Source organism: Acinonyx jubatus, chromosome E1 (assembly GCF_027475565.1).
Source record: "Acinonyx jubatus isolate Ajub_Pintada_27869175 chromosome E1, VMU_Ajub_asm_v1.0, whole genome shotgun sequence".
NCBI classification, from domain to species: domain Eukaryota; kingdom Metazoa; phylum Chordata; class Mammalia; order Carnivora; family Felidae; genus Acinonyx; species Acinonyx jubatus.
Window position 1 is genome coordinate 38596967 of NC_069397.1, and position 55549 is coordinate 38652515.

At 48.4% G+C, this 55549-nt stretch overlaps 1 protein-coding gene and 1 pseudogene across 1 annotated transcript; both read right to left on the reverse strand.

The window, feature by feature from the left end:
- Nucleotides 1-3837: 3837 nt before the first annotated feature.
- Nucleotides 3838-17398, reverse strand: CCR7 (C-C motif chemokine receptor 7). Its single transcript, XM_015078582.3, has 3 exons — nt 17318-17398; nt 11032-11081; nt 3838-8096 (listed from the first exon to the last, which is right to left on the reverse strand). The coding sequence occupies exons 1-3, from the start codon at nt 17325-17327 to the stop codon at nt 7017-7019; spliced, it is 1140 nt and encodes a 379-aa protein (XP_014934068.1). The 5' UTR covers nt 17328-17398; the 3' UTR covers nt 3838-7016.
- A 9973-nt stretch (nt 17399-27371) lies between these two features.
- Nucleotides 27372-29467, reverse strand: LOC106980456 (nucleoside diphosphate kinase, mitochondrial-like; annotated as a pseudogene).
- Nucleotides 29468-55549: the final 26082 nt, after the last annotated feature.

Consider the following 55549-nt stretch of genomic DNA (forward strand, 5'->3'; position numbering starts at 1 on the left):
ACACCAGCAGGGTTCAGTGCAGAACTTGTACAGTCCAGTCCAGTGCAAAATGAGAACGCTGAGCTTCTTGCGCAAAAATTATTAAGAAGTTCAAGATAGAGACAGCTGAGCATTAAATCAAGTGTGGGCCCTTCTGAGCGCAGCTCTATGGGACTGCACGGGTCTCAGGCCCGTGAAGCTGGTTGTGTATATGAATGTGTGCAACTTGTATATGTGTATGTGCATGCCGGTTGTGTGCAGGTGCGGTCTCGGGCATGAAATCGAAGCCTTTTCCTCACCGCCCCCAGGCCAGGCACCTCGGCAGCCGCTGGTGTCTATCAAAGGAAAGGTGTGTTTTATTTTTGGCACTTTTGGCGCCCTTTGCTGCCTGCTCCCATAGTGCCCCGGGAGGCTTTTGTTTTACTGCTTTGTTGGAAGGGTGACAAACACTTCCCTCCACCTGCTGCCACGGTGGCCCCACCAGAAACCACAGCTGGGGGTGGGGCAGCTTCCTCAGCCCCTCACCCACTCACTCTGTACCCCTTCCAGGCATCAGTGTGCCCAGAGCCCTGCCTGGCCGACCCCACCCAGGTGAGGAGCCGCCACCGCGTCAGAGCGGGAAGCAATGGTGGAAATCATTTGGTGCAGCTCCCCCACCTCACAGTTAAGGAGATGAAGGCCTGGGGTGGGGGTGGGGGGGAATCACTCACCGGTGTTGCCCAGTATGTCCGTGGCAGAGCCCAGACACTTGCCTCCTAGAGCCTGCAGCCCTGCAGGGCTGGCCTGTGGGGGAAGCTTGGGTGGGAAGCAGAGCCTGGAGGAGAGAAGGGGAGACCAAGCTCTCAAGGAGCAGCAAAGACCTGGTTGCCACAGGGCCCGTGGGGTCACATCCCCCTGGTGGATGGGGGCTGTATCTTTGTTACTTGGTTCTCCCTCCTCCCAGGTCAGAGCTTTGTGTCCAGTAGGTTTTGCAAAGTTTTGGCTGGTACATTTTGAGAATATTGGCACAAGGCCTGGCGCAAAGGAGGGGCTCCATGCATATTTGGTAATGACCGAGCAGCTATTTAGTTGGCTTGTGTAGTCGAGTGGCAAGAACACGGGCTTCGGAAGCCAGCTGGTCAAAGAACTGGTCAAGAACTAAGCCACTTAGTGAAGATTTATCACGTAGCAGCTGTGCGTTTTGGCCAAGTTACTTAACCTCTCTGAGCCTCAGATTCCCGGCTGTAAAATGGGACTCTAGCAGGGTTGCTTGAGGATTAAATGAGTTAAGGTTTGATGCTTAGTACAGGTTTGATGCTAACACAATTGTGGTAAGGTTGTAGTTATTCTTATGGCTGTGTTGCTTCAGGTAAGTCACACAGGCTTTCTGAACCTCAGCGTTTTCACCTGTTCTAAGAATTCAGCAGGAGGTGGTATACCCAGCAGTCCCTGGCACATCATAGGCACTCAGTAAATGTGAGCCTGTCTCCCCTCCTATGTGAGGTCTTTTCCACCTAGAGGCTCTGTGATTCCTGCAGTCACTTCTGTGATAGCCTCCCACCCTGTAATTATCCAGCCTCTGACTCAGAAGCTCTACCTCTGACAGGGACTGAAGGATTTCAGGCAGGTGTAGGCCTGTGTCTTGATCTGAAGGTGAAGTTGAAGGCAGAGGGGCCTCTCCCTGAACTCCCCAGGCTCAGAGCTTCCCATTGTTCTTCCTGCTCCCCTTTCCCTGGACCCCCAAGGCCAGAGGTTGCCAGAAATACCCCTTGGTAGCTGAGCGTCCCTGAAATGGGGGTGTCCAAAGAAGGCAGGTGGCAGAAAGAGGTGTTAGTGCAGGCAAGATGGCAGGGTCTGGGGAGTTAGCTACCGGGGTGGGAGCCCAGGCTTCCACGCAAGAGACAGAGCTGGTGCCACCAGAGGTGACTCCTGGCCCCTGGCTGGACCATAGGCTCTGACCATGCCACAGAAAACACCTCCTGGGCCTGGGAAGAATGCTCCACTTGGCCTTCACACGTGACCATGTTCCTGTTTCAGTCACTTGAGTAGTTTGCATAAACCATAGAAGATAAATGTGCGTGCATTTCCAGGCCTCCTTTTAAACTCTGAGAAAGGGTCTGGGGCATTTCATCTGTAGTGTCTGTTGAACTTCACCGTGTCAGATATTTACTTGGGACTAATATAAACTACGCTGCCCTAAACAAGCTCTGACATAGGCACGAGAGAACGCCGGGGCAAGGCATGTGTCCTCACTTGCCCTCTTGCTAGGGGGATGGCCGTCTGACCTCTGGACCTATTGCACCCGGAGGGAATGAAACTGGCCAGAATCAGGCAAAGCCTGACCCCACCCTGCTCGTGCGGGCCTATGTTTATTTACACAGAGAGGAGCACCTGGAGGCCACATTGTGTAGTGGTTACTATTACACATAGAACAATCCAGCAAGTGGATTCCCTGGGGTTAGGAAACAATAGACAAAAATAAGGTTATATCCATCTTCACAGTGAATGCGGGAGGAAGAGCAGTCTGAATTGGCCATGCATGCACCCAAGGAGGGGAGTCGCGGGAGCAATCACGTGCCCTCGCTGCTGATTTTGGAGATCAGATGAGATTTGTTGGTCTAGAGCTGCTTTGGCTGAGCAAGGGGCCATGTAGCCTTTTCTACAGCAGACTCCGTGTCTGTATCTCTTTCTAGGCCCCTGGCAAGACAAATGGCCGAGCTGGGGGGTGGTGTGTGTGCACACGTGTGTGTACGTGTGTGCGCGTGTGTGATGAGGCTTCTCCTCCCTGCAGTGCCTCTCAAACATCTGCTCTCAGAGTGGAAGCTGGGAGGGCTGACACGGTTGCTCTTTTGATTTCAGGGAGAAGACACCCGCTTCTTTTACTCCATAGGGTTTTTCTAGGGGCTCAGACTAGGGGAACTGGGCTGTTTCTAGCCTCCTCCTGGCAAAGAAGGCTATGAGCCCACCTGTGTCTAAGATTAATAGAGCTCCTTTCTCCTCACCTGTGATTGGGAGGTCCGGGGAAGCCGTGTGTGTGTGTGTGTGTGTGTGTGTGTGTGTGTGTGTATTGGTGGGAGGACATCTTTCCATCCACTGACAACACTCTCCAAGTCTGGTCCCTACCTGAGTAGTCCCTAGAATACACCCCTGCCCCACCTTCCCCCTGCCTTTTGCCCCCACTCAAAATTGCACCCCTCTGCTCCCCATCTTATTCGCCTCAACTCCCACCCCCGCCCCCACAGGCCTGTTTCTTCTCCCTCCAACTATTTACCTTCAATACAGACAAATAACTGAGAACGTGACCCCCAGAAAGGATCGTTTCTTAAAAAGATCAGTTGCCTGAATTCCTTTGGGCCTGCTGCCATCATTCTTTTCTTTGTACCTCATTCTCCCGGACTCAATGGCAAGGACAGGAATGATTTAAGGGGGAGAGGGGAGAGTCTCTTTAAGGACCTGGCCACAGGACAGGAGGGCTGGCGCTTGTCAGGGCAGAGCTACATGGTCTGGGATGAGGGTGGCAAAGGCCAGGGTGGATGTGTAGGGCAGTGTGAGTGAGTGCAGGAGGTCCGGATCAAGAGCTCTGGATGGAGCTTGGGAACCTGGGTTCAAGTTCTAGCATGGCCAAGAGCTCCTGAGAGACCCCAGGGGAGTCATTCACCTCTCAGAGCCTCAGTTGGCTCACCTGTACAATCGGTGGGAAGGACAGACTGACTAATCTTCAGCTTGTCTTCCAGCTCGATTTACAAATTGTATGAGGATGGAAATGGGGCTAAAGGATTGAATTTGGTTTCCTTGTGGTTAGCAACTTTTTTTTTAGTTACCATGTCTTGAACATTTCTGAACGATTATCAACAACACTTCCGTAAGGATTTCTAAACATTTTACATATATGAATTTTATTTGCTCCTCATGACAACCCTAGGAGGTAGGTGCAATGATTTTTGTTTCCATCACATGGATTAGGAAACCGAGGCATGGAGAGACTAAGACCAGTAGCGCAGCTGAGATTCAAGCCAGGCAGTCTGGCCGCAGAGGCTGGGTTCCTCACCGCCACATGCAGCATTCCAGGCACCGTGCTAAATGTTTGCCAAATCCTCTCCACTTTGCAGTTGAGAAATCTGAGACTCAGAGCAGTTGAGCAACAGTTGGAGGTCACACAGCTGGGAGGCAATAGAGTTGAGGTTCACAGGCAGCCAGTCTCCAGAGCCTCGGCTCTCCCCCATCCGCCTCCACAATCTTGCCAGATCCTCAGGCGCCCAAAGCAAGTTTATCCAGTATCCGTACATTGCAGTGTCTATTTAAGCAAGCCAGTTCCTCTCTCTGAGCCTCAGTTTCCCCATCTAGAGAGTGATTGGGGCTTGGGCCAGCTGGAGGCCCTCCCTGGAAACACCATTTTGGGGATCTTTGAGGCCCCTTGCAGCTCCGTGAAACCATGATTCTAGAGGTGTGGTGCTTCTGGCTGGAAGGGCAGATTTGTGGCCTGGGGTTGCAGCCAGGAAGCTAGGGGGCAAGGTGCTGGAGCTGGAAAGAAGGGGGAAGCTGTGGGAGACGGGGAGGGGCTGTGGGGGCCATGAACCTAGGAAGACGGGGCAGTTGTATGAGGCAGATGAGAGAGAGAGAGAGAGAGAAGCCCTTGGGGGAGTGCTCCCCAGTGAGTCTATTCTTTCTTCCTAGGGGTCCCCCAAAGTTCATTGAAGGCACATGAGGGTGCTGCTGGGCAAGGAAACAGGGGCCAGGCCAGCAATGAGCTGAGATAGAGCAGTTTGGGGAATTAACTTTGCTGGGGTTTTGTAAATACTTGGAGATGTCCAGTTATTTTAGAAAAATGTATTTGAAGCTGAGATGGCATGTTTGTGCGGTTGGACTGGCTTCCTGTTCACGACCGTTCCTTTACATTTCTCCCTTCAGGAACTGAGGCTGGGTTTCCTGCCTGTGCCCTCGTTAGGATGTGCACACCAGTGGGCTCCACGCTCCTCTTGGGGTCCCACAGGCACTCTGGGGCTCCCCCTTTCTCCCCACACTCGTGCACACGCATTTGCAGCTGCACCATTTAATATTTAATGCTGCTGCGGCAAGCACTGCCCCACGCTGACTGCGTCCGTGCCGGGTTCCTTTTTCCCAGGGCGCCGGTTCCCAGTGTGGAAGCCGGCTGACAAACAGTGCCCAGGGCATCCCACGGCGGAGGGTAATGTAATGTGCTTGTGAAATTGGACAATGGGCTTCATTACCAGACAGGCTTTTTTTCACTTTGTAAAGTTGATGGAATCACCTTTGCATGAATGTCACCCCCTTCCCCGCATCAGGCCCCCAAGTATTGGTGCTCAGGGCCCTTTAGACCCCTCCTCATACGTCACAGCTTGGGCTAACTTCCGCTCTGGCTTGGAGGGGTCAGGTTCTGGGCATCAGGGCACCCCAGGGACATGGATATACGTGGAGGACAGTGGCTGTTTCTTGATTCTTGCCCCTCCATGGTGGGTAACCATACATTGGCTATTGCTGCAACAATGGTCAGTAGGGAGGGACGTGGGTGAACCTGGCTTTCAAGCAGCCAGCAAAGGGTAAGCCTATCACATGGGTCTCATCCCAAGCCCCCTTGATCCAGCATGCTGTGGTCTCTGTGCCCAGGGGGAGGCCCTCCCTGGAAACACCATTTTGGGAAACTTGAAGGGACTGACAAAGGGTCAGGGGCTCTGGTTCCAGGCTGAGCCGGGACAGATGAGCAGATCAGTGTATAAATGTTCCTAAAGGTCAGGGAGAGCTCCCAGCCATTGAGGTTACAGGGACAACTTGGTTCTTTCCAAAGGTCAGCTCACACTGGTGTCTCTAGATCACTGCTGATGGCGCAGGCTTAGGTCCTCTCCCATGAGCTCTGGAAGGGCATTTGCAAGACAGGCACCTTGTGCCTCCCCTCCCCCTGCTTCTTTTAGTCTCTTGGGGCTGTGTCATTGGATGGGCTCAGGACATAGCTCGGCAGACCTCGTGGCTCCGAGCATCTCTGAGCAATGAAGACCGGGGCAAAGAGAGGAGTGGGGGTGGTCAGGTGGGAAGTGAGAGTTTGCAAAACAGGAACATGCCCATTTGTCATTTATCAAAAAATGTTCCCTTCTTTTAAAGCTGTTGTTTCCTCAAGGGAAACCTTGTATTTGTATATGAGTAAACCGTGCTGGACAGGATGAGAGTTTTTTGTCCCCACGACTAAGAACAAAAAGCAGCTCATTGGTCTTTGGCAGCCAGCACTGTCACCACCCCCTGGCCCCTAACCCCTCTCCCTGCCCGCTCCTCCATCTGAGCAGAGCTGAGACCCGAGAAGGGCTGGCCACACGTCATCCTTGCCCCAGAGTCCTGGCTGGGAGCGTGGCTTTGGCCGGGCAGAAGCGGCTGGCCTGACCTGCAAGAAACACCACACCCCTCCCCGAGGAGATCCTGGGAGGGCAGCAGCCTGATGAGAGGTGGCAGGCGAGGGGCAAGTGTGCTTTGGGGGAGGCCTAGAGGCTGCCATTTCTTGCTGGCTCAGATGAGAGTGGAAAAAGCGATGAAGGCAGAAAGTCGGAGTTGGGCCCTCTGGCATCCCCCTCTCGCTGCCATGCCAAGCCTCCCCACCATCTCTGGTCTTGGAGACAAAGCCTTGTTTTCTGGAAGACCTTGTCTCAGCCCTTGAATCTCAGGGAGGATGTCATTCTAGGTCAGAAGGAGTTTCCTTCAGAGGACCCGCCGGGCCCCCTCCGCCAGCCTACCTGTCACCAACTACTTGTTCACCCCAAGAGTGTGGACCGTATTCCGACTTCCACTTTGGGTTTTTGGTTTAGGAGACAACAGCCTCAGTTTGGGAGTGTTGCAGGACTTGGTGTGGCTCATCGGCCACAACTCTTTGCAACCTTGGTGGAGGTAGCTAGGGCCGGGGTGAAGCCCGGGCTGCGGCACGGGCTTTCCCCACGAGATAAAACTTAACAGCCAGGACTGCTTTTCCCTCTGCAGTTTTTGGAGCCCAAGTCATCTGCTCCCTATCCCCAGCCCAGGGGCCCTGGGGGAGGTCCATCTAGTCCTGGCAGAGGAGCCTCCTACGGGGAGAAGGTGGTGGTGGTCTCAGCCTCCACACTCATGGAGGAGCGCCGGGTGTGGCGGCAGGAAGACCACTGACGGAGCCGCTCCTGGCTCAGGCAGCCCAAGTCCTTGAAGAGTTTGAAGAGATCGCTTCTGAACTTGACGCCAATGAAAGCGTATAAGAAAGGGTTGACGCAGCAGCGGACGCAGGCCAGGCTGTAGGTGATGTCGTAGGCGATGTCGAGCTGCTTGCTGAGCTCACAGCTGCCGCTGCCGGTGATATTGAAGTTGGCCACCGTCTGGGCCAGGACCACCCCATTGTAGGGCAGCTGGAAGGCTATAAAGACCACGACCACAGCGATGATGACCTTGATGGCTTTGTTGCGCTCAAAGTTGCGCGCCTGGAGCAGGGTGCGGATGATGACGAGGTAGCAGAAGCTCATGGCCCCCAGGGGGATCAGAAAGCCCACCACCATCTGGGCCACCTGGATGGTGATCAGGGCTTCCACGTGCTCAGTGATGAGGGAGCACCGCAGTGCTTGTTCGCTGCTGCTCTTCTGGAGGCCGCTGTACATCAGCTCTGGGGTGGACAGCACCATGGCCAGCATCCAGATGCCCACACAGGAGAGCTTGCTGATGAAAAGGACGCGGGCACGGTGTCGGTGGGCCGACACGGCCTGGACAATGGCCACGTAGCGGTCAATGCTGATACAAAGAAGCAGCAACATGCCGCTGAAGAAGCTTATCTTGTAGATGCCAAAGATGATCTTGCAAATGTGGACGCCGAAGGCCCAGGACTTGGCCGCGCTGTATGCCCAGAAGGGAAGGGTCAGGAGGAAGAGGATGTCTGCCATGGCCAGGTTGAGCAGGTAGGTATCAGTCATGGTCTTGAGCCTCTTGAAATAGATGTAGGTCAGCACAACCAGCCCGTTGCCCAGCAGACCCATGAAACAGATGACGGAGTACATGACTGGCAGGAACCAGGCTTTAAAGTTCCGCACGTCTTTCTTGAAGCATACGGACTCATATAGCGTGTAGTCCACCGTGGTATTTTCTCCGATGTAATCATCTGTGACCTCATCTTGGCACAGGCACACCTGCGGGGACGGGAATAGGGCAACATGATCCAGCTTAGTGAAGTGGTTTCCAGCTCAGCTCAGCGAATCTTGCTGCCCTGGGATTGCCCTAGGGCAGTGGTTTCAACGTGTGGCCCCCACCACTGGCATCATCAGCATCACCTGCAAATTCTCGGACCCTACTTGAGACGAACCATAATCTCAGAGGGCGGGGCTCTATGGATCTGGGCCACTTTCCAGGTGGTTCTTTGGTGTGAAACCAGTGCTTCCCAAATTTTAACACACATATGAATTACCCGGGGATCTTGTCAAAATGCATGTCCTGATTTAATAGGCTGGAACCCAAGATTCTGCATTTCTAATAGGTAGCAAGGGTCTGATCTTGCCATCTCTGAGACACTTGTCACTACTTGCCCTGATGGGGGACTGGAAAGTGTCTGGGTTTTCAGGTCAGATGAGCCTTGGGCCAGATAAACACACTTTATCTCTGGGCCTCAGTTTTCTCATCTGTGGAATGGACATGGGGACTATCTCCCTCACGTGGCTGTGGCGAGGGGCCTAACTTAGGTTCTGGCGCCTGGAAACTCCAGGAGAGTTAGGATGTGTGCCTTTCTTCTTGAGCTTCCTTTAGAATCTGCTAGAAAGATTTTTTCCAGGGAGCCTACAAAATACTTGAGCTTTTAAGGGAAAATCCACCTTGGGGTTAAGGTTGAGGAGGGCCTAGAGCGGGAAGAGAGGAAGGCAAATGCTTGATTGAGAGGCCTTGAAACCCTGGTGTGGGGTGAGCTGCTGTGACTTTGGGTGGTTAGGGACTCGAAGAATTCTATGAATCCCTGGGGCCCGAGGCACCGTGCCCGGCACGCAGTAGGGGCTCAGACAATGTGTGCCCAAGTGCACTCAACTGCACAGCATGGCAGGAGTGGTTGATGCACCACTGGGCCATAGCCTCCTCAGCTGTGACGGAGTCCTCCCTGCACCTCAGGAAGAGAGTGTGGTTCTGTCTCCCTCTCCCTCTGTGCTACCCTCTTCCCCTACCTCTCTGTCTCTTTCTTCCTTGCAGTCTCTTCCGGCAGATCCCAATCAGCCAGGCTCAGCTGCTCAGGGCTTTTTTTAGCGTGTCTGCAGGGCAGGGTGAGGGTTCAGGCAGCCTGCTGTGATTTTATCAATGAAGGAGGACTCACGTCCGCCTGCCCCGTGCCTCAGCGCACAGCGATGGCTAAGCCTGTGCAGCCTGGCAGTGGGGCTGCAAGATCGCCTCAGGAAGCCCACGGTCCCTCCTCTGGGAAGTGGGCTCTGGGCAGCTCAACAGGATGGGGTTTGCATACAACTGGGGAGCTGGAGTGACTTTAGAGCTGAGGAAAGGGAGGCTCTTGGAGAGCCTTGCTCAAAGTTACATAGCCAGAGTGGAACCCAGTCTACTGACTTCCCCACATCCTGTCTCTGTCTTTCTTACTTCCGAATTCTGAATTTATCACTGTCCTGCTTGGGGACAGAACAAGGACAAACTAATGTCCAGGAGCCTTTTCTTTGGGCTTTGCTATCTTGCGCAAATATCAGTGACAACCCCCTTTCCCTCATGTGGGCATGATGGCAGCCTGGGAGTCCTGGAAGAGGCTGGTTGCTCTCAGCCACCCATGGTAAGGCCCAGGATTTTAAGTCCGGGGTCCCTGGACATAAGGGGGTACACCCAGCCTCTGTGAAGCATGCTCCCCACCACCCTGTCCCGCCTTCTCTTTCTCCCCTTTATTACCTCCTGGCTCCAGGCCACCAGGCTTGATGCCTCTGTAGCCTTCAGCCCCACCACATCCTGCCCCATCCGAGCCACCCCCCCTCCCCCCAAGGAAAGAGAAGAATGAGCCCCAGCTGTCTTGTCCCCTCCCCAACCTTCCAGGCTCCACTTGCAGCAACACAGCCCCTCCCGAGTCCTGGAAATGGGAAGCAAGAGGGGAGTGAGTGGTGATGAGGAGGGGGGCCAGGCTGCAGCCCAAGCTCCGGGGGGCCTCTGGGATGGGGTTTTGGGAACAGCGCCCAGGTTGGGGCCTGCCTCTGGCCAGAGCTCTTGGAAAGCTGCCCCTCTGGCCTCCAGACCTGGGGAAGCGCCAAATTCTGAAGGACTGCCTCTCCGGTTCTGGCCTCAGCCTCCCCCTCCCCCTCCTCCTCCCCCTCCAAGAGAGCTCCCGCCCCGAACAAATGGAAGAGAGTAGACTGTATGAGTTACAGTTTCTTCTAACTCTGGTACTTCACGGGGCCAGATTTCCTGTCTCCGTTTCTGGGATTGCGAAGCAGAACGTTGTAAACTGGGGGACTTTGCTCCTGCAGAGTTCAGGCCCCCATAAAGTATGTGCACCAACCCCCACCCCCAGTGTCCCAGGCCTCATCCTTTCTTCCCTCCCCATTAAGTGGGGCTCAAATGGGCCTCTTGACTTCACAGAAGGGACTGGGGCCTCCAGGGGAGGCTTTGGCTGGACACTGGGGGAGGGAGACAGCTTTGCGGTAACTGGATAGTAACCAGGCCACCAGACCAAGGGTTCTCTCAGCTCACGTATGAAGTTTTACATGTGTGGCTGTGCATACATATGCACAGACTCCAGTCACCTCACAGCCTTTGCTTTGTGCAGTTCCTTCCCACGAACTCAGATGGAGCCCACATTTCTGGATCCTGGATGGTGACAGTGGAAGTGGGGTGGGGGAGACAGTGGTGTCTTATTCCCTGACCCCATGTTTTCATTTAAATGGAGTAAAGGACATTCAGAGACCATCTGTGGCTTTGTAGGTCACTCAGCAGATGGAGAGGGATGGCCATCAGCTTAAGGAATAACGAGTGGGTTTGTGTCTGGGTCTATTTCCTTCCAGCAAGTGCCCACCTCTTCCACCAGGACCCCAGGGATGGGACGGGGGGGACTTGGGGAGGGTGTATGGAGGAGGGAACAGAGCTTTTCTTGGCCACAGATCTCACCTGGAAAATGACAAGGAGAGCCACCACCAGCACGCTTTTCATTGGTTTCCCTGTAGGAGACAAGGTGAGAAAGTTATTGCGTGGCAGGGCCAGGGATTTGTTATGAAAGAAAGCCTCTGGGAGGGGTGGGGGCACTGCTGGGAACTTTCATCACAAGCCCCAGGCACCACATTTGCCTGGAACATCAGAACCAGATTGTGCCTTGAAGCACCTGGCTGCCGGCCCAGCCTTGCCGCCCTCTCCTCCTCGTTCTCTACTCCGAGGTCCTGGGAAGGAGTGGGATCAGCGGGCAGTCCCTGCTCCCCACCCCTTTCTTGGTTCTTCAGGGTGTCTTCTGGAGTTGGAAAGTCCACTCTGGCCCATACCACCCCTCAAGGCTGAATTTTGATTGACCTTGACACCTGGGTCTGAGCGGCCCCTCCCAGTCCAGGTTATATGGGTAGCACAGCCCTGAGGTGGTGGTGGTCAGGGTGTGTGTGTGTGTGTGTGTGTGTGTGTGTGTGTGTGTGTGTCCTGCACCGTTCTGGTGCCAGTAGCCACTGGGGAGCATTTTTCCTACACCCAGGTGAGTGGGCAGCCCCAAATACAGCCCTGAGTGTCTTCTGGGTGAGGCCAGCTGAGGAAATAGGGTAATGTCACAGGGATGGGTGGAGGAGTGAGGCTATTTCCTGGCATCTCAAAGATGGGAAAGTGCTCTGGGGACCCATCTGCCTCCAAAGCCTCTCATTCAAGTGACATTCATCAAGGCCAACTGGTGGTTTACTTTGCCTGTTCTCTCAGCCTGCTTTTAGAGCAGGGATCTCTTCCTTTTTACCCAGCGCAGACCCCAAATCCAGAAGGCACCCGGGAATTGTGTGTTGGTGAATGAATGAACGAATGAATGCCCTGCTTCCCCTTCTTCCAAGGGAGAGAGAGCACCAGGATGGCCTGAGGGGACACTGTCCTGTGACAGTGTGGTATGATGGGAGACTTCTCTGAAGTAACTACTTTTTTGGCTTGACTGAAGTGTGTGTATACGTTCTCTCTTTAACTTCTTTCTAATCCGGGGCCTTGTGTGATGTGGGAAAGGGGAACGTGTTCAGCTGTGGGGAAGGGACCCTGTCTGGCCTGTCCAGAGTGTGCCCTGGGTACATTCTGGAAGCCAGGAGGCTCTCCTTGAGTCTGAGCAGCAGGCCGAGACCCTAGGTGAGCACAGGCCTGGTGTGCTGCAGTCAGAAGATGGACAGTTGGCTGCTCAGTTCGGCTTTGTAGAGGAGCTGAGGGGCTGGAGCGGGAGCTTACTTCCTCTGAGGGCTGAGCAGGGAGGACAGTTCACAGGGTACTTTATGTACAGATCACCTAACCTTCTGGGAGCACCCGGAGGGCAGGAATTGTGCTTTCTTGCCTTTGTAGCCCCCTCCCTATAATAACAGGACCCTCAGTTCCCAGCCAGGGCCTGGCCCACAGGACGGTCAATAACTGGGGTGCCACCAATGCATGCCCAGGCAGGACTTGTAGGCCGGTCGCACCTCCAGCCTCAGCAGGGACAGGGAAATGCTTCGGACTGTGCTTCAAGCACCTTCTGGAAGCCAGGGGCCCTCTTCCAGCAGCGAGGAATTCTGCTTCCAAGAGGGAGCGCACCAGAGTCTGTTTCCTTGGCCACAGCGCCACCTGCTGGAAGCCTCTCTGCATGACACCCAATTCACACACCGTGTGCTCTGATGGAGAGCCTAACGCGGGGGATTCTGGGCTTGGGGGTTCCTGAGTGAAGGAGGAAGGGCATCAGGCCACATAAGCAAATAGGTATTTCTCTCACGTCAAGCAAGTTATACGGCACACTACTGCTAGACACGTCTTTCTGAGGCTGACCTCTGATGCCCACCCCGACCAGCTGTCCTCCGAAATCCTGAGGACCTCGCCATCCACCCCTAAGGAGGAAGCCCCCTTAGCTTAGTATGGCAGTCAAGGCCCTCATGGTCTTGCCTCATGGACCTGCCTTCCTGGCTGTCTTCTCTTTCTGAGGGCAGGCACCCATTAGCCCGTTGTCCCCAGCTTGCCCCCTTGTTCCCTGGTGGGGAACAGATTGTCATGCAACATCCTAGCCCCCCTCTCCCATCCGCCTTCCTTGCTGAATTACCCGGAGGGGCCCTGCCCAAGCCCACGTCTTTACTTCAGCCACGCTCTCGTCAGGGTCCAACGCGCACAGCCCAGCCTCCACTGACTCATCTTGGCGTGAAGCGCTCGAGGTTTCTTTAAACACGTACAAATATTTCGTTACTCTAGAGAAAGCTCGTTTTGACTGTCAGTGAGAACTGAGAAACCTCAAAGGTTTGATTAAGTCACAACGGGTGAGATACAAGGAGCAAGAGGTGTCTCTATTTTACTCCATCAACCCCTTCTCCTCCTGGACCCTGTCCCATTCCTTTGCTCACCGGTGGAGGGGAAGAGAAATGGGGCGAGACCAGGGTGTGTGTGTGTGTGTGTGTGTGTGTGTGTAGATGATTTCTCATTCCAGGTGTGTTGGAAATGGCGGATGAGCAAGGATTTGTAGAACAAAAATAGGCCGTTTTCAAGAAAGGTTATCAAATGGGAATTTAGGGGAACTCTGTGGTGGGACAGGAGCCTGGTCAACGGCCATGAGTCAGATTGCTTCTGTCTGGCACCAAGTCATAAAGCAATGGACCCTGAGCACCAGCTTGGGTGAGGTCACTGACGTTGGGAATCTCAGGGGTTGAGAAGTGGGTGACTTACATGTTGGGTATTTTCTGAGTTCTTGAGTTTCTAGTAATAATCATAATGGAAAGAAAATTCCCTAGAACTCCAGCCTGAGCCCCCAGCAAGGGAAACTGCCTCCCTGTCTGGGAGGAGGGGACTGCTGGTCAGTTACTCCCCCAAATCCTGAACTTGCATCTCCACATTTTCCGGGCCCTCCAGGCTGCCCAGAGAATTATAGCTGCCCATCAGCTGCCCCCTGCAAAGCCCCCCAGACTTTTTCCTCTCTGGAATTCCTCACCTGCTGACACTTTTTTTTTTTTTTTTTTTTTTACAGGGGGCAGGGTTGGAGGGAGAGGAGGCAGTGGAGAAGGGGAGGGAAGAAGCAAGGAAGCAGTAAGGAAAGTTGGAGAGAAGGGGGGAGAACTGGGGGGGGTGCCCTTCAGGCAGTAGGCAGGGCTGTTGAACCCTGCAGTCACTGTGATATCAACTGTTTTATCCAGTGATATCATTCAGATCCCACTGAGCTCTCAGTCCACACCAAACCCTTCCCAGGTCTGATAATTTCATCCTCACAGAAGACCTGAGGTAGGTATTCCTGGTATTCCCATCTGGCACTGAGGAAACGGAAGCACAGCGAGATTGGTAATTTTCCCAGAGTCACACGGTCAGCTAGTAGTGGAGTTGGGCTTTGAATCCTTCCATCTCCAGAAACCACACTCCTAACCCCTCTTTTGTTCTTCCCTTTAGTCTTTGTGTATATCTCCCTTGTAACATCCTGTGAGCGATGTCTTGCGATGTTCATACTATATTCCCAAAAATAGAGGCCCAGAGAGGTTAAGCCACTTGCCTGGGGCCACACAGCTTCTAAGAGACCGATCTGAGATTGGAATGGAACTCTCACGACTGCATCCCATTACATTTCTGATGAACCCACTGTGTATAGGGACCTCCATGGGGCAGGATGGGAATCCTTACTTTCCCATATCTTGTGGATCATCCCGTTCTGTTGTTTCTATCCCCCTAACATCGCAGAACTGGCCCCACACCTGCCCTGACATAAGGGCATTTGACTTATTGGCCTCTGATGAAAATTGGATTTGTTATCCCTGCCACATCCCGCATCCCTTGTTCCTCCTTGTCTGGTTTGGTGACGCTTACCCACCTTTCAAAACCCAACCGAAATGCCCCTCTGACCCATGCTCACTATTCTTTTCTTTGAGCTTCCCAAGTGCCTCACGCTTGCCCCATCAGCTTTGTATCTCGCTCTGTCTCAGTGGCTTGTTGACATATGTGTCTCTCACTCCACGAGACTTGTCATGCCCCAATTCGCCCATCAGTGATAGCCGATGGAAAGAAGGTGCCAAACCAAGAGGAGAGATTCCTCCAAAGCCCCCTCAAGCTGTACCATTCCCACCCCCACCCCCACCCCCACCCAGCCATGCCCCCAAAAGGCCGGGAGGCGTTGTCCCTGAGTTCCTTCAATACCCCTCTGCCACCATTTCAGGTCAAGCTATGAGAGAGAAGTCTCTGATGGGCTCATTTTTTTCTTCTCTGCTTTGGAGAATTCTGAGGTCTTAAGTTTCCTCCCTCGAAGGTGGGGAGGATGCTTGGAGTGGGGGGTGCTCATTCAAATCGTGAATCAAAGACCAGTTCGGTCCTGCTTCAGTGTTTTCATTTTGTGTAACAGAAACTCTGTCTCCTCGCCCACCTCTTGCTCCCTGCTGGGCAGACGAAGAGAGAAAAACAGATCCTCTGTGGCCCACACGCCTTAACCAACCGCCCAGAGTCCATTCTGAGCAACGCTTCTCTCAGTGGCTTCCCTTCTTACCAGCATTTCAGGCTTGGCCGTTGGGGCTCTCTCTTGAGTTGAGTGAGGCAGGCAAGAACATCCCTTTCTCCTAAACCAGAGGTTGCCCTCCTTCCCCGCATCAAAGCCTGTGAGACTAGCTCCCCAAACTTAGGTTGGGGAGGGGTGGGGGACCCTCAGTGGTGGACTAGAGAGCTGGTTCTCACAGGCCCAGGGAGCTAGTTGTGTACATCCTTCCCTGACTCTGTACTCAGCCCTTTCATCCCTTGAAATTGTCTAAGGCTTGAAATTAACCATGGCGGGAGAATTTACACAATGGAAATTGGCAAGAACTACCAATCAGAGCCCTTCCTCCTAGGGGGGTCGGGGGGTGGGGAGCAGGTTTTCCAACATTTCCCATTACACCACTGGGACCCTGCTTGGTTTCCCTTCACAGAGGTCACACAGAGAGTCAGGGACCGCTTCTTAGGGGGTGATGCCTGCGTTCTGTGATTATGGTAAGTGGTGGGGATCTGGGGAGTGGGATTAGCGAGCAGGCTGCTGGCAGGAGAGGAGGTTGGAAGAGATTTTTAAAAACTAAAATCAACTCAGAGTTCTCGATGTCATTCATTCATTCCACAGATACTTTCTGCTCACACCCCCAAAGCACCTGTGATAGAGAGGTAAAGATCAGACCCCACCTTCCCAGGAGCCCCAGGTGGTGGGGTGGGTGGCTACTTTAACCCCTTTACAGCTGATCGCTCTGTCCGCCCAGGGTTCCGGGCAGGTGTGGGGGAGGTAGAGTAAAGGCAAGAAGCTGTGGTGTGGTGGGAGGAGTATGAGGACAGTACCAGTGAACCTTCACTTTTTAAAGCCAACCTCTTGCGGCTTTGAGGCCGCCGTGGTGCTTCGCTTGCTGGTGAGAATGAACCATCCAGGAACCTGGCCTTTGTAGCCTCAGCCGGGTCTGACTTCACAGCTGAGATTTACAAATGGGGTGTCTGGAGCTGGACGTACCCCTCAAAACCGTCTCAAGAGCTTCGTTCCCTCTAGTTAAGACTGAGGTTAGACCAGAGGACAGGCTTTTTAAAGGGAAGACTCATCTGCCAGGGCAGAAAAAGCAATGAAGTGACGCAGAGGCTGTGCTGGAGGCCTGGGCTCTGACTTCAAACTGAATGCCCCATTACGGTCCCATCTCCCCTAGCCCACCCAGCCTTTAACCTGCAAGAGGCGGCGGCAAAGCCAGAGAGGTGGGCAGCCGGCTTGCATTTGCACCGCCTATACCACTGGCACAAGGCATCATCTCCTATTTGCTCCTCCTCGCAACCCTGAGGTAACAGAGCTTCTGATCCCTGGTTAGCAGGTGATAAAGGTGGAAATCAGAGGGAAGACGGGAAGCGGAGGGGCCCAGAGCCCTCTGGGGAGACTTTGTCCCTGATGGAACAGGTCCTAGAGAGCCTCACCCATCACCCCGAGCTGAGATGAGAACAGGTGCCGTCCAGATCACCACCAACCCTAGCCCTGCAGCCTTCTCCCGTCCCTACTGTTCTAGAAAGACACAACCTCACTCTGCCTTGTCTTTCCTGGTACCGATGGTTACCCCCTTCCCCAGGTCTGACAGGTGCATCCACCATGCCTGGGAGAGCAGGGTGGCACTCTCTGGGACAGACACCAAATTCAGAACCTCATTCCTCAGGAGGCTCCTCCATACCTTCCATCCCCCTCCTCCACCTCCATTCCACAAAGTCAGGCTGGATGTCAGAGTGACCCCAGTACTGCTTTTTCTCACATAGGAGGCTCACTCACCCAGGTCCATGACACTCTCTGGGCGGCTGAAACCACACAAGAAGGCTGTGCCGGGTCTTGAGCTCTCACTGTCTGGGGAGGAAGTGCTTTTAAGTTGTGAGAGCAGCCACCCTCTTCTCTGCCCCTCCTACCCACGCTCCTCCCTCCAATCCAGCCTCAACCCTATAGTGCTTTCTGGAACCAAGGGGAATGAGAAGGTGACAGTGATAGCCCACTCATTGGTCATAGGATCATGAATCATCAGGTTATTTATATTCAAAAAGCCCCCTGTATAGTCCAACAGACAGATCCCAGCCCAAGGCAAGAGAATAAGGGCCAGTTATAGATTTGACACGTGTTTATAGACTGAATTTCACGGGCCAGAGAATCAGAGGTGAATGAGGGGTTATCTCCATCCTTCCTCTGCCCTGCTCAGTGTCACAGGGAACTACATTTCCCAGACAATTTTGCCCCCCAGCTTCTTGGATAGGTTTGGCCAATGGGAGGCATTGAATGAATGAGAGACATTGTCAGAATGTTTCTTTCTTCTTTCTCTTCTCTTCCTTTCCTTTTTTTTCTGACACCTTTATTGAGCTATAACCCACATATAAATTTAAGATTCACTCTTTTTGGTTTTGTAGATTCACAGAGTTGTGCAACCTTTACCACAATCAATTTTAGAACATTTTATATCACTTTCCCCTGCAACCCTCCCCCTATTCATTAGCAATGACTCCCCATCTCCCCTCCACCTTTGCCCCCTGCCCCTGGTAACCGCCAATCTTTCTATCTCTATACATCTGTCTATTGTGGGCATGTCACATAAATAGAATTATATAATATGTGGCCTTTATATCTGGCTTCTTTCACTTAGCATAATATTTTCCGGGTTCATCCATGTTATAGCATGTCTCATTTCCTCATTGCTTCTTATGGCCCAATAATATTCCATCGTATGGATATACCACATTCTGTTTATTCATCATCAGTTGGACACTTGGGTTGTTTCTACTTTTTGTTTTTTATGAATAACGCTGCTATGAATATTCATTTACAAGTTTTTGTGTGGGGCATATGCTCTTATTTCTCTTGGGTACAGACCTAGGAGTGAAATTGTGAGGTCATATGGCAATTCCAGGTTTAACATTTTGAGGAGCTGTCAAACTATTTCCCAAAGTGGCCTCATGATGTTACAGTCTCATAAGTTCTATATGAAGGTTACACATCCTTGACAAAACCTGTTATTGTCTTTTGAATTCTAGTCATCTAGTGGTTATGAAATGGTATCTCACTGTGGTTTTGATTTGCATTACCCTAATGGTGTTGATCATTTCTATATTTCTTTGTAGAAATGCCTATTTAAATCATTTGCCCAGTTTTGAATTGGGTTATTTGTTTTTTTATTGTGAGTTGTAATAGTTCTTCATTATTCTGGGTATAAGTCCTTTATCAGACATAGGACTCATAAATATTTTCTTCCAATCTAGTAGATTGTCTTTTCATGTTCTTTTTTTTTAAGTTTATTTATCTATTTTGAGAGAGAGAGAAAAAAAGAGAGTATGTGTGTGTGGGGCGGGGGGGGGGGGACAGGGGAGGGGCAGAGAGAGAGAGAGGAAGAGAGAGAAAATCCCAAGTAGGCTCTGCAATGTCAGAGTGGTGGCTGACACAGGGATCAAACCCATGAACCATGAGATCATGACATGAACCCAAATCAAGAGTTGGATGCTTAACTGACTAAGCCACCCAGGTGCCCCTGTCTTTCACCTCTAACATAAAATTTTTAAATTTTAGGTCCCAATTCATTTATTTTATTTCATCACTTGTGCTTTTGGTATTCTATCTAAAAAACCACTGCCTAATTCAAGTTCAAGATTTAATTTGTTCCTATGTTTTCTTCTGACAGGTCTATACTTCTAGCTCTGACATTTAACTCTGATCCATTTTGAGTTAATTTCTATATGTCATGTTCTCCTCTATTCCCAATTTGTTGGAGTTTGTTAAATGCTTTCTCTGTTTCCACCTTGGTTTTTGTTTTTTTTGTCTTTTATTCTATTAAATATGGTGTATTATGTAGGTTGATTTTTGTACGTTGAACCAGCCTTGGATACCTGGGATAAATTATTGGGTTATGGTGTATAATGTTTTTTTTTTTTCAAAAAAATTTTTAAGTTTACTTATTTATTTTGAGAGAGAGAGAGAGAGAGAGAGAGAGAAAGGAGAGAGCAGGAGTGCAGTGAGAGAGGAAGAGAGAAAATCCTAAGCAGGCTCCTCGATGTCAGCACAGAACCCACGGTGGGGATTGATCTCATGAACTGGGAGATCTTGACTTGAGCTGGGATCAAGAGTGGGATGCTTAACTGACTGAGCCACCCAAGAGCCCCTAATCTTTGTTATATGCTGCTGAATTGGGTGTTAACATTTTGTTGAGGATTTTTGCATATATGTTTATAAGGGATAAAGGTCTGTAGTCTTATTTTCTTGTGATGTTTTTGTGTGGTTTGGGTATCAGGGTAAGTCTAGTTAGAGATCTGTCAATTTTGTAAATCTCTTCAGTATACCAGTTTTTGGTTTTATTGATTTTCCCTACTTTTTTGTATTCTCTATTTCATTTGGTTACATTCTTGCCTTTATTCTTTCTTTCCTTCTACTTGATTCAGGTTTAGTTTGGTCTTCTTTCTCTGATTTTTCAAGGTGAGAGCTAGGTTCTTTATATGAAATATTTCTTCTTTTTTTCCCCAATATAGTCATTTATAGCTATAAATTTCCAAGCACTGACTTAGCTGCATCCCATAGGTTTTGCTATGTTGTATTTTCATTAGAAATATTTTCTAATTTCCTTTGTGAGTTCTTTGGTCCATTGATTATTTACAAGTGTGTTATTTAATTTCCACATATCTGTGGATTCTGAAATTTTCCTTCTGTTATTGTTTTTTAAAAATTTTTTTTAATGTTTATTTGTTTCTGAGAGAGAGACAGAGCACGAGTGGGGGAGGGGCAGAGAGCGAGAGAGGGAGACACAGAATCCAAAGCAGGCCCCAGGCTCTGAGCTGTCAGCACAGAGCCCAACGTGGGGCTCGAACTCATGAACCATGATATCATGACCTGAGCTGAAGTTGGACGCTCAACTGACTGAGCCACTCAGGTGCCCCATTCCTTCTGTTACTGATTGTGATCAGAGACTATCATTTGTGTGGTCTTAGTTCTTTTATTTTTTTTTTAATATTTTTATATGTGTAGTTTTTTTTTAATGTTTATTTATTTTGAGAGAGAGCAGGGAAGAGGCAGAGAGAGAGGAAGAGAGAGAATACCAAGCTGGCTCCACACTGTCCGCACAGAGCCCAACACAGGGCTCAAACTCACAAACCATGAGATTATGACCTGAGCTGAAATCAAGAGTCAGACCTTAACCAACTGAGCCACCCAGGCACCCTGATCTTAATTCTTTAAAATTTGTTGAGATTCATTTTATAGCCTAACATATGGTCTATTTGGAGAATGTTCCATGTGCAACCGAGAAGAATATGTACTCTGCTGTTGTTGGGTGAAGCAGTCTATGGACATCTGTTGGGTTCAGTTGATTTATAGTTGGTCAAGTTTTCTGCTTCCTTATTGATCTACTGCCTAGTTTTTTAATCCGTTATTGAAAGTAGGGTTTTGAAATCTCTGATCATGATTGTTGAATTGAATATTTCTCCCTTTGATTCTGTCAGTGTTTGCTTTATGTGTTTTTGGGCTCTGTTTTTTAACTGCATATATGTGTATTTGTTATATCTTCTTGATGGATTGATCCCTATATCATTACTAAATGTTCTTCTTTGTCTCTATAATCAATTTTTGTCTTAAAGTTTGTTTCGTCTGATATTAGTATAGCCTTTCAAACTCATTTGTGGGTGTTGTTTGCATGGTATGGCTTTTTCCATCACTAGGGTGTTTTCTTCTCTGCTTCCAGCGGTGTCCCCAGCAGTGGCTTCATGTCTGTGACCCTAGAGTCCATCAGCCAGCCCCTGCTGCTGTGGTGCCGGCACCTGATGAGTACCCCCACCTTGGCTGCAGCTCCTGCCCTAGTTTCTGGGCTTTGGTAATACTACTTTCTTCCCGTGTCCCTCCAGCCGCAGGGATGCTGGAAACTTTCTACTGTTATTAATCTCTGGGCAGCCTCACCATCCCTTGTTTGACTTCTCAGCTCTTCCATCACCTGGATAACTAGCCCCCCATATTAAATTGATTTTGTTTTAAATATCTAGAGTGGGTCTTGCTTGCTTCAGCCCTGACTGATACAAGGTGATTCCTGTCCCCAAAGAGTTTAAGGTATAGAAGAAGTTAAGGTTAGATTATACCCCTGTTCCCTACAGTTATAACCAAAACCAAGCATGAAATGATGCTTTACCTAAGATAAGGGGGAAAAAAATCCAACATTTCACCTAGCAGATGGGCAAGTAGATAGAATAGGATTTCTTCTCCCCAGACATTATGAACATTCTTTTGGGGTATAGTGCAGTGCGCTTAGCTCCCTGTATGATCTTGGGCAAATTGCCTCCCCTCTCTGGGCCTCAGTTTTCTCAAGTGCAAAGTGAGGAGACTGGGCTGCCTAGAAGATGCCTAAACTTTGGCATCTGAGACTCTGAAGTGCAGGACTTTTTTTTTTTATGGCATCCTGCTTATTGCTTAACCACTCCCTGTTATTCCAAATCCCTAAATGGAAGCATGAGAAGACCTCATCGAACTTTTCCTCCGGCCCAAAGGTTTTGGCTACTCTCGTCATTGGCATCTGGAACCCATTTGCTTTTAGGGATATGGGCAATCTCTTGAACCAGGTGGAAAGGATCCTCAGGGGTTATATCTAGGCAGGGTGTTGGTAAGGAATGTCAGGACAACTTCAGTCTGGAATTATTCTGGAAGCTTCCTCCTGGAGCCGTTTTCCATGTGCCAGGTGCTTCTAAGAAAAAATAAATTCAGAGGCAGAAGATCTGCGTTCTAGTCTTGCTTCTGCCATAACTTACTATGTGACTTTGCTCAAGTCACTTCCTCTCTCTGGTTCTTGGCTGCCCATCTAAAAAGTTACGGGATTAGACCACATAAGCTCCAGACTCTCTTTTCAGGATATTCCTTGTTACCTTAGGGATTTTCTTGGTTCTCTCACTGGTCTAGGCCACCATGGAAAGTCCACAAGTACACTGGGAAGGACTAGAGAATTTTGTGGCAGATACGCCACGTTTTTGGGGGTAGAGAGGTAATGGGCTGCTACTGATTCTGGTCTCCTTAGTAGCTTCTGCCTGATGCTAAGTGGTGGTGCTCGCTTCAAAGCCTTTTCCGCCTCTCACTGTACTGCCAAGCCCCTCCAGCTCTGGCTACGTGGATGTGGCATGTTGTGGCCTGGGAGCCTTCAGTTTCAGTTTCTTAGCTGGTCTCTGAGTGAGACGTTGGGGATTCCCTAGTATTTTCAACACTGATTATGAGCTTTCCCTCATAATCCCGCATGCGTGTTAGCATGCAGTCAGTGACTATTTACTGTGAATACACTCTTTATGGGAGGTGCAGTGTAGGAAGAACTCAGTATGACTTTCCAAGTCCCATCCCATCCTTGGAGACTCAGGATGGCCCACCTCCTCTGCCCTTTCTTCTCTGCACTTCCATAGCACTTTAGTTTGGTGACACCCAAATTGGTATATACGGCCACGGCACGTGAACTATTTTCTATTCTGGAATAGACTCTATGCTTCTTGAAAACAAAATTATGCTGGGTACTTTTCTGGGTCATCTTTGCATTGTCTCAAACAATGCCGTGATTTAAACAACAACAACAACAACAACAACAACAACAACAACAACAGATTTTTTATGTAGTTTGGTATAATTCAATAGTAGTTCAATAATGGGTCCCACAGTGATATCCTCCATCATGGAGGGTTCTGTCTCATCGCACTTGTTATGGAGCATGTGATGCATGTTGAGCAAGAGACTTGAAGCCAGCTTCTTGAGACTGTTGCCTCTTTCCCTCTGGAGAATCTTAGAAGTCAAAGCAGAGACTCTAGAAGTAAAGCCCCTTACTGATGCTTAGGGGCTCGTGGGAGGGGCCACGATCATGTTCAAGCTGTGCCACGGATGCGCTTAATCTTATAAACTGAAGGAGAGGTCTTTGAGCTTATGTTCTCCATTTGGAGTGTCATGAATACTCCAAAGTGTCCATACAAAGGACATGTCCATAACAGAAGCAGACACATAGTGCTTGCTTATATCCAGGGCATCTTAGGACCACTAGGTCTTTGGTCTTTTAAAGACTGATTGCCGGGGCACCTGGATGGCTCAGTCAGCTAAGCGTCTGACTTCAATTTAGATCATGATCTCACGGTCCGTGAGTTCGAGTCCCACATCAGGCTCTGTGCTGACAGCTCAGAGCCTGGAGCCTGCTTCAGATTCTGTGTCTCCCTCTCTCTCTGCCCCTCTCCCACTCGCACTCTGTCTGTCTCTCTCTCAAAAATAAAATAAACACATAAAAAAACTAAAAAAAAAAAAAAAGACTATTGCCTTATAGAAATGGAGGCTGTCCAACACTGAATTCCTAATAAGCGGGTGCCTGATAAACATTTAATTGGTCGCTAAAGCGACTTTCCTAAGATGCCAGCACTTCCTGCACTATTTTCTTGCGAATTCCCTTTTCTCCTCTTAAATTTACTTTGTTGGGAGTTGACTATAGATGGTGGTTTCAGCAGCAGCTTGAATAGGACCTGTATTGTGGCAGAGCAGAGAACACTTTGGTCCCGGGGAATAGACCCGAGGACATCGGTTTTGGTTCTGCAGTGACTTCGTTTTCATTCATTTTACAAATATTTGACAAGCACGTATGTGTCAGGCATGGCTGTGGAGTCTACAAAAATGAACACCCATGGTCCCTGGCCTTTCCTAGCCCACTTGGGGCACAGTGGATGTAGCAGTCAGCTCAAGCTGACAAAATACCATACATTGGGTGGTTTAAACAATAGAAAAATTTATTTCCGCACAGTTCTGGAGCCTGGAAGTCCCAGATCAGGGTCCAGGAGAGTCAGCGTCTCTTTCTGGCTTGCAGATGGCTACCTTCTCACTATGTCCTCACATAGCCTTTTCTCAGTGTGTGCAAAGGGGAGGAAAGAGAGGGAGAGGGAGAAGGAGAGAGAAAGTGAGGCCTCTGATATCTCTTCTTATAAGGACATTAATCCTATTGGATCAGGGTCCCACTCTTACAACCTTATTTAACCTTAATTACTGCCTTAGAGGCCCCACCTTCAAATGCAGTCACCTTGGGGTTAGGGCTTCAACATATGGGTTTTGGAGACACACAAACATTTATTCCATAATAGTGGGGAAGATGGAAAAATAAAGAGGCAGTTAACCCATAAGCACTGAAAGTACAAAAATGTGCATGGCAAGGCATACATTAAACTCAATATGGGAAGGGAAGAGGTTGCAAATGGAGAGGTATCTAGGAATATGATTGTATTATTCGTTATACCTTTATATATTTAAATATTTCAGAATATTTTTAAAATAATGGAAGACAAAATATAGTACAATGTTGTAGGAACGAATGGAGTGGGGGTGGGGCAAGCCCAGGAAGCCACTAGAGCACACAGGAAGGGAATCAGGAAGGCCATGAAAAAAGTGCCATCAAAGAGGAGTCGGAGTGACCCAGGGGAAGGAAGGAAGGTAGTGGTGAGTGATCAGTAGCGAGTGCCAAGTCCAGAAGTGTCGCCCAGCAGACCTTGAACAGGTGGCTTACTTTCTCAGCATCTCTCAGTTTGGGAGTTCAGGACACAGGGAGAGCCACACTGTTTAACTTGGCCTTCTTGCAGGGAACACGTAGCCTGTGGGTCAGGTTTCTGGTCTTTGTTACCTGAGCGATGGGTAAGTTGTGTTTGGCATGTGAAACATCTTTTGCTTTCGCTGTATCTTTGGAGCGAATGAATCTCTCTCTGCTGTTGTGATGTGTCAATAGATGGTGTGCAAAGCATTTCCTAGAGTTGACTGTTCCTCACGACTCTGCTTGTCCATTCGTCCATCCATCCATTCACCTGGTATCCATTTACTGAGCCCCTACTCAGCCAGGTGTTGAGTCAAGTGCTAGGACTTGAAGGCCCGATAAACCATAGTCAACTAATGACCAAGGAGCATGCCAACTAATGGTAAGTAATAAGTCTCTGCATATGCATGGAGCTTGCATATTTCTAAGCACATTCTTATATCTTATCCATGTAACCTCCAGGGCTACTCTGTTCGCTACGTTTCAGTTTTCTGATTAAGGAAACTGAGACTTCCAAGAGAGAAAATGACTTGACCTTTGATTCCAAGCTAAGGGGCTTTTCCCATCATGCCAGACTGACGCTAGGCATGACCTGACATACATGCAAGACAGGTCCTGGCTGTCCCCCTCCTTGCCTGGAAAAGATGCCCTCATACTACACTTTCTGCACCCCGTCCTATTCTCCGAGGATGTGCGTACTGCTTTTGGGGAAGTCCTGCCCACGAGCAAAGGTTTCTAAGAAGGAGCAGGGAGCAGGATCTGCAAGAAACTTTTGTAGTTATTCAGTTCAACCACCCATATATATATAAGAATATACCTTAGCTGAGTTGTCTCTGTCTGCAAAGCCCTGAACGTGGTCTTGCTGTTTCTTACCAATTCTCGGACCCACCTTGTATCCTTTTGATGAACTCCTTTTTCGGAATCAATTGGTTAGAGTTGTGCTTTCCAATTAAGAAGTAGGCTGCTAGACTTTGTAAAGAGTGATATACTATCTACTGATCTGATCCATCAAGTTTTCTCAAGTGAAACGTGGTCCATGTGCTAATTCTGACAACAAACTGGGAAAATACTGATTTTTCAAGATTAGTTTTTAAAGGCCTAGGTTAGACTAACCGGTCTACTCAGGTATATTATATAGGACATGCAGACTAGATGATATTGGCTGAGTACAAAATCCGGAAGAAATTAAAATATACCAAAGGCATGTCTGAAAACAGTATTTAAAAGTCTGGATTTTCCCTCTTCGCTGAAATCTCAAAAATGTTAATAAAAACACATTTATCTTTGTCAAACTGAGGCGTCAGCTGAAACATGAGACCACAAGACAAGGTGGGAAGAGTTCAGGAGCAGTAAAGACTGAGCAGGAGTGTGGTAGGAAACATGGTCACTGTAGGCAACCCTGACGGGCAGTATAGTTGAAAGTTCCTAAGAGAGTAAATCTTAAGAGGTCTTATCACCAGAAAAAATTTTTTTCATTTCTTTTTGTATCTACGAGATGATAGATGTTAACAAACTGTGGCAATCATTTCACAATATGTGTAAATCAAAGTCATTGTGCTGTGTACCTTGAACTTAATACAGTATTATGTCCATTATGTCTCAGTACAAGTGGAAAACGTAAAAAATAAAAAAAAATAAATACAAAGGAATAACTTAGCTTACCATAAACTCACCCCCCCCCCCATTACCATCAGAAAGAACAGGGTGAGTCTTGAAAAGGGCAAGAAAGAACAAAGATCTTCTCTAGAAGGTCTGATCTGGAGAGACCTACCAGAAGGAAGCATGCCCAGAGTCCCTTGGAGGGAGCCAGATCTGCAGAAACTCAGTCCTGCCTTTCCTGCAGCTGGAGCCCTGGTCAAAGCACCAATTTCCTGACTCTCCCGAGTGTCCTCTGGCTTCCAGTCCCTCTGGGCAAGTAGATCAAGTCCACGATCATATCTCTTAGTCCTCCCCCAGCTCCAATCCCTGTTTTAGTTTACTTGGGAACAATCTACTCCCATGTGAAGCCAAGCAGAGTGGGCTTCCATCAGTGCTGGGTAACTTGGTTAGTTAGATTTAGGGCTCCAACCAGACAGGGACACCCCAAATTTGAGAAACGTTCTGCTTTGAACTTACCTAGAATTTTGTAACCCAAAAATCTAAAGAAGCAGCTCTCTTAATTCCAGCATGTGTGTGTGTGTGTGTGTGTGTGTGTGTGTGTGTGTTGGTTGGCCAGTGTTACAGATTACATTTGGAGAGCGGCTATAATCTTTTTAGGGTTTAGGGCCTTTTAAGGTCTGAATCAGGCCTTGGGCCACCACGAAGGGCAGGAGCAAGAGGTACGAGGTGAAGAGCTGTCAGGCTGCAGGAGGAAGGAGGCGGCTGTCCAGGAGGAAGAAAGGGAAGGAGGGCCAGGCACAGGCTAGCAGGAGGCGTCAGGTCACCCTGACACCTGTTGCCACGGCCCGGTGGCGGTTTCCTGCTGCTTGTCGGGACACGCGTGCACAGAGAACACAATGGGTTTGCCTTGACAAGAAGATGCTTCCTGTTTTGCCACCTGGGTTCAGTGCCGAGAGGAAGAGTTTATAGGTCTGTGTTTTTCACGTCGCCAAGCTCTGTGAGGGAAGGAGTGGGGGCAGGTGAGGATGGGGGTCTGAGGAAAGGTGAAAGGGAAAGCAAGGGAGCAGTTGTTCTAGAATTGCTCAGAGAAACCTCATGCCGTTGTAGTTTCAGCCCATGGGGAGAAGGGATGGCCACACTATGCCAACTGTCCCAACAGCTCCGTGCCAGAGCCCCTGTGTGTGATGGAGGGCTGCCCAGAATCCCCTTGGCTCTTTTTGTTCCTTAGTGAGAACCTGGTGATGACTTCTGCAGTGACCTTTATCTCGGGGAGGTGGTGAGGGCGACTGGAAACTCGGGCTAAAATAGCCTCTGTGGTGAAAGCAGGGGCCGGAAATGGTGAGGTTGATCTTAAGGCAAGTGATGGGTGAGAAATCCACAGTGCCAACTCCCCACCCCCCAGACCGAGCCCACCATATGTAGGCTAATCCTACATATTTCACAATGGAGTCTGTACATGTTAGTTAGTTAATTAATTAATTAAGGTGTGTGAGAGGGTAAGCTTTATTTCTACTCTCAGACTCTTACAACTTTCCATAAAGTCTTCATCGTTACCTCAGACATGGCAGAAAATAATAAATGATCCACCTCTGTGCATGACACACTGAATTTTAATGTCCACCTCCTCTCGGGGAAGGGAGGTCACACTACACACTTTTGGAGACACCCCAAAGGTTTTCTGGCACTTTGGTACAGAGAGGATTTGGTCTGAGTCCTTGCTGGCTTAGGATACTTGAAGGTGCGTAAAGTTTGGTTGCTCAACCCCCCTGGGCTGCAGTGGGGCAGAAGGTGGACAAGGAGGTGGTCTGGAGCAGATAGGTAGACCATGGATGTGGGCTCGAGTTCTTGTTGACAGAGGTAGTTGATCCTGGGTGGCTGATGGGGCAGCTGAGGGCAGCCTGAGGGCTCAGGCTGGGTAAATGCTGCTTTGGTTGGCTTCGTCTGCCCAATCCACCAGCTCACTGCTCTGGAACCATAGCTGGATCTCCGTCTGGGCCCACTCCATGGAGTCACTGGTGTGGCTGATGTGGATGCTGAAGTCCCCTCTGATGGTGTCGGGGGCAGTCTCTGCTGAGTCACTGTGTCCTATCAGGGCCCTTGAGGACCAGACCACGTCGAGGCCTTCCCAGACCATGGCTGCCACCAGCCGGAGCTCCCGCAGCTGAGGAGGGCTCATTAGAAGGGCTTCGTCTGCAGGTCACGACCGTGCTTGGCAAGGACTCTGGTGCCTGTAGCATCTTCATCCCCACCCGGCTTGAAGCCCCTCCTCTCAAAGCACAGGATCACATCCCCAACAAGCTGCTGCTGCATCCCATCTGACTTCACCGCAGTCAGGGTCCACTCCTGGGTCCTGGAGGACCCTCCCAAATTGGGGCATATGAACAGGCTCAGGCCCAGGGCCTAGAGCCACTCAGCAGTCCCCACGGCACATTCCAAGAAGCTGCCCGTGATCTCTCACCTGCGGGCTGCTGGCTCAGTGCCTGGAGTTTGTACATGTTAGTTATTAGAAAGCCCAGTGTCTTTATGCTTGTTTAGCTCAAGACCATCTGTTGTGGTGGGAGAGTTTGGAGTTCCAGTCTCAGCCTGGCCCGCCAAGTTTCCAGGAGCCCCTCTCTTGCTTCCTCCTCTGGGGGCTGAACCAGATGATCCTGGATGTCCTCTCTGGCCTCACGGTTGGGGATTCCATTGATCATCTCCTTGATCAAGGAGGGGCTGTGGCATTCAGAGAAGCTCTGTTTAAGCACATTTCGGAAATCCTAGTAGAGCATTGGTGAGAAAGAAAACACAGGAGGAGTCTTGAAACCATCCTTCTCACACAGTTGTTTAGGGAGACCATGTCTGCTTTGTTCTCCTCTTGTGCATGCAAAGCCCTTCTCAACACAGCTCATTCACCAGCCCTGGCCTCAGTCTCCAACCCCAACCTGTACCCAGCCTTTCTGGGCCAACTTTGAGTTCTCCCAAAGCACTATGCACTTCTCAAGGGGAGAAGTCTCTTTCTTCCCCTGTTAGACTCTAACTTGTTATTTAAGACCCAACTCAAACAGCCCTCAGCTCCTGAGGAATTTCTGATGTCTCAAGCCCACAGCATGCCATTCGCACCTGATGCCCACACCATGCTGTTCACACTGCTGTGATGGCACCCTCAGTCTAATATTTATCCTTGGCATGTATGCATCTTTCTCCATCAGGGTACAACTAAGTGGCACCTTATTTATTTCTTAGATGTTTATTTCACAGCATCTGGCATATTTTTGGTGTTCAACCAGTGGATGTTAAGTCACACCGAAGGGTTTTTCTGTTGAATTGACCCCAAACAGGATTCACCTAGAGCTCATGAAATAGTGGCCACTCTGGTACAACAGGGAGGATTTGGGTGGAGGAGGGAAGCTTAGTGTGCCTATCTCTACCTAATTGCATGGCCACCTGCCCCTGCTCCTTACAGGTTAGCGTCAGCTTTGGCTTCTGAATAAAACTCATAGGGTCTGTACTCTGGGAAGGCTGGTAAGGCAGGGCCATTAATTTCAAGGATCTTACCTACCATTTGAGGAAGGAAGGGAGCTAATACTTATTCGGACTCTGCGGCATGCCAGACCCTGCATCACCTCATTCGATCTCACAATAATCCTGCGAGGTAAGTATTCTGCTGCCCATTCTGCAGATGAGGAAATAGAAACTCAGAGAAGTTAAGGACTTTCCCAAAGGGGACTCACAGCCAGTAGCCGAGAGCAAGGAATGGAACTCCCCCATCCATCCTCTTTCCCCTCTACACTCCACCACCGAAAGCCCCAGAGTGGACCGCCTCTACTGCCAAGACGTCAGCAAAAATGTAAGCCCCTTACTGTCTGGGTGTTCACACCTACCCACTTCGAAATCAGTCTTCATTGCATTTCTGATTGGCAGAGAGTAGGTCACGTGCTCATGTCCTAGCCTCAAGGGAGCCTGGGAGTTTGAGTTCTTGACTTCTTCCTGGGGAGGCAGGACCTTAACAAGGGAATTTCCTCCAGAAAAGATATCCGTAAGATGATGGGCATCTACGAATGTGACAGATGTTCGTGACACTGACTCATGCTAAATGTCACACTGAAGGAAGTTATTTTGGGTGCCTGAACATATTTCTCTTTCAAATCCTGCTCCTTTCTTAAAATGTGGTTTGACGAAAGAACTTTTATTACATAATTTTTTGGGATATAATTTACGTAGAGTAAAGTTCACCTAGTTTAGTGCCCACGTCTAGGGGTTTTTATAAATGCATACAGTTGTGTAACCACTGCCACAAGTGAGACACAGTATGTAACAGTTTCATCATCCCCTATAGCTCTCAGATCAAAGATTTTTTAAGCAGAGAACAAAAATAGAGCTGAAGAGATTCTATGTGTAACTATCCACATATGCACATCAGAATCTCCCCCTCCTTGGCTCCTGCCCTGGGGGTAGAGAAAGACAAAGATTACTGCAAATAGACTGAAATGGTCAAAAGTAAAGTTTCCTCTCAAATGTCAGGTTTACGGCTTAACAATAGGAGAAGGATGGGGTTAACTGTCGTGCCAGCTCACTGCATGAATTCCTGCTTAGTAGGACAGGCACACAGTGCCTTGACCACATGCAATGCTATCCGCAGATCCGGGTAGAAGAAGACCCATTTCTGGCCTTCTGATGGCCCTCCTCCCTGTCGGGCAAATGAGGGGCACGTGGTGGGTCTGTGTCCCCACTTCCGCGTCATGCTCCAGGTCACAGCATCCAGAAACTCCCAGGTTTACGAGGTGGCCAAAGGCTGGCAGTATGTGTAGGTGGTGGTGTAGACATAGCTTAGATGTGCAGGCAGGGGCGGAGAAAGAGAAAAGGGGAGTGGACTGCAGGCCTGTGCTGAGGGCTGGGAGGGAGGCTCTCCATGGAGTCTGAGAACTCTAAATTTGAACACGGCCTTTTAGGTCATTATAGAATACATTTTTCATTATGGAAACATAGATTTTCAAACTAGGATAGAACCTATGTTATTTAACAGTTTATTGGCTTGATCTATAACATAAATATCTGGGCATGTGGTATGTAGGCCTCCATTGCATGGTACTCTTGCCTGGACCCTGCAGATGTTTGAGGCAGGCCTAAAGGAATCCATTCAGCTTCCTCAGAGATAGTTACCAAAGCTTCCCGTGGGCCCTGCTCCCTGGTGGTAGCCTTGTTCCCCTCTCCCGGGGAGGTAAGAGAGGAAGAGAACGAGCAGTTTTTAGACATCAACTATGTGCTGGGATCTGACCTGGGCCCAACTACCCTGACAAGTGGGTATATCATTGCCAATTTATAGGTAAGGTAATGGAGGCTTAGTGACGTGTAAGTGCCTCCAGGGTGCAAGCCGGGATTCCAGCCTGGATCCAGCTGCGGTGCCCCATGTTACTAGAGAGTTGTATCTCGTTCCTGTTCTCCAGGATTTGTATGGGGCAAGCAGTCAGTCCCTTGGATGGGTTGGAATCAGGCCTGTGCCACTGCTTTGAGGGGGGAGGAAAAAAAAAACAACCTTATGTTTCCAGAACCTTCCCTGGGTTGACCCTATTTTTGTTCCCAAGCATAAAAGGGCAAGGTACAGGTAGCTAGGGCAGAGAGAGTGCAAACACTCAGGTCAAGGAGGTACGTGGGAGTTGGCTGTGAACAAGAGAAAAGAAGGGAGGCGGGAAGGGTTTGGCACAAAAACCCTGGGTTTCGAGTCATTCCTGATTTCAAATCCAGGTTCCACTACGAACTGATTGATTTTGACAGTCATGTAACTACCTGGAACCTCGATTTCAATACCTGCGAAGGTACGATCACTCACAGAGTTTCCTCTGTCTCTGGAAGGACGACACGAAACCGAACCAGGAAGGTACCTGGCCTGAAGCAGTTTCTCCACAGGGCTCGGTCCCCTGCAACTCCTTCCCCTTGTTGACTGAATCACTGAACTCATTTTGGCATCTTGTAGGTTTCTACAGCTGAGAAATCTAAAAATAAACTTGAATATGGTGGGTTTAGCCTTGAGGTCACTGGCAGGCACTTCTGCGTAAATAGCAGAAGTGAAAAAAAAAAGGCCATTTCATTTCTAGTATTTGGAACCTGAGTAAAAGAACTCCTATCATGTAGGCGACTCATAGTAGAGGGGCGGGAGCGGTGAGGGGGCAGGTTTGGTATTTTTTCTTTGTTGTTTTTGTTTTTGTTCTGTATTGATGTGTGGGACTCTCCAGGGACATGTATCACAGAGCTATAAGGAGAAGGGGCAGGTGGGAAATTTCATTCTGTTCCTGACGTTATAGGACAGATCTGAGGAAAGGGGGAGTGTAGGTCAATGGATGGAAAAGGGGATCTCACATTCAAAGGTCCTGTGGCTGTCATGCCCTTCATACCTCTGGGTCCAGGTCACGGTTGGGCAAGTTTCTTAATTCCTTTTTCGTGAGCTTCTGAAGAAAGGCCATCTTTGGGGACTTGCCTTATTCCTGAAATGCCAGTATGTCTGAGACTTTAAAGTTTAAAGTGTGTGTGTGTGTGTGTGTGTGTGTGCCACAGAGATTCATAAAAAGAGAAAGCGAGAGGCTGGCTTACTTGGCCATTGCCCACATGGATGGGAGTTACAGGTTCTTCATCTCATTGTTATTTTTAACAAAATGCTTTCCCACCCCTCAAATCTAATGGTCATGATTCCTACAATCCATTTTTATAGGCTCAGTGAGATGAAGTGAATTCTCCCATGGTCTTAAGTGGAAGAGCCAGGACTTGGACTGGCTGCCTTCCTCTTTACACGGGGCTGGCATGGGCCATCCCAAGAAGAGTGTACAGGGTGGGCTCGGGGCCTGAGGCCCAGGGAATCCAAGTCACTCAGACTTTTGCCCTGTGACCTGGAATGCTCTGACTCACTTTTAAAATGGACATAATGACATTATATGTCAGTGTTGCTTTAAAAAAAAAAAAAGGAGTGAATAATCCAAATAAAAACATACCATACCATGCTTGATAGTGCATTGATCTAGAATTCTCTGAAGGTGACTGTGGACAACCAAGTAATCTATTCCCATTGCGAATAGCTGGAGGGAAGGGATTTAAGTGTCAATAAGAGGCTGTGGGATGATGGATCTAAGGGGGAGCTTCCTGATTGCAGGGAGTTGTGAGAGCCACTGAAGCATGGAAGTGACACCTTTCCAGTCCCTGAGCCTCCAGCACCTTTTGGTGTTTGCCAAATACCATCACCTCTCACCACCTGTTGGTGCCTGTATTCATCCATCTTGAGCCAGCTCAAATGCATCCCAACCCCCACACCAGATTTTCCCACATCATCATGAAGAATTTCGAGCTTTTCTTCCCTGCTCCGCAGCATGGCTTTCCTACCTGTATTTAGCATCCATGTTCTCCTTGACTTAAAGCCAAGCCCTTGAATTCCTCCCTGCCCTGAGTGCTCAGAGGGCAGGTAGGTGTTCCATTCATCCTTATCTCCAATACCTAAGGCAGTACTGGCACATAGTCAGTCCTCATTAAAGGGATGCCAAACTTCACTGTGAGTTGCCTGTGGGTGGTTTTTTTTTTTTTTCAACCTGGTTAAATTTGAGAACTCAATCCCCAGTGCTAGCATGCATAAAAATAAGTACCCTCATGCTCTGTTGGTAAGAATGTAAACAGGTTCGACAGGAGAGTCATTTGAATTACTTTGAATCTGGTATGCCTCTTGACTGTATTGTTTTATTTTCTCTTTCCTTCCCCCCCCCCCCATCTTCCTAAGGGGTTAGTGAATGGCTTTTCATAAAGATATTGCTATTGTTATGTTCCTAGCGATTTTTTTTTAAACAATAGCAAAAATGGGACCAATATTCATATGGATTTGGATAAAAAAGTTGTGGTTTATACATGTGATAGAATACCAGGTAGCCATGACAATCGGTACATGAATGGGTATTAACCAAGTAAGCAAAGTGACAAAAATCCATCACAAAATAGGAAGCATGGTATGGCCCCAATTTTGAACAAAACATAAGGCTATATCCACGGGAAAGTGGGAGGATTTACATCCAAATGTTTTAATTCTTTTTTGAGGTGGTGGGATTTTAGGGGATTTTAACTTTCTCCTTTTTATTTTTCTGAATTTTCTCCATTTCCTACATGTTCCTATTACATTCAGAGCACAGCAAAACATCTTCAAGTGCTTGAGTTGATCCCCTAAGTAAACGCCTTGGTCCTCGAATTCTGAATACTGCAGAAACGAAATCAAATGTAGGAAGTTAGGGTTGGAGGGGCTGCTGCAAGTTGTCTGGGCCAAGAGGTTCTCAGACTTGGCTGCATATTAGAGTTGCCCATGGAGCCTTCAAAACTCTGCTGCTTGGTCCACACCCTCTGCCAATAAATCAGAATCACCTGGGGGTGCATCCGGGCATCAGAGTGTTACATTTGTCCATATGATTCTAATGTGCCGCTTTGAGAGCCACTTCTGTTGAGTTGCACTGTCCCACGTGGCAGCCACCAGCCTCATGTAGCTATTTAAATTTAATTAAGTAAAACTAAAAATCCGTTCTTTAGTCACACTAGCCATGTTTTCTTTAATTAAAATTTTTTTTTAGTATTTATTTTTGAGAGAGAGGGAGAGTCAGAGAGTGAGCAGGGGAAGGGCAGAGAGAGGGAGAATCTGAAGCAGACCACAGGGCTCTGAGTTGTCAGCACAGAACCTAACACGGGGTTCAAACCCATGACCCGTGAGATCATGACCTGGGCTGAAGTTGGACGCTTAACCCACTGAACCACCTAGGCGACCCACACCAGCCACATTTTAAGTGCTCAGTAGCCACATGTGGTTAGAGGCTACCATATTGGACAGCACAGCTCTACAGCTTTCCTGGACAGGAGATCAGAAAGGCCTCTTTCTTGGAGGCCTGATGCTCATGGAAAGAGAAAGTCCCTATCCTTGCCTGCTCCAGGGCTGCCTGGGCCATCAATAATCCTGTGCCTAGAAAGTTCCTTATGCTTTCTTGTGTCTACCCCATCCTCCACCTTGAGCATGGGGAAACTTTATGCCACATGTTTATTTTCAAGGGCTCGACAGGCCCAGGCCCTTCCGACCTGTTCAGCCGGGTCAGGCCAGCAGGCGAGCTGTTTACATGGAATCCAAGTGCTCAGCGGAGAGTAGAACAGGGCTGTGTTTTCCACGGCTGCTGAGAAAGGTGAGTGAGCCGAGGCAGAATAACAAAAAGCCACTTCAAAAACATGCCAGAAAAAGTCAGAAAGCAGACACAATCAGAGGTTTGAGAGACACACACTCCCCCCACCCCCCTCCAAACCCTGAAAGAGAGCAAAAACAAGTCACGGGGGAGCCTCTAGCCCTGATAGTTTCGAGACGGTCGCGGTTGCTGACTTGAGAACGGGCCTGTCCCAGCAGTTCTGTGAGGGGCCGAGAGCTGAGACTGTGGGGGCTCAGAAACTTCACCTGAGTTCTGAGAACATTGTGGCCTGGGAGGTGGGACAGTCCCTGAGCACTTGAAGCTCTGGGAAGACAGAGGTGTGTGGGAATGGCAGGGCCAGGCTGTCTGGGTAAGAGTGTTTTAACCCAGATACTGGTAATCTGTTATCTGTTAGGAAGCAGAATCCCACATGGTCCTGAGCTTTGGGAACTTACCACCTGGGAGGGTGAGGTCCCCATGGACATAGTTCATTGTGGAATTCAAAGCTTAAGGCCACCTATGTCCAGGAAGCCCTCCTTTAGGACCTGACATGAGGACCCAACCACAGAGACACCAAATCAGAAAGGGAAACCTCATTCTCCCTTCCCCACTCCCATTTTCCAAACTACTGTAGGCCAGTGAAGTACAGTGAAGGGAGCCTTGGAGTTGGAGACTTGGGCTCAAGTCGCAAGCACTGTCATTCCCTTGCCATGTGAGTTGGGTAGATCAGTTTACCTCTTGGACCTGAGCTTCTTGACCTGTAAATTGTAGGGTTGGTGTCGCCCAATAGTTCTCAACCCAGGTTACGTATTGGAAAAACCTGGTGAGATTTGAGCCGTTCTGAGATACAGAAATTTTCAAAGCCCCTTAGATGATTCCAGTGTGACCAAGATTGAGAACCACTGGTTTATCCAGTACATCTCAAATGTAGCATAGGAGACCGTAGGAGCCATTGTGTTAAAATTCAGATCCTGATTACATAGGCCTGGCGTAGGTTACGAGAGTCTGCATTTCCAACAAGCTCACAGGGGATGCCCACGGGCCACACTTGGTAGTAGCAAGTCTATCTTTTAAAAAAAAAATTTTTTTTTTAACATTTATTCATTTTTGAGAGAGAGAGAGACAGAGCATGAGCAGGGGAGGGGCAAAGAGAGAGGGAGACACAGAATCCAAAGCAGGATCCAGGCTCCAAGCTGTCAGCACAGAGCCCAATGTGGGGCTCGAACTCATGAACTGTGAGATCATGACCTGAGCCGAAGTCGGACGCTCAACCGACCAAGCCACCGAGGAGCCCTGCAAGTCTATCTTTAATATCCACTTGTCTCTAACTACCAGCGCTTCAATCTATGTTGTATTTTGGGAATTGGCACGGGTTGCCTATTTCTGCCAATAGACACCATCACTTCTAGGCTCTTTCTTTTCTCTCCCTCTCTCACAAGAATCAATGAAATTCTCACTTTTCATTTGAATTCTGACAGATTTGAGTCAAACACGTCTCTTCCCTCCAAGGGCAGAAGATGAAAGATAAAGCCAGGTGGTGATGTGAGTTCCAGGGGGCGGGCAGAGTCCATTTAGCTGGGGCAGGGGCAGCAGGTGGAAAGATACCAGGTAGCTGATAATAACAGGCATTGAGACCCCACTTCTGCTGGGCACTGTTCAAGTGCTTTTTACAAGTTGTCTCACTTACTCTTCACAACAATTTTACGATAAGTACTGATAGGGCCCTTGTTTATACACGAGGAAGCTGAAGCTTAAAGAGAAGCCGAGACTTTTCCTAGCAAGGAGCAGTCCGGGAGTTGAACTTAGGTGTCTGTGTTGACTACTAGTCCATGTAGAGCAGGGGTAGTATTTCAGCTCCATGCCTGGACAGACCTAACCAAACGCAACCAGACCTGATCAGACTTGACCAGACTCAACTAGACCTGACCAGATCTGACCAGACCTGACTAGATCCAACCAGATCCAATCAGACTCGGCCGGACGCAACCAGACCTGACCAGATCTGACGAGAGTCAATTAGACCCAGCCTCTTGGCATCAAGTTGTTGGCAGGGAGAGGGTTGGGAAGGGGTTTGCATAAGTCTAGTCTACCTAAGCAACCTCTCCACTCACCTTCCATACCTCCCCAACCAGAAAAGGGGAGGTGGTAACAGTTTTCCACCCCCTGCTGCCGGGGCCAGGCCTCAGGGCCCTTGCATGGAGTTTGGCACCTAGATTCACACCTTTCCCCCCCGCTTGGCTGTCCCTGCATAATTCTCTGCTGCCTGGATATTTTTCTACTTGTATCATCTTCTTTTCTCCAGGGGAACAGGCAGTGTGTTCAGCTTTGTGACTGTTTTATCTTCCTTTTGTAGGCTTGTCCCTTCCTAGGAGCCTAGAGTAAGGCTTACCCCCAGCCCACTCCCAATAGTGCCACAGAGAAGATCATCTGGGCAACCAACATTACTGCACACTCTAAATGTCTCAGATTCTACTGGGTTCTTAGCCAAAATGGTAGCCAACAGCCCAACCCAATAGTTTTTCCAACTTGACTCAACCCAGGCTTGTCTTACTTCCTGATATCAGGGATATGGGACTGGAGTGGGGGTGAGGGGGTGAGAAAGAAAAAAGGGAGACTTTCTTATTGCCCTAGTAGGTCTTGAGACGTTGGAGACAAGGACTTTGTCTTTTCATTTTTGTATCCCCAGTATAGAACATGGTGCCGGGGAGATAAATGTATAATGTTTGTCAGATAAACGAATGAAGGTGATAAGGGGGCCTCATTGCACCAAATGACTGGCAGCACTGATAGCTTGTCCTGCTTGACAGGATAATCACCTGGCATAGACAGAGCTTGCGAAGGCCCCGGAACCACGTGGGCACAGTTACTGAGAAATCTCTCTCTTTCACCACATCTTCTCAGATTCTGCAGAAGCTCAGGAAAGTGAGGTTTCCTTACAGAGCCCCAGCCCCTTGATACACTGGGTGCATTGCAGAATGCTAACATTGAGAGCAATTAGGAGAGGCCAGGCACTACTTAGGCAGCCCTGGGATTATAGGATGAGGGAATGAGGGGACCCCTCTCTTCTTTACCTTCTGCAGAAGGGGATCACAATATTCTCAAAACTGGGTTTGGATATCTAAACTTGGAGGCTGGGATGAAAAAGGTAGCGTGTTCAATCCACATGGAAGAAATTTTCTCTGCAGATAGTTTTTCTGCTACCAAGAAAGAAAGAAAGAACAAAAGAGAGAAAGAAAGAAAATAAAGAGAAAGAGAGAAAGAAAGGAAAGAAAGAGAGAGAAAGAAAATAAAGACCCAAAGAAAAGAAAAAAGGAAGAAAGAAAGAAGGAAAGAAAGAACAAAAGAGAGAGAGAGAAAGAAAGAAAAGAAGGAAAGAAAGGAAGGAAGGAAGAAAAAAGGAAAATACAGAGAAATCAGATACATACCAAGGTGCTAAATGTGGATATGAATCTAAAGTGACTTTGCATTGGCCCCAGCCAGGGAAATGTTCCCATTTATTCGGTTTGTGCAAGAAAATGTTCTCAAGTCAACTCCTTAAGACTCTGTCTTGTGTCTTGAGCCTTACAAGAAATAAGCCAATGAGAAGTATGCCCCCACTGTTCAGGTACCTGTTCTGGTAGGAGTGGGTCCAGCAAGAGGGGCAGAAGTTAGGAGAGGGTCCCTAACCAGACCCTCTGGATTCACATGGGTGCTACTGTTGGGATCACGTTATTGCTGTAGACCCAACTCTTTTCCTCTGGTTTTCCTGGGGGACTGTGAGGTTAATTCACTTATACCATCTTCTCTGAAAGCATCATCCAGTCCAGGGGCATGAAAACTGGTGATTGGTGCTATTTCTATCCCCTCCTTCAATAAATAGCTGGTTTTCTTTATTTAAATTTTTTTTAAATTTTATTTATTGTTGATAGAGACAGAACACAAGTGGGGGAGGGGCAGAGAGAGAAGGAGACACAGAATCAAAGCAGGCTCCAGGCTCTGAGCTGTCAGCACAGAGCCCGATGTGGGGCTCACACTCACAAATTACAAGATCATGACCTGAGCCAAAGTCAGACGCTCAACCAGCTGAGCCACCCAGGCGCCCCTGCTTTTCTTTATTTTAATTGCCAGGGTTAGAGTTTTTGATTGTGTGGAACCATGAGGTGGGCCTGGGAGAATGGATTAACATTTCTTTCATTTAACAAACATCTCTCCTGGAGTGTCCATCTACTCCCATGACTTTTATCTGTATGTTGCTGACTTTTAAACCTATGTCTTTGTTTTGACCTCTCTCCTTAACATTAAGCTTACATTTCTTCTTCTTTTTTTAAGTTTATTTATTTATTTTGAGAGAGAGAGAGAGAGATTGAGCAGGGGGAGGGGCAGAGAGAGAGGGAGAGAGAGAATCCTGAGCAGGCTCTGCACTGTCAGCACAGAGTCCGATGTGGGCCTCAAACTCTGAACCGTGAGATCATGACCTGAGCTGAAACCAAGAGCCGGTTGCTCAACCAACTGAGCCACCCAGGTGCCCCTAAAATCACCTTTCTAACAAAAGAAAAAAGAAAAGAGAGAGAGAAAGAATGGAAATTGCACGTAAATGATTGCTGTTAGCTTGCGGAAGTCATTCTACAATACACAGTCAGTGACTCCATTTCCAGGTGCAGAGGCTGAGGCCACGAGACTGGCTAGATTTGCCTAAAATCTCTAGAAAATTCGTGGCAGTGCCTCTGTTCTGAGATTCACCTGCATCAGAAACAAACCAGGTTCCCCAAAGCGGGGGGAAAAAAGGAAGAAAATTCATGGCAGAATTGGGAGCAGGGCTTCCCCACTCAAAGCCCTGGGTAGAACCTTAAAATCAGGGCAATGGAATTGATGCGTGTCATCTTGAGTCCCTATTATTAGGCACAGTCTGCCTTCCCCAGGGAAGGGAGCTCTCCTTTGTCTTCCTCTCCCCTGCACCTCCCAGCCCAGTGGAGGGCACATGCTGGGGGGCTCAAGGGGGATGTAGGGAGTTGAAGCTGGTGGTTAAATCTGACTCGTGAAACTCAGTCGTAAACAGCATTAAGTGAGGTAGCCTGACCCCTCCCCATCCTTTCCACTCAATTGTGTCCAAGAGGCTTAGCTCAAATCACCCCATTTGTAAGAAGACCTTCCAGAAGAACTTAGTCTCTGGTGTTTGAAACAGTTCCTGCCCGTTCCCCTCATTGAACACCTTCTCGATGTGCTAATTTATGTGGGGAAGGGGGAGTGTGGTATATTGGTTTCAAGCGTGGGCCGTGGCTATGAAACCCGTGGTTAAGCCCCAACTCCACCACTTTCCAGTCCTGTGATCTCAGGCAACCCCTCTGAGCCTCAGTTTCCTTATCTCTAAAATAGGTCAAGTCATAATTCCTCCCTTCTAGGCTTTGTTGCGAGGATTATTTGGGACAAGTCACACGGCCTGTGCAGTGCGTTGTCAGGCACTCGGTACATTCTGGCTGCTATTGTCACAAGTTTCCACAACGAAATGTGTTGTTCTTCCACCTTCTTGGAGGATGGTTACCTGTCCTGTGAACCGGGGGAAATAATAATCTTAGTGGATCGTCATGACAACGAAACCAGAGGATACAAATGCTGTGTGAACTTTCTAGGTTTGGGTGTGACGTGTGACTGCCCCCAAGGTTACACAGCTGGCACCGAGTGGCGCCCTCCTGGAACCGCCACACCCTCCCCCAGCGGGGACACACACCTACACGCAGACACAAACGGGCCCAGGGCCACAGCCGCACCCCCCTGGGAAAGCGGAAAGCTCTCGGCGGTCTGACCCCTACCGGCGGCCTGGGGAAGTTGTTCTTTCGTCCGGGGATCCGAGCCGGCCCTGGCTGCCGGGAAGCAGAGGGAGTGAGGCGTGGGCCTCGCTAGCACTCAAGAAGCTTCCGGCCTGGCCTGGCCTAGCCCCGGGAGAAGTGTCAACAAGTGTGACTCTAAATGAGGCCAGAGGACACAAAAGTGGTGGCGACAGAAAGGTGGAAAGAGGGGCAGTTTGGGGGTGAGAGGAGGTTTTGGGGCAGGGCTGGCATTTGAGCTGGTCTTTGGAAGACCGGTAGTGTGTTAAGTTAGTTGGGCTGCTAATTTGATCTTAATTCCCTCTTAAAAAATTTTTTTCTTAATGTTTATTTATCTTTGAGAGAGAGAGAGAGAGAGAGAGAGAGCATGAGCAGGGGAGGGGCAGACACAGAATCCGAAGCAGGCTCCAGGCTCTGAATCATTAGCACAGAGCCCGATGTAGGTCTTAAACCCATGATCTATGAGATCATGACCTGAGCCAAAATCAGATGCTTAACAGACTGAGCCACCTGGGCACCCCTGACCTTAATCCCCTCTTTAAAGGTCCTGTCTCCAAATCCATTCTGAGGTAGTAGAGATTAGGACTTCAACATATTAACTTGGGGAAGGGCACAACGCAGCCAATAGCAAGTGGGATGTTTGCTTATTACATTCGTTCAATTGCAAAAGTAAAATGTGAAATGCTGAGAAGTATGGAAAGGAAATAAACCACTAAGAGATGACCATATCTGCTCAATCTTTTTTTTTTTTTTCCTAAGTAGGCTTCACACCCAGCCCAGAGCCCAAACTCGAGGCTCCAACTCACAACCATGAGATTACGACCTGGGCCGAAACCAAGAGTTGGACGCTTCACTGACTGAACCACCCAGGCACATGTCTGTCCAATCTTTTTTTTTTTTAATTAAAAGAAGGGACACCTGGGGGGCTCAGTTCAGTGTCTGACTTTGGCTCAGGTCATGATCTCACAGTTTGTGGGTTTGAGCCCCATGTCAGGCTCTGTGCTGCTGGCTTAGAGCCTGGAGTCTGCCTTGGATTCTGTGTCTCCCTGTCTCTCTACCCCTCCCCAGCTCGAGTTCTGTCTGTCTGTCTCTCTCTCTCTAAAAAATAAATACACACTAAAAAACTAAAAAATAAAAAAATATATATGCCTTTCAAAAATAGGTATATAACACCTGTTGTTTTGTAATTGCTATTTTCATTTAACAAATACATCATGAACTTTCCTCCTTGTAATTAACTATTCTTTCACAACGTCACTTTAAATGGCTGTATATTGGGGCACCTGGGTGGCTCACTCCGTTAAGTGTCTGGCTCTTGATTTCTGCTCAGGTCATGATCTTGTGGTTCATGAGTTCGAGCCCCAAGTTGGGGCACTGACAGTACAGAGCCTGCTTGGGATTCTCTCTCTTCCCCCTGTCTCTCTCCTCCCCTACTTGCTTTTTTCCCTCTCTTTCAAAAATAAGTAAATAAACTTAAAAGTAAATGAAAAAACAAATCTATGTCTAAAAAAATAAATGGCTGCATATTGGTTGGTTCATTATAAGGATGTATCCACTGTATTCAAGCAGTGGGAGGTGGGATTTTGATCGGCCAAGCCGGGGTAGAGAAGTAGATTTGTGGGAGGGAATGATATGAGCTCCAAGAGCATAGTGTTGGTTACATTTCAGCAGAGTGGAACTAGCCAGAAGAGTTCCCAGAATCAGGTAGATTACACTTACATGTATGTGTAATTTTTTTGGGTGGGGGTAGACTGTGAATGTGACAGTGCTATTTCTTCTGAGAATTCCTGAGGGGTCCCGAGAATTGAGACAGCTGTACAATTTGTGTCTGACTAATCAGGATCTCAATGACACCCCATAAGGCAACCGAAATTCAATATTTGACTCTACAGGGTGAGACTGAACTTAAACACCTACAAGTTTTAATTGAGATGCTACTTTTTTTTTTTTATATGAGTGACTCTTAGTGATGAGTGACTATTGTTTTTCCCATTTCTCATTCCCTTCTCTCCCTCCCAACTGTTTATCCCTGATGAGAGAAATCTTTGATAACACGAAGCAAAATGACAGGGACTTAATGATAAAAATTTGTTTGTCTTGTTTCACACTGAAGACTCTGAAGGGTCCAAAGGGGAAGTTCAGGGTGGACGAGGAGGGCCTCTTGGGGAGACAGGTGTCAGGAAGCACATCTCCAGGATGCCCACCCACTGTGGATTTTAAACAACTCAAAGGGCCATTCAATAGAGAAATAATGCTTAGCCCTGTTAATTTCAACACCTGAGCCTTTTAAATTATGTTATAAAGCCCACAGGCTGTTAGGTTTCATGTTTTTCTATCATGCAAGTGGGAGATGAGGAAATGGGAATGGCTTTGTAGATGATTTGATAGAGAAACTGACAGAAGAGCGTAGAAATACGAAGATGTCAGTTTCTAGATAACAGCCCATTCTCAAGTGAGCAGACCAGTCAGAACTACAGATGTCTGTGAGGGCTTTTGGTTTTTTTCTTTTTTAATGTTTATTTATTTTGAGAGAGAAAGAGAGGGAAAGAGAGAGACAGAGAGAAAGTCCCAAACAGGCTCCACACTGTCAGTGCAGAGCCCGACTTGGGGCTTGAACTCATGAACTGTGAGATCATGACTCGAGCAGAAATCAAGAGTTGGACGCTTAACCAGTTGAGCCATCCAGATGCCCTGGGGCTTATTTTTTCTTATCTTTCCTTTCCTTTCCTTTCCTCTACTTTCCGTTCCTTTCCTTCCCCTTCCTTTCCGTTCCTTTCCTTCCCCTTCCCCTTTCTTTTTCTTTCTTTCTTTCTTTCTTTCTTTCTTTCTTTCTTTCTTTCTTTCTTTCTTTCTTTCATTCTTGGACATGGCAACCACTTCTAAAGCCTTAGGAATCTTACCAGACCGCTTTGTTGAGTGTATTCATCCAGGGACAAATTTATTCTAACTAAGAGAACAGTGATGGATACCCAAGTCTACACCCTGCCCTGGAGAACAAGATTTATATTTTTGTAAAACTTTTCATCCTAACACCTTGTCAGATCTGATTCTTTGAGTTGGTTTTCTGATGTAGAGTGGCACCTCTCCCTCCTTAGCTGTGTGGGGAGAGAGGCCATTGTTTGCAATCCCTTCTTAGGGACTTATGTTCATGATGATGGCTTGCATTTTGAAGGCAGTTTCATCAGTTAGCATTATAAGAAAAAAAGCAGGCCTGCTGAGCTCAATTTTCCTGGCAAAAATGGGAAAAGAATGAAGGACTGACTTACTAACTGTGAAACGCGGAGCATAGCTTGTTTTGTTTACCGACACCATCGTTTGTATTCCCTTTCATGGTGGAAATTCTGACTTTCTTTAAGTAAAGGGATTAGGTTTATACCCTTCCCTAGTGCTGTGGGTATGATAAGGATTGTGTAACTGATGGCTACTTTTAGGAGCTGTTAGCCCCTTGACTTCAGGGAGCCCATAGGAAAAGTGAATCTGGAAGGACGCAGTTCACTCCAAATCTTTAACAAATCCACATCCTGAAAACTCAATTAAGATGATTTGCTCTACTGAGAACAAACTCAGGGTTGATGGGGGTAGGAGGGAGGGGAGGGTGGGTGATGGGCATTGAGGAGGGCACCTTTTGGGATGAGCACTGGGTGTTGTATGGAAACCAATTTGACAATAAATTTCATATATTAAAAAAAAAAAAAGATGATTTGCTCTAGAGGGGCACCTGGGTGGCTCAGTCGGTTGAGCATCTGTCTTTTGATTTCAGCTCAGGTCATGATCCCAGGGTCATGGGATAGAGCACCATGTGGGGCTCCATGCTGAAGCATGGAGCCTCCTTGATATCCCCTCTCCCTCTGCCCTTTGCCCCCTGCTCTCGAGCTCTCGAGCTCTCTCTCTAAAAAAAAAAAAAAAAAAAAAAAAAAAAGACTTGCTATAAAAAAGGATTTAACCACGTTGCAACAATTCACCACATGATTACTTTAAATAGACAGTTCTTCTTCTGCATTTTGTATCTTTTTTTCTTTTCCCAAAAATGAATTTTTTTTTTTTGAGGCTGCACTGTGTGCCTAGCTCTATAAGAAAACCACATAGGCCAGATCTCTAAGGCAAACAGACGCCCCCTCATGCTGTGCAAGCATGTTTTTTGGTGTCTTTGAGCACCCACCTCCAGTGCCTAGTGAGATAGTCATGCCACCCAGGAAAGTGGGAAATGCTGTCTAAGAACAGCGCCCACATCCCAGCAGACAGTCATGCTGGGGGGTGGCAACCCCTCTCCAAATGCCTGTAACACAACAAACACGTGGGAGGGCTAACAGACCCCCAGGCAGAAACCGGGTAGCCAGAGGAAGAAAGCTGGGGCAATGCCGGCAAGGTGCCCAGGGCCAGGGTGGCCATAGGGACATTTCCGCATCACTCAATTATGAAAGCTGATTCAATTTAATTCACTTTAAGTAAAACAGGAGGGTCAGTTCTACCCCTGGGTGGAAGACACTGTCTGGGGATGCAGAATGAGATTTGAGAGCCAGGAAGCAAAAGTGTCACCTCCCTTGCCCCTGTCACAGATGACAGAGATGGCCCCATTCTACTCCTGTGTTGCCCTTTGTGAGTCACTTGTCTGTTATCCTTTCTGAGGAACGCAGATTTTCCTGGAAGGAAGCAGGGCATCACCAGTGCCTCGAAGGGCTAAAGTCTAGGGCCTCGGACAAACAAGGAGAAGGAATGAAAGGAAAGGGGTTTTTAAATATTGACTGAGGGGCACCTGGGTGGCTCAGTCAGTTGAGCATTTGACTTTGGCTCAGGTCATGATCCCGCAGTTCAAGGTCTCATGATCTCCTGAGTTTGAGCCCCGCATCGGGCTACCGGCTGTCAGTGCAGAGCCTGCTTTAGATCCTCTGTCCCCCTTCTCTCCGTCCCTCCCCTGCTCATGTTCTCACTCTCAAAAACAAATAAGCATTAAAAAACAATGTTGAGTGAGGTAGTCCTTCCAATGAGGTGGCTGCTTCACTGTGAAGCCCTATGGGGACAAAAATGGTGTAAGGTAGGGTGTCTGTCTTAAGGTCTGGCCATATGCTAGCCCTGCAATCACTTGGCATTCATTCATTCATTCAAAGAACATTTACCCAGCCCCTCTTCTGTAATATACTACCCATCACCAGCCAGGCTCTGAGGTTACCGTGGTGACTCACGTTGGGACCACACCCTTCGGTAGGTAGACATTCACTGGGCTGGGGTGGGGCTAAGGGGAGCATTTAGACAGCATGTGTCAAGGCCTACAGTCTCTCAAAGGCACACTGGGACCACCTTCCAGCGACACCTCCTCACTCTTCACTTCCCCACTATTGAACCCACTGAACATGACCTTCACTCTTGCTAGTCCTTCATTCTTCTTCCCAGCTTTGCTCACCCCCAGGTCCAGCACAATAGTAAAGGAATAGCACAGATATGTGTTACTATTAATCCCAGTAAATGTAAGAACAGCTCTCAGAGCTTTGTGACATTATCCGTGCTGGTATGGCTACGGGACTGTGACTCCCATTTAGTGGCTGCTCCTTGGTCTGGCTTCCTTGGGAACTTCTTGTGGGAGGGGGAGCAGGCTTGGCAGGATTGAGTATTTCTGGGTTCTCTGTGCCATTGAAATACCACCTGGCCCCCACCGGAGACCAGTGGGTGGTAGGTCCACGGACTCTAGCATAATCCAGAGACAGTGTCTTCACAGAGTTGCCTGAAGACAGTAACAGTGTGGGGATCATTTAGAGGCATCCACATCCAGGCTGGAGGGGCTTTGACAATATGGTGGTGCATTGGACCAGAAGGCATTACCACTCACACAATTTGTTTTGGTCTCATGATTCTTTTGGGCTTTGCATCTGGAACGTCAGAACCCAGTCACGTGGCTGCCACCAGAAGATACTGTTAAAATGCAACTCGAAATTTATTTTGGTATTTTTATACATCAGCTGCAAATCTTTGCAGGATTTTCCCCTTCCCAGAGTAAAGAGAGAGAAGAGGAAGTGAAAACAGGAGGGGAGAATTTTCTTACAGCGCCTCTTGCCCTGAAGACAACAACCGAAAACCCCCTTGGGTTTGAGCAGAGCCTTGTACTTTTTAGTAGCTTGTGCCCATCCATGGATTGCCTCATCTGGTTCTCAGAGCTTCCCCCAGGTGGGAGGCGGAATTCTGAGCTGCCCCAATTTCCCTCTCATTTGCAGATAGGAGGCACTCCTGGGGTTGGAGGCGAGGGCTGGACACTGGCTATTTCTGGAAAAGGAGGTAATTCTTCAGAGCTATTCAGCTGGGGTTTCTGAGTTTCTTCAGGAAAGCTCATCCGTACTGGATGGAGAAAGGTCTGTGTGAACAGGGATCCCAGCCGACTATCCTCTGGATGGAGCCATTCGGCCATGGAAGACAGAGGAGCTGTGCTCCCCAGCCCCGAGGCACTATCTGCTCATTACTCTCAGCTCTGGGACTCTCCTGGATGCTGGGGATCCCCCACCCCAAAGCCCAGGGACTTTGAGAGCTCCTAATTGCAGTATCCGCTCCCAAGAGAGGGCTGACTTCCCCAGAGTCTAGTAGGCATGCATCCAAACTTTCTGGTTGCTTTGGCAGACTGCACTGACAACTTGATATATGCAACAGGCTGATGGGAAGGTGGGGAGAATAAAGAGCCAAGGGATGAAGCCCCTGCTTTCCAGGAGATTTCAGTCTCCTGGTGCGGACAGACTTGCACACAAACACAAGGGTTAAATAGAGGAGTTGGGGTGGGGAAGGGAGGGAGTGCTAGAGATGACTGAGGCAGCCTGATGTTGGAACCCCGAGGCCAAATCCCAGGACAGAGTCTCTGGACCCAGTGGCCCCTGCTCCTGGGACCACATACTCTGGGCTGAAAATCAGCAATGCGTGATAGGGCAAGTGTGAAATTCCAAAGCAGCCAGAGTGTTTGCGGTTCAGATGGTCCCATTCCTATTTCCCCTTGGGAGCACTCCCTCGTATAGCTTACTTGAACTGAGAATAAGGGTCTGGGACATGGAGGATGGGCAGGGAGCTTGCTGGGGAGGGCACATCATGGCGGCCCTCTCCTGCCTCCCGTGGGTTTTGGCTTGTTTGGGGTTTGGGAGCTTGGGGCTGGAGAAGCTGGGGATCAGGGTTTCTGGGAGGGAAGGGTTTATTCTTCCCTTTGTTTGACAGATATCAAAATACAGGGCTACTGGGCATGCCCACTGGACTACAAACCAAAGTGCCCCAATGGGGAAGCATGAAGATCATCGTGCAGGGGGCCCTCTGCCCCTCCACACTCCAAGGTTTGCTATGTCCCTCCTCCGAGCTCTTCTGGCTCAGGGGCCAAGGATGTGACCCCAGCTTGAGGCATTCAGTGCATCTCTCTCCTCTGGTTTCAAGATTCCACCCCCTTGGGCCTGTGCCCAGGTCCCCCATATCCCGGAGTGTACCCTATCACCCGGCAATCTATTAAGCTGTCAGTAAGTATTGGATGAACACGTGAAAAACGATCCATCACTGGCTCCTCAGCTACCATCTTCTTTTCTGGAGACGAGGCAGTCTGTTTTTGTCTGTGTCAGAGGAAGAGGCTGGGGACAAGGCTGGGAAGGAAATTTCATAGCAAATCCTCCCCCTGGATCTGAGAGAGCTGAAATCTCATCAGGGTCAGGATCCAGACTCAGGAGACACCCAGCCAGGGCCACTGGGAGTAACAGAGCACTTTGCTCGTCTGACACAGGAGAAAGAGGGCAGAAATGTTTGCGATCTGGCCCTGGCATTGCAGGAATTTGCCTGGCCTAGGGGCTTGGGATGGAGGTCGGTTGGTTTTCAGGTGAGGCCAGGAAGGTTCTACCCAGGTGGATTCCAGTTTCTTCTGTCTTTCTAGGGTACAGCAAGTGGGGTGAATGGCAAGGGGCAGAGGTGCTAGGCGACCTCTCAGGGTGGCCACCTTGGCCCCCAGAACCATGTTTGCAAATGGATAAACTCTGGTACAGAGTTGACTCAACAACGGTTCAAATTTTCTACCAGCTAATACTTACTTCCTTGTCCACAATCCAGGCCAGACTTTGGGGGTGGGGGAGGCCTTGGGTCCTGGGATAGGCCCTGGGTGGAGAACATAATGTGATAGGGCTTTGCCGGTTTCCCTGCAGCATTGAAACCGGATGAACAGGACGCATCCTGTTTAAAGTTTACATAAACGATCCTAAGCCTTTTGGGAAGTTCCACGGAGAGGGGGTGGGGGGATCCGGGGGGATGTGTGAGGGGGTAGCACTGGACCCACCTCTGAGCCCCAGAGCCGGGCCCTCAGCAGCTAGGAACCTGTCCTGGTGGCCTCCTTGGTCGTCCACACACACACCCCAGCCCTGCGGGACCCCGAGGCTCAGTCTGGCCTCACTGTTGAATCAGAAGCTTCCATCTCTCCGTTTTGCTGGCAACTTGGATTTGTTGTCCTCCCAAGACCATGTGTTGGAAGGACACCAGCCTCTTGTTACATCTCCCATCCTGCCTGGGGGCAGCTGGGCAGAGCCGTTGTCTTCACTCCGGGCCTGGGTGTTCCGACGCCAGCTCTGGCACCAGTTAGGGTGGGAAGATCAACAAAATAATTAACCCCATGAGTTAAAAGGAGAATTAATTCTGCTGTGCAAACTTTTGTTTCTTCTCTTCCTGGGGAACTTCAGATGCGTTCATCTAGGACTGCCCTTTCTTTTGTAACTGGTCTATTTCATAACAGTCATGGGTTTTTGTTTTTTCTTTTGACTTCATTTTTCATTAACGTGTAGGACATGTGAACTTTATAACATTAAAGATATTTGTCCTTGTTTGTTATAAAATAATGTAACTTTATTAAACCCAGTTTTCAAAAGAGAAGAAGAAAAGGTCACCCCTGATCTCACCACAAACACACTGGATCCAATTTCCCTTCCAGTCCTTGTCCAGATAGGTATTTAATTGTGCATGATATAATCCCAATATACATTTACCTTCTGAAAGAATCTAATCTGAGAGCACATGCATGGTCCCATGTCGCTACATGATCTTTCCCATCATGGATAACACACAAAATACCTCCTGTGGTTAGAGATTTGATTGCTTCTTTCACACTTCCACCAAGGTGTTCACCTGTCTTTTCTGGGCTCTGTCAATTCCTGTAAGCCAGGTAGAGAAGGCGGGCTAGCTTTGGGGATCTGGCAGGACTCAGGCGACTCCAGCTGTCCCTCATATGCTCCCCCAACACAGGCCCTGGGCCTGATTCCTGCCAAGCGGTTCTTGCTGTACTCAGGCGCCCATAAGGAGCTCCTCACTGCTCGGTAGGGTACGGGCATTTCCAGGGCATATTTGGGCAAAGTTTTTCATCCATGCTGGTATTCACCCACTGGACTCTGACCTTGTGTATAGACAACTCCTCTACCAGGTGAAAGGCAGGGGCCAGGTCATACTGGATCTTTATTACTGGTGCTTTGGAACGTTCTTGGCATATACTAGGTGTTAAATAGTTGTTGAGGGAACAACACCTGAAAGAATGATTCACAGCTCACCAAGAAAAACAGAAATGACCAACCCCAGCTCTTTCCCCAGGCTGCTGCAGAATCTGACACATTTCTTTGCTTCAGGGCCGAAGGGTTTTGACTCAGGGAAAAGGGCTCTTTTATTCAATAGCTCACTTCCAACCCCCAGATAGCTCCTGCCCCTCTCTCCTTAGAATTCTGGTCCATCCATGCTCTCTCCTCCTCATTCCCTGATCTCAACCAAAAACTGAAGGTGGTTTAATAACTCAGGATCTCTACCCCTTACACCCGGCTTTAGATCCCCTTTTAGTTAATAGGGTTCCCCTTTTAGTTAATAGGGTGGCCTGCTTGTCTCAGCTTGCCTGGGACTTTCCCAGTTTTAGCACTGAAAGTCCCTCCTCCGTCCCAGATAAATGTGTGAACTTGAGGGTTTTGTCCCAGCTTCCTGCATCCAGTTCTTGGCAATGTCCTGTAGAGGGAGCCGGAGGCACAGCCTGGGAGACAGGCACCCAGGTGGATGGAGCATTTGCCTCCCAGGTGCGAGGCAATACCCCCAGGACACCGTCAGACTAGGGATTCTGTCTCTGGCCGGTGTCTCAGGAAACAGCCCATCTCCTCCCCCTCCGGCAGGGAGCTCACACCTGTTGGCAGAAGAGGGCGTTACCTCATGAGACAAGCCTGGTGTTAAGAGCCCTCTCTGTTTCTTGACCCCAGAAGGGAAATCATGTATAAATATATTGCACTTCGTCTCAGGCTATCAAACTACCCAGTGTGTTCTAGCTGACAGCAGCTCTAACGCCCCTGACAGCGGGATACTCCAACTTGTGTTGACTAGAACAACTTGGACCACAGCAGAACAAATCAGCTTGCTTCTTTTTAAGTGTGTCAATTAACTATCCACCTGTCCTTGGTCTACAGACCAATCTCGGGAAGTGGGAAATCAGAAAATTTACTTTCAAAGTCGGTAGGGTGGGGGGGGGGGGGTGTGAGCGGTGTGGATAAAGATGAGATAATCTTGCTGCAAGAGAGGAGACCCAGGCAGATCCTGCTTTGGGCCTTGGCTTGGCTGTAACCAACAGTGAGTCAGCTATTCTGATAAGCACAAATTTCCCGCTGCTTCAACACATGAGTCCTCTGCTTCGGTGCATGACACCAAGTGCTGAAGTGTTGGTGTGCTCAACTGGGTTGCGAAGTGTTTGGAAACAGATATTATGGTGGCGGGATCCTGAACCAATTCTTGCATTTGCTCACTTTTTGTCATGAAGCTACACGCTTCGGTGATCATTACAGTTCAGTGAGAAGCCTAGAACTGTTTTGCAAGGAGGGCCTGGCTGAAAACACCAACAAAATGATTAATGATTCTCTTCTCCATATCACCCTGGGAAATTGGTACTGCAGTCATTTTGTCCCCATTGTGCAGATGACAAAACGGAAATGGCGTCACTGGACTTGAACTTGGAATTGCACGAAAGCAACGTTCTTGACACCACTCTTCACAGCCTCTCTTCGCGTGGTGGATCTCACCGTGTACAGGTTGGATTTCACTGGTTTTGCTTCTGGAGAGCACATCAAACTCTAGGATCCTGGATACCGGTCACAACTGGTTTTGGGTTTCTGATGACAACTCATGGTGCTAGCCTCTGCTGTTTAGCGGGGAGAAGTAGGAAGGTTTCTTTGCAAGGAAAGTGATCCTGATCTAAATAAATTGGCAGGTGAAGGATGTCAAGCTTTTGGCAAAGTTCAGTCCAGCTGGGCTTGCACAGGTTTTTGAAGGTCCTGAAGATCTGAAGGAGGAAGAAGCTGTAGAGAACAATTCTAGGCCTGGCTCCCAGATGGTTGGCTCCCGGATGAGCCAGTCGCTCAGGTCTCTTCTTTGGGCCTCAGTTTCCCCTTTTGGAAAATGAGGGGATTAAACTAAATTGGTGGTTCTCAAAGCTTTGATGTGCTGGATTCCTAGGCTTCCACTTGGCAGGCTTTAATTGGGTAGGATTAGGTGGGGCCCGGGCAGCCTCCCTGGGGAAATTTTGATGCCCATTAATTTGAGAATCATCCATTTGGACCATGACTGATATTTGATTTGAAAGCTAACGTCCCAGGATATGTGGAGTGTTTTTGGAGGAGGAGGAAGACCCATCCAAAGCTCACACACAGGAAGAGGTGGGTAAAGTTTACAGAGTAAGTAACTGCATGGCAGCCATCTGATATTGGTACTTCCTGAAATGTCTGAGACTCAACCAGGAAGGTCTTTTCAAAGGGTTCCCAAAGCTCACAGACTGACAGGAAACCACAACAGGGGTAAAATGCAAACACAACACACCCTATCAGACATGGGAGTCATTCTCCATGCCGCATGATAACTTGTATCATCAAAGTTTACAAGTCATTAGTTTTAAATCGGTGCATTTTTGTTGTTTATTTTGGTGGTACGGAGAACTCTGAAGGAAAGAAGACGACGATTCAAAAGGGAATATGTTTTACGCATACAACTCCCAGTGTAAGAACACTGACCTCCAAGTAGATTCTTTTGTCTTCAAGTCTTTTGGGTTATTGGTCTGCAGTGATGAAATCCTAGGACACAACTTTAATCTCCGTATCATTTTAGTACCTTGTGCTACAGCCTGAGGCTGTTTTTTTCTCCAAGGAAAATGGTTTGTAGGGGTTGATTAACTTTGGCTTAAGATTATAAATACAGATTTCATTGGTAAAGTGATCTATTCTAATATTAACTTTAGGAAATTAGAAAATAAGACTCAAAAGTATGAAAAGCACAGAGGCATATGGTAAGTGCTCAACAGATGTTGATTTTTAATATTAGGTGATCACAGGGTCAGCTTTCACTACTTTGTCCTTGAATTACAAACTGCTGTTGACCCAGGGATAGTTTCCTGGGATTCCAGGTAACAGGAAGTATACCTTCCTTTTATTGCAGCCTTCCCCGAAGATCTTTATCCAGTCTACTACATGGGAGCCTTCAGATGATTTTGGATGATGTGCAGATCTTTTGAACTCGCGAATTGCGAGATCATGACCTGAGCTGAAGTCAGATGCTCAACCAACTGAGCCACCCGGGTGGCCCTGTGCAGATCTTTTAAATAATGTTCTTTAAAATAATGTGATTTAAGTATAAACACAACCAGCAAAATATCTGTATTTAAGATTATTTTCGTTTTATGACAAAAGATAATGGTTTCACATTTATGCTGATATAAAGTTTCCTTCTAAAATAAATGATTCAAGGGGAATGAGTAAGTTGATTCAGAGAAAGCTATTAAGTAATAATGGTACAGGTGGTACCTAGAAATGGTAGTTGTGGTGATGTATGCAAATGATTGAGCTTTGAGAAGTACCGTGTTAGTGAATCGAGCCCCCTTGCTCCCCGTTTTGGTCCATATGAAACTATTAATCAACACTCATTGTACGGAGTTTGCATCTATACCATAGTTATAAAAATTTTATGCCAGACAGGACCTTAAGGGCATCATCGAACAGCCCTCCTTATTTCAGACAGGTGGTTTCTGAGGTCTCGACATGTGCCTTGATTAAGTGCAGTACATGGCGGAGGAACTATGACTTTACCCTATTAGAGAGAACATTAGTGCTTTCTAGCAGTTCAGACCTGAAGAGTAGAAAAGACATAGTCCTTTGCCCACAGTTCATCAAGAGACACTGGACGGGAGAAACTGTGTCCTATGGCAGGATCTCAAGGGGCACTGGTCTTGACATATTTGAAGGTGTTTTACTCAGGAGAAGATTACATTTATTCTCTTCGATTTCCAGGTGTGGGAGCAGGACAAGAGGGTTGACATTATAAGAAGGCAGATTTTAAAGCTCAATGAGGAGAAATACTTTTGAGTTAGCTAAACAAGGAAAGCTCTGTCTTCAGAGTGGATGGGTCCCCCAAGACCAGAGATTATTTATTTTAGCAGCACGTGACAACTCTAGGGAATACGGGGAAGGGGATGCTCTCTGTCCTAAGGCTGGATGAGACCTAAGGTCTTTGCCACTTTTGAATGTCAAGGAGTCTGGGGCAGTCTTTCCTTCCTTTCAAATGGCTCAACATAGGAAGCCATAATCTACAATTGTCTCAGTTTTATGTAAAAAGCAATTAAATCGTTGGGGAATTTCCCCTCCCTACACAATACTTTTTACTCCTGATACATGCAAAAATAATAATAATAATAATAAGAAGAAGAAGAAGAAACTTTTTGGTGCTAAATGAGAAAACATGTGAACGTAAACCTGTTGGTTTAACTCTTTCCTGCAGTGTATTTTCTTTTTTTTTAATTAAAAACATTTTCTTTAATATTAATTTATTTTTGAGAGAGAGAGAGAGAGTGTGTGTGAGCGGGCAAGGGGCAGAGAGAGAGAGAGGGAGACACAGAATCCAAAGCAGGCTCCAGGTATAAGAGACTCTTAAAAAATGAGAA

Excerpts from the sequence above, each read along its gene's own strand:
- CCR7 (XM_015078582.3), bottom strand. Across the intron at positions 8,097-11,031 it reads CTCTCCTTGTCATTTTCCAG|GTGTGCCTGTGCCAAGATGA; the intron begins GTGAGATCTGTG and ends CCGTCCCCGCAG.